This window comes from Drosophila teissieri, chromosome 2L (genome assembly GCF_016746235.2).
Source record: "Drosophila teissieri strain GT53w chromosome 2L, Prin_Dtei_1.1, whole genome shotgun sequence".
Taxonomy (NCBI): domain Eukaryota; kingdom Metazoa; phylum Arthropoda; class Insecta; order Diptera; family Drosophilidae; genus Drosophila; species Drosophila teissieri.
Window position 1 is genome coordinate 26,036,534 of NC_053029.1, and position 72,089 is coordinate 26,108,622.

Genomic DNA, 72,089 nt, shown 5'->3' on the forward strand with positions numbered 1-72,089 from the left:
TGAAATTCACAATCCAGTACGGCCCATCGAACCTTGGAGCCATTTCAGTCGCAAATCCCTCGGCCGCTTTGTAGTGTCTGGCTTGGTCTTGAGAATATTTCTTCAGGTTTCTCTGCACTATCTCAAAGATTTCCTTCCGGCAACACTGGTTGCCTTCCTGTTTCTCTGTCGTACAGTGCGTTCGGTAGCCTTGGCTCGAGGCCTTGTGTCAGAAAACGCCGGTGAGTGTTCCGTAGACTTAGACAGCATAATTTCGGGTCATCTTTCATTCTAATTTCTTTGGTTCTGTCCGACGAACTGTGCTATAATTGTCTCTACTGTGCGGTTCGCTCTCTCTGTCGGATTCTCCTGCGGGGTGTCTTTCGACTGCCCACACGGCAGGCTGCTGAAGAGTCGTGGTTTTCTCGCAGGACGGTTTCCCTTAGTTGGATCGGAATGCACAGCTTCCAGGTCACCACATCTTCGTTCCCTGCTCTATGCGGAATCTTCCTTAAAGGGTGCTGTCTTCCCATACATAGTTTGCGAACTTATGAAGATGTGCCTTTATTTTCTCTTGCATTTCCGTGATCCAGTTGCACTCTGCTTTGGCCTCTGTCTCCTGCGTTCTTCACAGTATCTCTGGTGTCGTGACCACAAACTCTGGTAGAACCTTAACTTGATAGCGCATATGCCACCACGTTTAACTGAGCCCCTTTAGGGTCCGGCTTAAGTACGAATTGTATCCTGCGTAAGAATTGAGCCTGGTGCTGGCCCCGTTTGCAGGATGAACATTTTTCCAAAGTCATGGCACGCCCTAACTGGGTCTGTGACGAATCTTGCTTTCACCTGGGCTATGGCTGTTACCTTTCTGAGTCCGTAGCCATCTCTTAGTTTGTGAAGCGGTGCTCTAGGTGCAGTAGTTCTTGCTTGAAGAATTGGTTCATTCTCGGCTTATCCTTAGGTTCGCGTTCTTTAAGTGGCGTAACTCTTCCCTCAGGTTTCTTTTGAGTTCGCCTAGGATGCGACCAATCACGATGATGTCTTCTTGGTACCCAGAGGCATGTAAGGACATTTCCGGTCCAATCCCCAGGTCCAGTGCCCGTTGAAATGTGTACTATGCGAAGTTTAATCCAAACAGCATCACTCGCCATTGGAACAGCCCTTTCCTTGGAACCGACATGATTCTTCCAAAAGGAATTTGCCAGGCCCGCTCGCTTCTCTGCGGCTGAGATCGCTGGCCATTTCTCGCTCTCTGGCAGCATTCCATGCTTCTAATTCCTACTCTTCCGCACATCCAGCAGAACAGCAGCCTCTTGCCCAATGGTTAAGTCCAGCGCACCTGGGACAGGCTTCTTGCGGATTAGCACCTAGTTGCCCCCGGGTGTCGCTCCGTTGTGTCTCTGTGCATTGACTAGCGGCCTCCATAGGGTTGTGTTCTGTCGCCTGGACTGGACCGGGTTAAATTGTTCCAACTTCACCCGAGCCTGATGTTTGCCTGACCATGATTGCAAATTTCGCAAAGTATCCCCTTGGCAGGAAGTATGCATAGAAAGTCTCCACGAATTCGGCCCAAGTTCTCCACTGTCTGCTATTAAAAATTAACCATTTTAGAGCTTTCCCCAGCATCCATTCCGGAATTTCTCGGGGAATCATGTTTACCTCCAAGCCCTACGTGTTTGCGGACCACTCCATCTGCTCCAGGAATTCGTAATATCTCCTCCGTCAAAGCGGAAAGACCATTCCCTGACTTGTTTTGCGATTTCGGGTCGCGTAATCCGTTTGGCTGGGCCTGGGTCTTTCTGGACTTAGCCTTATCTCCCTTCATGACTCTCTTGTTGACCTTCCTGCTGCATTTCCTGCATGCTTAGAAATGCAATGAGGTTCAGGTTTATGCTTGGACCTGGTATATCTGAATAAGCTGCTTCTAATTCTGCCCAGCAGGACAGCTGTAGAACAGTAAGCGTCTGCGTGCCAGATTAAGCAACGGTACCACGCTGTACTTCGGGCCAGGCTAACGGTAAAACAGTGGATCCGGAGACTGGAGACATCAAGGAATAACGGTTAAAGAAGGCCTAGATAAGCATACTGAACGCTAAACGCTGGACAGTCAAGGAGACCGAGAATACAAGTGAACAACGCGAATCAACGAAATGAGAAAAGAAACTTCAGCCGTGAGAGTCAGCAAGTAGCATGGTCGCTACGTCGAGACAAGGAATCTCCGAACTGAGACACAGGTAGCTGAGATCCAATTAGACAAAGCAGGGCCCAGGCGGTCCCAATCCTAGCAAGGACCCGAGTGAGCCCGGTCGACTGAGTCGGAGATTCCGAGGGAACAAAACTGCCTACCTCCGATATACCTCAGAAAAGAAAATATGATCAATACAATTAAAGTTTTATCGATTATTACAAATTTTGAAATTAAATTGAAGGAGAAACTACAAGTACCGAATATAAATATATGTGTTTTCTTTGAATAACCCACCTTTACCAACCCAGTAGGTAAGTGGTTTAGTGGCACTTAAAATTTTAATAAAACAATTTGTATTAATAAAACTTGGATATTCTTATTTTATTTATTAAATTATCTGATTAGTGTTCTAAATATGTATTTAATATGATATTTTACAATTAAGTTGAGTAAATACAGCAAAAACACTTTTGCTAAAGGAATATAAGTAAATATAATTTAAACTTTGAATTTATTTATGTATTTTTAATTACTTTAATAATGAAAATACAACCAATTTTATAGTTGTTTTCTAACCATGTCTGAAAGCATTGCAGATTCATTACTAGACATAACGGCACCGCTGGAATCGTTAGCACTATATAATGTGCTTGTTCCACGCTGAATGGTTCTGTCCTCATAGCGAGTACGTCCCTGTGAAGCCATCGGTCTATTTAGTGTATTGTTTACGTTATTTGGTGAACTTGGTGGAGTATTATGTGCAGTATAATGTTTACTAACAAAATCTTGCTCTTTCCATCCATTTTTTTTATAAACGTCTCGCAAATCATTATGTTGCCACATGGTGTATAAAACTTGACTTGCAAATTTCAACACACAAGAGGTATATTTTTCTTTCCGTTTTGTTATGTTCATAAGTCTATCTATCCCACCTGAATCCAACAAGGAACGGGAAAACTCCGGATTTTTTTTTATAACCTCATTAATTGTTGCTAATACAGCTGTGATTGTATCATCTGATGTATTTTGGTCATGTTGTACATTTCCAGATGGAAGTTTTTGGACTAAGTCACGCATTGCGTACTTTCCAATTAGTTCTTTGTTGCGTTGATCTATAGCCAAATTGCGTAGTGCTGTAGCGACTGCACAAACTACGCGATCCACTTCCATTCTTAGAAGCTCAACAAGTATCGGTAGACCTTTTTCCTTACGCACTGTTGCGCGAATATCAATACTAGGTTGCCAATAACATGCAGACAAATTTTGAATTGCTCCAGCAGCGGCTTCAAGTGTTTCCGGATTAGAACAACTTTGCAACAATGACAAATAGTATTGAACTACTTCAGGTTGCCATAATTGCTCGTATCCCTTGTTTAATTTGTTATATGTTACAAAACTTTTAGAATATTCAGCCGAAATATTATATTCGTTGAGAGTATCGGAATTATTAGCTTCTTTTTTTTTTTTATTTGTTCCAAAACAGCCCAAATTGTCTCCTGAAAAAAAGGAAATAATTATAAAATTATATATTTGCAAAATTTGAAATTAAAGAGTATAATTTTAAAATTGTATCTTCATTAATTTTTTTAAAATTCTTTTTGTCAAAATTTTACGTAAGGCACTAATAAAAAATTCCTTTGAAATATAAAGGGCTTATATCAGGTTTTGGGACGAAAGATTGTTTTGCTTTCGATAATACAAATATATTAAAATTTACTCATTCTGCTGGCTACAAGATATAAAAAGTACAAAAAAGTTAGAAAAAATCAGTATAGCAAGTATAGTTGTAAAACGGTTAACTAGGTTAAGGGGTTTATAAGCTATGGATGGAATTTAGCTTTTTAAATCTGTTTGCCTTATTAACCATTCCTTTTCCTAAAGTAATAAAATAATAGGAAAATATATTGCAAGTAATGAAAAATTAAGCAGATGGGCATATGTAACCGGAATAACTCGCTTATAAACTATCATTACCTAGAACTACTGAAGTTATTGGATCAGACATTTACTGTGATAATATATTGTGGTGATGCATGCTAAGAGGAGCTCGGATCTATTAAGTCTGAAGAGTCCCAAGTTCGGCAAACCAAGGGAGCTTAAATTCACAAATGTATTTTTTAGGTTTGAGCTACGGTTTGAGCTAAAAAATGTCTATTTTGCAGTACATTTTTAGGAAAAAGAAGGGAGTTCTTTTTAATTCCATATAATATTTATTTAAAGACACAAGTGAAAATTGAAATTTAACAAATTTCAAATTTCAAAGATCTTGTAGAAGATCTGACATCGTAGATTGTGTAAGCTATACTGGCCACTAAAAGACTAAAACAGTCTAAATTAAACAAACCAAACATTTTTTTTTTATCGACGAGGAACTTAAATGTTGTCGAAATTCGAAAATTAACCCTGTAAAACAGGATTTTGCAGTCGAAAAGGGTATACAAATGATTTGTTTTTTAAAAGCTGTAGACCATATAAAACTATTTCTTACGTTCTTTAAAATTAATGCTGGAGAGGAAATCGCTCCACTATTTGTAATATTATTATTTTCACAATTTTGAAAGTCGAGAAAATCCCATTTAAAGTTTCGAGAATTTGCTTTAAATCTATTAAAACCAAAAAAATTATTTTTTAAGTGTCTAAAGCTAGTTTCCCCCTTAAATCCCCCGATGTCACCACATCTAAGGTTACATTTAAATCAATAAAATTCTATTGCAGGATCTATGGTTAAAGAAGTTGAATTAGGATTTCTAGACATTTGGAAACAGCTTGGAATATGTTTAAGAATTGGGGGACATATCAATTCCACGGTTTGCACATACCAATTCCATGGAAAGCGTTTATATCCGTAGGAAAAGAAAAAAAGTAAAAAGCTGCCATTGCTGACTTCAAAATCTAAAGTAGAGAAGCTCAAAAATTAAACGCATCCAAGGTCTGAGTTCAGTGCCACTCTTCTTTCCGCAGACCTATCGCAAAATAAAACACATATTAAAAGTCCCATTTGACCGAAATTTATGAGGCTATGTGGCGGTATGTCCCAACTAAACTTAACTCAGAAAATATTTTACCATTTACCGCGTTTTTGCTATTGGTGGCGATAATTTTTTAGTCTGATCTCGAAGGGCTCAAGAGCCGCCTTCAGGCAACTACTGACAGGCGTGTCACTGCTCGCAGCATCAGCACCTGGAACCAGATGAGTCGATGGTCTCAAACCTATGTATTGGTTTACAACCTCTTCATGGTGTTCCCAGTTCGAGCAGCGAAAGTAACGTTTGTGAGTCACAATATCGATATAATTTTTGTTGAACTTATCCGATAAGTAACAAGTCCATATTATGGCCGACTTCCTGCATTAAAGATACGACTTTTCCAAAGGTTTCATGCATATTGCTGTAAAAGGTAGGGAATGTTTTGCAAAGAAGCGGACCGATAGACGGACATGGATATCGACTCGGCCGTTAATACTGATTTGAAATATATGTATATTTTATTGTGTTGGAATCTTCTAACTGAACTCGTTTTACCGCTTTTTAGGGGTATAAATATAAAAGTCTATAAATATAAAGTCTAGTAAAACTGTTTTTTTGGCAAATCGATAAAAATTTACAAGACTAAAAAAAAATTGTTCAAAAGTGTGGGCGCGGCAGTTTTGGGCGGTTCGTAGGCGTAAGGATGGCCGTGGCAAAAAGAGTTTTGGCATATCGATAGAAATTTACAATACTAATAAAAAAACAATAGAGAACGCTATAGTCGAGTTCCCCGACTATCTGATACCCGTTACTCAGCTAGTGGAAATGCGAAGGAGAGTCTTCAGCACTGGCAGTTTGGCAGTTTGTGGGCGTTAGAGTGGGCGTGGCAAAAAGTTTTTTTAGCAAATCGATAGAAATTTAGAAGACTAATACAAAAATGAAAAAATCGATAAAAATTTACAAGACTAATACAAAAATGAAAAAATATCACATTTTTTAAAAGTGTGGGCGTGGCAGTTTTGGGCGGTTTGTGGGCGTTAGATTGGGCGTGGCAACATGAATCGACAAACTTGCGCTGCGTCTATGTCTCTGGAGTCTGTATGCTTAGTCTCAACTTTCTAGCTTTTGTAGTTCCTGAGATCTCGACGTTCATACGGACGGACAGACAGACGGACGGACAGACGGACATGGCCAAATCGACTCGGCTATTGATCCTGATCAAGAATATATATACTTTATATGGTCGGAAACGCTTCCTTCTGCCTGTTACATACTTTTCAACGAATCTAATATTCCCTTTTTAACCTACGAGTAAGGAGTATAATAATACTGTATGAAATATTGGTGTGCGACCCTGAGCCAGGATCGACTACGGAATTATTTCAGCTTAGTCTATTTTCAATTATAGTTCTTGTGAGGGATTTCTTGTCCTGAAAAATATATAATAGACTCCGTTTCCTAAACACTTTTCACCGAAGCAAAACTCAACGTTTGAAAGACATCTATTCAGAGGCCTGACACCGTTGGACACAGAAAGCTTTGGTGATTTCATGTTGCGACTCCGCCAACAAATGCAACGATGTGCATTCGGATCCTCAAAAGCGGAGATTGAGGATATATGTCTAAAGGATAAAATCATAGATGTGTGGGCACCTCTAGACCTCAAGAAAAGACTTCTGGGAAAGGAGCATTCACTAGAGGAAGTGATCGAAGCATGTCAGGTTGAGGAGCAGATCAACAAAGAATCAAAAGAAATGACATCAAGACCAATTGCGGAACCCATCTGTAAAATTACACATCGTGGTTTTAAACAGAGTGGGGAGTGCCCCAGATGTGGAAAATTCGAACACACACAACGACCCATCATGTCCGGCAAGAAATGTGACTTGCAATAAATGCTCGAAGCCTGGACACTTTGCCAGGAAGTGCCGAACTAACTTGAACGACCGATTCCTTAAGAACCAAAGGAATAACCTGAAAAGGCCCCGCACGTATATTCGCTCTGTCGAAGAGGAGGCCACCAGCTCCAAATTCAAAAAGGGCGAAACACATTGCTTTAAAGTGTCAAGCGAAGATGAAGAGGAGTTCATACGATGCCGAGTGGGAGGCCGTGAAATTTCTTTGATTATTGACTCGGGGTGCAAGTTTAACCTTATCAGCCACGCGGACTGGTCTCTGCTAGTGAAGAGAAAAGCCACAGTCTTTGACGTAAGAACTCATACAGAAAAGCAATTCCGAGCCTATGCCTCTAATAAATTACTACGAGTAATGTATATTTTCGAGGCCCCTATTTCCGTTGAGCCGGGTACCGAAGAGATTGCCTCATTTTACGTGATTGAAAATGGAGAACAATCTCTGCTTGGCCGAGACACGGCTATAGAATTAAAAGTCCTCCGACTGGGAAGAAACATTAACCGTATTGAGGAAATGGAGCCTTTTCCAAAATGGAAAAACATTGAAGTAAGCCTTTCCATAGATTATGATGTGAAACCCGTTCAACAACCAGTGAGACGAATCCCGGCAGCGCTCGAGGACAAAGTCATGAAAAAACTGGATGAAGCCCTGAGTCGAGATATAATTGAACCAGTCACGGGCCCGAGTGCTTGGATATCTCCCATCGTGCTTGCGTTTAAGGAGAACGGGGACATCCGCTTATGTGTCGACATGCGACTGGCAAACAAAGCAATCCTACGGGAAAACTACCCATTACCAACTTTCGACTGCTTTATGACCAGACTCAAAGAGGCTAAATTCTTCGCACGCCTAGACCTCAAGGACGCCTATCACCAACTGGCCCTTGATGAATCGAGCCGGGAAATAACAACGTTCATAACTCCAAGGGGACTTTTCCGCTATAAGCGTTTGATGTTTGAAGTAAATTCTGCTCCCGAAATTTTTCAACGCCTTCTCGAGCAGATGCTATCTGCGGTACCTAACGCCATGAACTTCATCGATGATATCATCATCTTTGGAGCAACTGACCTCGAAATCGACAGCGCCGTAAAAGAAGTATGCCAGATCTTCCAGGAAAATAATGTCCTACTGAATAAAGAAAAGTGCATCTGGAAGACAAGCAAACTAAAATTCCTCGGACATATTTTATCCGACAAGGGAATAGAAGTCGACCCTGAGAAAATTGACGTCATCCGATCTTTCAGAGACCCAAAGAACAAAGAAGAAACGCGGAGCTTCCTCGGTTTGGTGACCTACGTCGGAAGTTCATTCCGGACCTTGCAAGTCACACAGATCCTCTAAGAAAACTGCTGAAAACTGAAAGCAAATTCACCTGGGGCGAAGCCGAGAAAAATGCTTTCAGTAACCTAAAGAATCTCCTATCCAAGGTACCCAAATTATCATATTTCAATCCAAGGCATCGAACACGGGTGATTGCGGACGCCAGCCCGGTTGCCCTTGGGGCTGTGTTATTGCAATACAAAGTCGACAACGAACCTTTAATAATTACCTTTGCTAGCAAGGCCCTGTCGGAGGTGGAGAAACGCTACTCCCAAACGGAAAAAGAGAGCCTAGCGCTGGTTTGGGCAGTGGAGAAATTTTACTACTATCTGGCAGGCCTGCACTTCGAACTCGTAACTGATCACAAGCCCTTGGAAGCCATTTTCAAACCAACATCCAAGCCCCCAGCTCGCATTGAAAGGTGGCTGCTGCGGCTCCAGGCATATACGTTCACCGTTATCTATAAATCCGGAAGAGAAAACATATCAGATGCGTTGTCTCGACTCTGTCAACTACCGCCGGTAGAACCAATCGACCACAAGACGGAATACAGCATCCTTCGCGTCGTACAGAGCTCTATCCCAAGATCTATGACAATTCATGAAATAGCAGAGTCTTCCAAGAGGGATGAAGAGATTATGGATGCAATCAGTTGCCTGGAGAACGACTCCTGGAAGCCCGATAGTTCAGTGGGCTTCTACCCGTTTCGGTATGAGCTTTCAGCGGTTGGCTCGCTCCTTTTGAGGGGAAACCGCCTAGTCGTGCCAACATCTCTGAGAGTAAAAATACTGGAGTTAGCCCACGAAGGACATCCCGGCGAGACAGCAATGAAACGCCGCCTGCGATCCAAAGTATGGTGGCCACAAATAGACAGAGAGGCAGAAAAGTTTGTCAAAGCTTGCAGAGATTGTTGCCTGGTATCATAAGACATCAGGCCACCCCCTATGGACAGGAATCCTTTTCCCACTGGCCCTTGGATTTGGGTAGCGTCGGATTTACTAGGTCCGCTTCCCACCAATGAATTTGTTCTAGTCTTCATTGACTATTTCTCACGATATATGGAGCATAAGTTTCTTAAAACCATATCTTCAACTACCCTGGTAGAGGCAATTAAAGAGATCTTCTGTAGACTGGGATATCCTGAGCACCTACGAACGGATAATGGACGCCAATATGTTAGCGAGGAGTTTTCTAACTACTGCAAAGCGTGCGGCATCAAACAAGTTCGAACCCCACCGTATTGGCCGCAAGCAAACGGGGAAGTTGAAAACATGAACAGAGCCCTTCTAAAACGCTTAAAAATAGCATACGCAAATGGGAAAAACTACAAAGAGGAAATCCAAAAATTCGTTCTTATGTACAACGTAACCCCACATGGAACAAAAGGGTCTGCGCCCACAAAGCTGATGTTCAACAGAGTCATCCGTGACAGAAGTCGATATAGGAGTGGGCGACAAGGTGTTTTTGAAAAACGTAGTGTTCCCAAACAAACTTACATCAAACTTCGACAAGACGGAATTTACGGTTTTAGAACGACACAATAATATTGTGGTGATCGAAGGGGGTGGTAGAAAACTAACAAAAAAATGCCTCACATCTTAAGAAAGTCCCAGCTAGCCAAACGTACCCACCCCCCTGCCCAACGCCGCAACCAGATGACAGCTTCCCGGAATCAACCCCTCCCCCGGAGAACGCAGTCCCCCGGGCCACAGAAGGAAGCCTCGGGATCCAGCCCCCCCTGCCGCCATTAAAGCTAAAACTTGTTAATAAAGGAGGGATGTGGCGACCGGCGTTGCCAACAACCAAGCATCGGGAGAGCAGCGACGGGAGAGACGCTACCGATGGCCTAGTGTCTGAGTGATTATTATTACTCCTGAGCGGACTGCCAAGCAGCGTGGATGTGCGAATACCATAGATCGGAATAAACGAACTGAATATATATATATATATATTATCTATAAATCATAACGCGTGTTACTCTTAGTAAGCGGGTCATTACAATCCTGATCAAGAATATACATATATACTTTATATGGTCGGAAACGCTTCCTTCTGCCTGTTACATACTTTTCAACGAATCTAGTATACCCTTTTACTCTACGAGTAACGGGTATAACAAGAGAGAACGCGAGTTCTCTGATACCCGTTACTCAGGTGATATAAGTGCAAAGGAGAAATTTCCACACTGACAGTTTTTGGCGGTTTGTGGGCGTTCGAGTGGGCGGTGCAAAAAGATTTTCTGCAGATCGATAGAAATTTACAATACTAATAAGAAAATGAAAAAATATGAAAACATTTAACAAAAGTGTGGATGTGGCAGTTTTGGTCTATTTGTGGGCGTGGCAAAAAGTTTTTCTGCAAATCTATAGAAATTTACAAGAGGCGGTTTGTGGGCATTGTAGTGGGTGTGGCAACATGAAATGACAATCTTGCGCTGCGTCTATGTCTCTGGAGTCTGCATACTTAATCTCAACTTTCTAGCTTTTGTAGTTCCTGAGATCTCAACGGACGGACATGGTCATATCGACTCGGCTATTGATCCTGATTAAGAATATATATACTTTATATGGTCGGAAACGCTTCCTTCTGCCTGTTACATACTTTTCAACGAATCTAGTATACCCTTTTACGCTACGAGTAACGGGTATAATGAAAAAATATCACATTTTTCAAAAGTGTGGGCGTGGCAGTTAAGTGCGGTTTCTGGGCGTTAGAGTGGGCGTGGCAACATGAGTCAACAAACTGTTGCTGCGTCTATGTCTCTAGAATCTGTATGCTTAATCTCCACCTTCTAGCTTTTATAGTTCCTGAGATCTCAACGTTGATACGGACGGACCGACGGACATGGCCAGATCGATTTTAGTATACCCTTTTACTCCACGAGTAACGGGTATAACCAGGAAAAACAATTTTTCCACAAATGCGATTCTTAATAATAACCCGTTCATGAGTAACAGGCGGTAAACAAAAACCAAAATAAATAATTTTTTATTATTTACCTTTGGATGAGGTTGGAATTACTCTTTCTGGTGTTATAAAAGGATGTTTGTCGTAATTGGGATCATCCACTTCTTGACATCGGTATGAAAGATTTCGAAGTATACATACGCAATTTTCTACAGTTTTATTTCCAATATTATTTTTCTCAATTGATGTTCGCACAACATAAAGAAGGCATTCAACCAAGTGTTCGCAATTACGAAGACATCCTCTTGCATGTTCTCCAGCAGAACTAACATTTCGTAAAACTCCAGAAGCGTTTCGAAATACTGTAGAAAAGCATGTTTCTCCACAACACACTGCATCCCAACCAGAATGAGGCTTAATAACGCTGCAAACTACAGCAACAAGCGCTTCATCAATAATTGACCGTTTCAAGTCTTCACAGGAGGACATATTCCACAATACTCCAGTCACCAATTCTTTTACTTCTGTTTCTTGAGACCGACATAGAAGATGAACCAAAGCTGCTATTCCACCCGCGTTCTTTATTCCACGTTTGTTTTCATCATTTTGTCTTCCGTAAGATAAATTTCGTAAAGCTCCGCAGGCATTCCTGAAATAAAACAAAAAAGAGCTTAACTCCCGAGAAATATCTAAATGTATACATTTAGCTTTATAACATTATAAGATCACTTAAATCTTAATTTATTAATATGATTTCGACAATATTTGTTCTTCTGCTTACTGTGAATTAAATAAATATTTACCGCCAAGTTTAAATTTTTCAAAAAATTGGGCGGTTTGTGGAAGTTACAGTGGGCGTTATAAAAATTTTCTTTGAAAATCGATAGAAATTTACAAGACTCATAAAAAAATGAAAAAATATCAACATTTTTCAAAAGTGCTTTATATGGTCGGAATAACAAATCTAGTATACCCTTTTACTTTACGAGTAATGGGTATAAAAATGTATATTTGAACCGGAACCATCCTGATTCTTTTGGGCCATTTCCGTATTTCATGAGAGGTGAATGGGGGTCTGCGTCCGTCATTTCTGCTTTCTCTTCCCCGATAGCTGCTATATTTCCGAATAACTTTGTTGTTGTTGTGTGCTGTATTGTGGCCTAAAAACCACATAGCAAACGAGAGAGAACGCTATAGGCGAGTTCTTCGACTATCAAATACCTGCTATTCAGCTAATTGGTGTGCGAACGAGGAAGCTGAACATTCTTTTGAGCATTTCGATAGAAATTGGAAAGAAAAATACAAATATTTGGCATACCGTTAGAAATCGGCAAGAAATAAAACAGAACATTTTTCAAAAATGATGGCGTGGCAGACGGACATGGCCAGATCGACTAGGCCAGTAATCTTGATCGGCAAACTCCACTATCGCGTTCTCTCTTGTTTTATCCATCAACATGCCAAAAACAATTTGTGAATTTCTTCCTAGCATTAAAACTCGCTTAGTAATGGGTATCTATTAAGTCGATGATATTGACTTTCCCGCTTTTTCTAGATTTGTATTATACTAGTTACTCTTGCATAAAATCGGATGGAACAGTCCGGAAATGTTTTATAAAAATCTTAGATCAATTTTTTTTTTTTACAAAATCTACCTTTTTTTGTTTTTAATATGGGTGATTGTTTACTTTAATTCATCATTTACTTTTCAGGAAACCACATCTATTTACTTTACTAACTTTTGGCAGTGCGTTTTTTCATTTAGTTTTTTGCATGAAATGTCACCAAAAATGGGGAATCAAGACCACATAGAATCCAGACTACATAGTTTATCAAGGAACAAGAGTTACATGTTAAGTTTGCTATTAGGTTCCATGGAGGTCCGATTCTAAGGTTACTGAAATTAGTTAAAACGGGTTTAACTTAAAACAAATTGTGTAATATAACTATATTCTTCTAAATATTTAGTTTTTTTCTTTCTAATTCTGTTTTTTTTCAATTTAGTCTTTTATTCTTGCACATTTGTAACATATCAAAACAGTTACATAGTTTTTCGATATATTAGTTATAATGTTGTATAAATTTTCGAACTTACCGGCTGTAGAATATGCATTGTTTTTGTATCAGGACGGACCGTCATACATTTTGTTCAATTTTTCTTGTCGTTTATTTATTTAATTTCACGGACACTTGCTCTTCTACACTGCTCACAATTGCAGTTCTAGCTTAAATTCAGAAACTTAAACGTATGGTCAAGAACCCCCAGCTCTTTAACGAAAAGAATAAAGAAGTATGACGACTATTTGTTCAGTGTGGTATAGAATTTATTTGTGTCCCTGACATGTCTGGGTCGATGATTTTAATATTTTTTACAGTGTAGCCAACATAATCTTGATACTGAAGCAAGGAAAACGACCAACTGCTGAGGTGGACTCCTATAGACCAATTAGCCACCTTCAGTCCATTGGAAAAATTATGAACTTGTTGATTCCAATTGGGTTTCCGGATCTAGCATGGCACACTAGAATAACTGCATAGAGTGGTTAAATTTACTTGAGAGGCGATGGAAAGAAAAGAGTACACGGTCGCCGCATCTTGGACGTCCAGCAAGCATTCGATAGAGTGTGGCACCCTGGGCTCCTGCACAAAGTCAAGAAACTCCTCACCCCACCTGTTTCAACTTGTTTCATGGAAGAACGCACATTTTGGGTGACAGCCGATGCATGCAAGTCTTCTCTAAAATGCATTGAGGAAGGCGTTCCTCAAGGAAGTGTTCTGGGGCCAACATTGTAATCAAAACGATGCAACATATGTGTTGGGTCATGCAGCCCCCAAAACTGTGCAGTAGACTAATCTTATACTCGTAATATTGTAAACCGAAGTAGTCAGTGGTAGCAGTTGCGATGCCCATAGTGCAAACCGCTATTCTCGCATGAATTTATCTGTACGGCGCTCATTCCTTCGTCTCTATCTTCTATCCTCTTCGTTATCTACCTACATTAAGCTTGGGCGCAGCATTCGGCTGTCTGTCCCGCCAATGTCACTTCTTCGTTTTTCGGCAAAGACTTAACTTGTGCATTCGTTATAGCTCTTGGTCGGCCCTAGCTGCCAGTATAATTAACAAAATAAACTGTATCGGACAAAAGACAAAACTTTCTTCGGCTACATATTTCTCGCAACAGCTATTGAAAAAGCTCAATAGCTAAACAATATGCTTACGACACTGCAGTCTTAACAGTTTTAGAGCAAAAGACCCATTACAAACACCTTAGTACAGCAAGCATTCAAGTCCAAGATTGCAAAATTATCCTGGCTGAAACACCAAGAAACAAGCTGTCCGTAAAAATAATGTTAGGATCTATAAGTGCATATTAACGCCTGGCCTATTTTATGCTATCCAAGCCTAGCCAGACGACTGGGCAGCACGGCACTGCGAATTGCAGATCCCTGATTAAAAATACGATGAAGACTCAATCGTCACCACCCTCACATGTATAACCAAAGATCCCTTTGGTGTTTTTCATGTTATCTATAGCTCCAACATAATTTAAATCTATATAAATATGTAAATAGCTGTAGATAATTGTATAGGTAAAATTTCTCATTAGATTAAGCTGCCTAGGTGGTAGTGGTACGCTTTTCCTATAAATAAACATTTCCATATAAAGATTAAAAAAAAATATAAAAAAGTTTGCTTGAAGAAATTAATGAGGTTTAATTTTTTCAATTAGTATAAATTATGTTATTTTTGCAATTTTAAGAAACAACGTAGTAATAACCTTTGTTTTTTAGAGGTTTGGAGAGTATTTTAAATGGAATTTAAAAAAAACGATAAATTAAATCAGAATGGTTGCCTTAACCCGCGACGAGCCTTTCAATTAGCTGTATCCCAGTCCCCTAATGAAGAGATAGCCAGCATAAACATGTTTGAGGCATATCGGTCGCCAGGCTACGGCAAGCTAGTATTAGAAATAAACTAATTGAGTAAAATATTAGAATTAATAAAAAAAACAAGAGAGAACGCTATAGTCGAGTTCCCCGACTATCTGATACCCGTTACTCAGCTATTCGAAGTGCGAAGGAGAGTCTTCAACACATACAGTTTTTGGCGGTTTTGTGGGCCATAGAGTGGGCGTGGCAAAAAGTTTTTTGGCAAATCGATAGAAATTTACAAGACTAATACAAAAATGAAAAAATATCAAAACATTTTTGAAAAGTGTGGGCGTGGCAGTTTTGGGCGGTTTGTGGGCGTTAGAGTGGGCGTGGCAAAAAGTTTTTTGGCAAATCGATAGAAATTTACAAGACTAATACAAAAATGAAAAAATATCAAAACCTTTTTCAAAAGTGTGGACGTGGCAGTTTTAGGCGGTTTGTGGGCGTTAGAGTGGGCGTGGCAACATGAATCGACAAACTTGCGCTGCGTCTATGTCCCTGGAGTCTGTATGCTTAATCTCAACTTTCTAGCTTTTGTAGTTCCTGAGATCTCGACGTTCATACGGACGGACAGACAGACGGACATGGCCAGATCGTCTCGGCTATTGATCCTGATCAAGAATATATATACTTTATATGGTCGGAAACGCTTCCTTCTGCCTGTTACATACTTTTCAACGAATCTAGTATACCCTTTTACTCTACGAGTAACGGGTATAATAAAGAGAGAACGCTATAGTCGAGTTCTCCGACTATCTGATACCCGTTACTCAGCTAGTGGAAGTGCAAAAGATAGTCTTTAACACTGACAGTTTTTGGCGGCTGTAGGCGTTAGTGGGCGTGGCAAAAAGTTTTTTGGCAAATCGATAGAAATTTACAAGTCTAATAGAAAAATGAAAAAATATCAAAACATTTTCCAAAAGTGTGGGCTTGGCAGTTTTGGGCGGTTTGTGGGCGTTATAGTGGGCGTGGCAAAAAGTTGTTTGGCAAATCGATAGAAATTTACAAGTCTAATAGAAAAATGAAAAAATATCAAAATAGGAAAATGGCAATGCTGCTAATTCGATATTTGTCTCAAAAAAATCCGTGGATAATAGAAAACGGAAAGCAAAGGAAAAAATGAGGAATGCTTTTTTGCATACTGATTTGCCAATTCGTGGAGATGTTGTGAAGTTGTTTTAATTCAATACATAATTAATGGCATAGGCAACCTTTCAATTGATATAGCTTTCCCTGGTGTAAGAACTTTGAGCGGGTTAAAAAACAAAAGCTAAAAAGATACGCCACTAAACCCGAACGATGGAAATTGTTCGACAGTGAGAAATTAAAGCATGGTCATGCATTTTTGTATAATGGTTCAAAAATCGATTGGGTAAACGATATGATAATCAACATCGCAGAAAATATGTATGACAAAATAAATATCAACCGGCAGGCAATTAAGTTCGCAAATAATGAAGTGCACAAAATATAAACCATCACAGACCGCTTCACCGGAAGGCTACCAAATGCGCATAATCCTGAAGTATAAGACACCGAATCTCAGTCTGAACCTCCCCGAGAACATCACCAAATTTATAATGTGTCCAAAGCCAGAAACTGCCGTTACCAACTGCCATTAATCTAAAACAAGCACGTAAACATAAGTATTTCGTTTGGGATTCAGAAAGCAAAGAAGAGCAATATGCGACATTCTCAACAAGAGAAAATAGTCCTACTATGATTACTTTGTTGCTTTTTTAGAAGCTTGTCAATTATGTAGTGTAAAGGCGTTTTTGAAGTACACTCTACCCTTTACCCGATGCAGTTAACAGTGGGTGCAATCGATCTGCATTTGACCACCTCTGAAGAAGACTCGAGAATATTAACTTTGAACAGTTAATCTGAATTTGGACATCACGCGATTGCGACCATCTACTTTCATACTGGCTGGTCGCGTTTAAAACCGTTCTTAATAACATCTCCAACCATTGTTTTGCCTCACTGTTCAGTGCAAATAAAGATCAGTATTTAAATAGTGAATTAAACCTAGATTTTTGTCATTATCGCTGCAGCAAGTCCCCAAGAGCAGGAATTTGCTTTTCTTTGATTTCCGATTTAACGGCTCAGTCACATTTTGGTGGCCCATGAGGGAAATTGCTGCGATTTAATCGGTCTCGGTGGATTTATTAACAAAGCCCAGCTTTCTCCAACACTATGCTTCCTCTCTTCGATACGTTCATATTCTACAACGGAGCAACGGTTCTGCAAACGACGGACAGAAGGAACACGGATTATCGACAGATTCTGCCCATATAACGGACCAAAGGGTGAGTGCTTGTGAGGTTATATAAGGTTGTCAAATATCTCCCTTCCGCTTTTTTGCTCTTTATTCAATGCTTTATAAAAAGTGTTACAGTGATCGGATTTAGTTCAAATATGCGCCGTTTTGTTCGATAATCTGTTTCCATCTAGACGGCAACTTCATAATACCTCCCTCGTAGAAGCCCCCCTCCTTATTTGCGAAGAACTCGGACAGCCACTTTTCACAAGCCTCTTTTGAGTTCAACTTTACACCACCAAGGGCATTCGCCATGGACAGGAACAGGTGGTAATCACTTGGCGCTATGTCCGGGCTATATGGTGGATGCGATAAAACCTCCCATCCGAGCTCCCGTAGCTTCTGACGAGTCATCAACGAAGTGTGTGGTCTGGCGTTGTCCTGGTGGAACACTACACCCTTCCTGTTGGCCAATTCTGAACGCTTCTGGTCGATCGCCTGCTTCAAGCAGTCCAGTTGTTCGCAGTAGATGGTAGAATTAAGCGTCTGGCCATATGGGAGCAGCTCATAGTGGATGATTCCCTTCCAATCCCACCAAACACACAGCAAAACCTTCCTGGCCGTCAGTCCCGGCTTGGCCACTGTTTGGGACGATTCACCGGCCTTCGACCACGACCGTTTTCGCTTGATATTGTCGTATGTGATCCATTTTTCGTCGCCAGTCACCATCCGCTTCAAGAATGGGTCGAGTTCGTTCCGTTTCAGCAGCATATCGCAGGCGTTGATTCCGTCCAGAAGGTTTTTTTGCGTCAAATCATGCGGCACCCAAACATCAAGCTTTTTTTTGTATCCAGCCTTCTGCGGATGGTTTAAAATGGTTTGGTGACTAACTCCCATCTCCTGGGCGATGTCACGAGATGCCACATGCCGGTCTAACTCGATGTATTCCATGATTTGATCGGTATTTGTCGTCACAGGTCTTCCGCCGGCTGGTTTATCCATGGTTTCGTTTTCACCGGCTCTGAATCGTCGAAACCATTCCTCCGCGGTTCGAAGTGATAGAGTACCATCCCCCAAAACACCATTAATCTCACGGAACGTTTCTCTAGCGGATTTGCCTTTAACGAAGGAAAACTTTAAAATAGCGCGAATTTCGGCGTTAGTGAACTCCATGTTTACACGTCTATAACTGTTGAACGCAATATCCAAACTAATCATGCATAGCGTCGTTTTGTAGGTTATGTCAAGACCTTTCAAATTATGTATAGTATACGAGCTCTGTAGCGCTTTGTACATAGCCGCGAAATTCAAAAGACAAAAAGGCGGAAGGGAGATATTTGACAACCTTATATATGTAATTCCATGTGCGTTGATAAGTCTAACAACATATCATGGGCAAAGAAGATAAAGTTGGTGTTTCGGATTCCGTTTCCGATGGAATGAGATTTTGGAATGGCGATGACAGAAAATGGATATGTTGTTGCCTGCGATCTCGTCGTCAAGCGCTATGACAATCCTAGACTCCAATTAATGCACACTATGTCCTCACTTTACGACCTCGATCCTGTTCATAAGGAGGTTGCCGAAGGATTGCGGCGAGTTTTCAACCTGGCAAACGTCTGTATCAGCGATTTTCGTCGTTTAAAAATAAACATTGATTCCTGGTTAGTGCACCACCTACTCACAAAACTCCCTACAACTACAACGCAAGCATGGGAGCACTCTATGGGAAGCTCCGTCGCGATTCCTACCTTCTCAATGCTAGAGCCTTTTGCTGGAGCGTCTAATCAGCACTGAATTATTAGAGAGTCGCTCTCAGCCAATCTCAAATCGATTCACCACGACACCGGCATCATTTCCAAGGGCAGCCAACAGACCACTTAGCGCCACCCACAGAAACCACAGTTTTCATGTAATCACCGACTCTGGAACCACACGGTTTACGCTTTGCCAAGGGAATCATATTTTGAGACGATGCCCAGAATTTCTCGCCAAGGACTGATTTGTTCGTAAGACGAACGTCGATCGCATCAAGGCATGCCTTAACTGTCTCAGCTCTGCCCACGCGCTTAGCCATTGCAGCAGCTCTCGCAATTGCTTACAATGCGGCCAACGACATCACACGCTGCTACATTTTCCAAGTGTAGCACTCCATCATGCCAACCGAGCTGTACCGCGACAACCAACTGCCAACGGTTTACGTACGATGCAGGGCATCCAACAGAACGCAGCTTACGGCTCATCTGCTCCCTCTAACCTGCAGACCGCAGCTTACGGCTCATCTGCTCCATCTAACCTGCAGAACGCAGCTTACGGCTCAGCTGCTCCAACAGAAACGCAACTCCTCAGCAACGCTCATTACAGAAAATATTGTACAGAGTCTGGGCCTTGCGCGCCGTCTTACGTCAGCGGAAATAACAGGAATCAGTGGCTCTTCTAAAAACAAGTGTCGATACAGCGCTCGCTGACCCCAATTTTACCCGTTGCGGACGCATAGACCTATTAATTGGTGTAATGCTCCCGGAGATTCCACGAGGCACGGACGAGGACCCAATCGCACAGAATACCCCCTTAGGTTGGATTGTCTTCGGGCCTGTGATGTCTCCCGTGTAACAAACAGTCACCGTTCGCTGTAACGTAACAAATCTCGACAATATGGTGCAGAAGTTCTTTAAATTGGATCAAGTTCCCACTGAACGCCAGCTCACTCCTGAAGAACAATGGTGCGAAGAACATTTTGTGCAAACCCATGTTTGTACATGGAAAGTACATGGTTCGATTGCCTCTCAAAACATTGTTCGACCCTTCACAAGTTTTAGGTCGATCCAGACATATAGCATTAAATCGCTTCCACGCCTTGAAACGGAAACTTCAGAATAAACCTGATTTTCACCAACAATATACTCGCGCAATCGAAGATTATTTTGAACTGAATGGACAACTACTTGTCTCCTGCAGCACAATCCCACATCATGCAGTCCTGAAGGAAGAAAGCCTAACCATTAAACTCAGAGTAGTGTTCGACGCTTCCTGCAGAAGCTTCAATGGAAAGTCACTGAACGATAATTATGCATGGGTCCAGCCTTGCAGAACGACTTGGGAGGAGTGATTCTCAATTGGCGCTTTTATCGGTACGTGTTTGTGACTGATATTCAAAAGATGTATAGATGCATTGCAATGCATCCAAATGATTTTCAATATCAATGGATTTGGTTGCGCGATTCCAATGGGGAATTAAAGGAATTTTGTCTCACAACAGTCACTTTCGGAATCGTATCAGCACCATACAGTGCCATTCGTGTGATCCACCAGATCGAAAAAGACGAACGCCACAAGTATCCTATCGCGGAAAAAATATTGCAATCAGACCCAGATCTACTTCGTGATATTCCCGAAGTAGATTTATGCAACAACTCTATCTTTGAAATAGACAACAACGACGCCCTTAAAACATTAGGATTGCACTGGCAACCCAGCAACGACGACTACGGATTCAAAATAAACTTCGCAATCAATCCAACAATGACTAAAAGATCGCTTTTATCCACCGTAGCACGTCTTTTCGAACCATTAGGTTTTTTAGCACCCGTCATCGTCGTGTCGAAAATTCTGCTAAAGGATGTATGGAGCTTTCGCCTTCAACAAGGCGATGGTACACAAGGTATACTTGATTGGGACGACAATTTGCCAAATTCGCTCGCCGAGCGTTGGCAGCAGTACATCGACCATCTTCCAGACGTACAACAGATTAAAGTACCACGTTGTTTTGGTTTCGACGTAAGCAAGATTGTTTCTCTTCAATTGCATATGTTCTGCGATGGATCATCATCTGCATATGCATCGTGTGCGTACCTCAGAGCGGTGTGCCTGGATGGTACCGCGACCACATCCTTAATCGTATCACGCAGTCGAGTCACTCCAACCAAACCGCTCACAATACCGAGAGTCGAACTCTCTGGTGCCGTCCATTCTACTAAACTGGCAGTATGGATTCCGAAACAGCTCCACGTTCCAACGATTCCCGTTTCAGTACACTACTGGTCGGATGCCATGATTGTGCTCTAATGGATACACGGAAACCCGTGCCGATGGAAGACGTTTGTGGCAAATCGAATTGGAATCATTCAAGAAGCCAGCTGGCACCATGTGCCCACCCAGCAGAATCCAGTAGATTGTGCAACTCGCTATGGTGGAACGGACCAGACTGGCTACAATCTGAAAACCAAAGGCCCACTCTTAAACTCACTCGTATCTCCAGAGCCTGACAGCGTATTAGCAGAACAGGCAAAAAAATCATGAAGGCGCTCACCTGCTCTACTTCACTAATAGAGTCGTTTTCTTCATACAATCGACTCGTATTTTGTATCGAGTTCCACAGGTTCGCTCATAATATTCGATGCAAGGGAACTCTACTTCAAATTGGCGTAGTAACCGAGTTAGCGCAGGCATTGTCTACTATAGTTCGTTTAGTGCAACGCGGGCATATGCTGATGAATTGTCGAAATTACAAGCTTTCAAAGCACTCTCCAAGATCAATAAGCTCAGTCAATTGTCTCCCTTTATTGACGACGACGGTATCATGAGAGTGCGGGGCCGGCTTAGGAGCCAAGCTGCATCATTTTACAGACATGGTCATCAGAAATGCACATCTGAACACGCTGCATGGAGGAACACAACTCACTTCGGCGGTCACTCAGCAGCGGTTCTGGATAGTCAACGGCAAGCAAGCAGTCAAAAGAGTGCTTCGCCAGTGTGTGTCTTGCTTCCGGCATCAACCTACACCCTCCAGACAACTAATGGGGGATCTACCATTTCACCAGGTCAACCCGCCGAAACGAGCTTTCAAAGCCACAGGAGCCATCGAAGTCAAGGCCTCCAGGTTTCGAGGTCACACCACCTATCAGGCCTACATTGCGGTATTCATCTGCCTCGCCAGTAGAGCTATCCATTTGGAACTGGTGACAGGACTCACAGCACAAAATTTTCTTTGGGCACTCCAACGCTTTATCGGTCGACGTGGGCTGGTAACGCACATCTACAGCGACTGCGGCACAAATTTTATTGCAGCGGACAAATCGTTACAGTTGTGGAGCAAGAAGTTCTGCCAGGACGTTACCGAGACGGTCATCCCAGAGCTCACCAAACGTATGATTCAGTGGCACTTCAACCCACCACACAGTCCGAATTTCGGAGGATTATAGGAAGCTAACGTTAAAGCCGTTAAAACCGATATTCATCGCGCTTTTAACGTAACGTAAACATACGAGCATCTGTCAACCATCTTGGTTCAGATAGAAACTTGCCTGAATTCCCGACCATTATGTCCGTTAACGGCTGATATTAATTATCTGCAAACCTTAACTCCGGCACATTTTCTTATTGGAGATTCAATGCTGGCGCTTCCTACTCCCAATCTTAAGGATAAGTCGATCAACGCACAGTTCATGGATGGAGAACGTATTTTACGACAGTTTTGGAAACGATCAGACTGGCTTTCGCATCTTCAATCACGTCCCAAATGGAGACAAGAAGAGAACAACCTTCAAATCAATGACTTTGTCGTTATCAAAGACGACCGGACCGGTCCCACTGAGTGGAAGCTTGGCCGTATAATCGAACTGCACCCTGGTCTAGATAATCTGCTCAGAGTTGCGACCATCAAGACAGCGATCTTTTTCCAAGATCTGCTGGTTACCCATTCCTACATATACGGAAGCCTCTCATTAAGAAGAAGCATAAAATTAAACTCGCATTATGATCTCACATATATCCCAATGAAAGCACTTCCTCTTTTCAGGTACCGAGAACAATGGCTTAATACTGGACCCAGCATTGGGGGCGGCATGTACAGGCGTTTTTGGAGTACCCTTTACCCGATACAATAAACAGTGGGTGCAATCAAACTATCGATTGCTCACCCGCTCTGCACTTGACCACCTCTGAATAAGACTCGAGAATATTAACTTTGAACAGTTAATCTGAATTTAAACATCACGCGATTGCGACCATCTACTTTCATACTTGCTGGCCGCGTTTAAAACCGTTCATAATAACATCCCCAACCATTTCCCAAAAGCAGGAATTTGCTTTTCTTTGACTTCCGATTTAACGGCTTAGTCACAACACTACAGATTTACACGACTACTTCAAATGATGATCTGCGTAACCAAAGTACAGTATTTGGCAACCCTGCAACATTATTTATCGATGACTTTTTAAAGAATTGCAATGAGGCTAGCACCGAGCCAATTAAGACGACAACAGCACTTTGACATGGGAACAGGGAAGTCAAGAGATTTAACGCTACCATAATCCCATTTCAATCCAAATTTAGAATCTACGACACATCTTCGTAACCACTCCGATCGAGCTGTTAATAAGCATAAAAATGCGTATCAAGGAAAACGACAAGTTCCAATATTTAAAATTAAAGTTTACACTCGACTTTACTCGCCAGTACCTAAACTGAACTTTAGTACTTTCTAAATAAAAATAAAAAAAAAGCCTGCGCCGCAAAAAAGCCAATCAGTATTAAAAGGACACTTTTTGGTAGCGGCCATATTCATAAACAACAAGAGAGAACGCTATAGTCGAGTTCCCCGACTATCTGAGACCCGTTACTCAGCTAGTGGAAGTATAAAGAAGAGTCTTCATCACTGACAGTTTTTCAGGTTTGTGGGCGTTAGAGTGGGCGTGGCAAAAAGTTTTTTAGCAAATCGATAAAAATTGACAAGACTAATACAAAAATTAAAAAATATTGAAACATTTTTCAAAAGTGTGGGCGTGGCAGTTTTGGCCGGTTTGTGGGCGTTAGGGTGGGCGTGGCAACAAGTTTTTTTGCAGATCGATAGAAAATTGCAATACTAATAAGAAAATGAAAAAATATCTAAACATTTTTTAAAAGTGTAGGCGTGGCAGTGGGCGGTTGGGCAGTGTGGGCGGTTGATGGGCGGTTGGTGGGCGGTTGAGCGTTGGGCGGTTTGTGGGCGTTAGAGTGGGCGTGGAAAAAAAAGTTCCTGAGATCTCGACGTTCATACGGACAGACAGACGGACGGGCAGACGGACATGGCCAGATTGTGGGCATTGGCCCACAATATACTAATCAATAAAAATTGTATATGAATACAACTACGATAAATGACTAGGTAAACCATTTTCAAAAGGGTGCTGACGCGAGAAGTGGAGTAGGTAAAAAACTTTTGACAGACAGCCATGACAAATGGGAATCGTATTGCGCGACCCGCGACATCCATTTGGCACACGGTGGTGTAAAAAGGGAGGCAATGTGACCGAAACATTGATCGATCGCTTTACGATCAAGCGACAGTTAAGCGTGTGGATGATTGTTGACTGACTAAGGGTACTAGTCTAATTATTTTACACGCAATTTTAATATTTATTTTTGTTAAGTTACAGAGGTAAGAGCAAAGACATTAGAATAACAAGAAGAGTAACGCCTTACGATTTTTTTGCACACGATATTTTTGTGTTGGCTCTAGAGCTGGATCCAGGCTCTCTCGAATTTGTGTTCAAAAGCCAGAAAGCGGAGAGCTCTAGAGCCAGCAGGTCTCTTGTACGCATATAGCGACAGCTGACCACTGAATTGGTTCACATGTATGCTCATGCATTGTAAAAATGACAAAATATGCCCTTCAAATTTATATTATTTTTTATAACTCTAGTTTTGCATGGCCACACAAACTTTCCTGTTAAAAAAAACTTTTCTAGCTTTAAGAAAGTAATCTTCCATCCAAAATTCCTAATGCAACAATCTTCGGCAAATGGAGACACTCACTACTGGACGTACGGAACAAAAAGGGGAGCATCTATAGACAGTGATCATGAGTTGGCCATTGAAGAACTTTAAATTAAGTTGAACCGCAACTACTAAAGGAACACTGATAAAAGCCAACACCGACGAGAGCCCCCCCCGAACCTGAACCTCCTTAGCGACTGAATAGACTTGCAACAGACGCAAGACGAGACATACCAGCGGAACTGCTTCAAGTAGACACTCGCTGATGGCTGATACGCTGCATCCACATTTCGCACGCATATGGGAAGACGAGACTGTGCCTGACTCCTAGAAAAGCGGAATCATCGTGAAGCTCCCCAAGAAAGGCGACCTCAGCGACTGCAACAACTGGACAGGGATAACACTGCTCAAAACTAGCTATAAAATCCTAGCTACACTGCATAACGAACGCCTCCAGAAAAAATTGAGCACACAATCCGAGACGAACAGGCAGGCTTCAGACCACACAGGAGTTGCGTAGACCAGGCAAACACACTACGCATAATTACCGAGCAAGCTGTGGAATGGAGAGCCCCGCTTTACCTCCTGTTCATCGAATTCAAGAAGGCGTTCGACTCAGTTGAAAGGGTAGCAATATGGCGATCACTTGCAAGGAAAGGAGTACCTGCTAATCTCATCGCTATCATCAAATCGATGTATGTCGATGCCAACCTAGCGGTACTGCACAACGGGAAAACAAGTGCACCTTTCCAGACGAACACCGGAATTCGGCAAGGATGCCCGCTACCACCTCTACTCTTCAACATCGTGGTCGACGAGTTAATGAGCGATGTATGCTCGTCCAAGCGCGGAATTACGTGGAGCCTCACCAGGCACCTTGAGGACTTGGACTATGCAGACGACATCTGTCTTATCTCTCACAGACTCGGCGACATACAGATACAAAGTATCCTCGTCAGGATAGCCAGCAGCGTCGGATAATAAACGTAGATAAACGTAGCAAAAACAAAAGCTATGCGTATCAACCAACCAAGGAAACATCAACATACATGGGAACCCAATCGAGTTCGTCACCAGCTTCCCATACCTTGGCACCATCATATCCATAAACATAAATAAAAGAAGCAGATCAGTATTTTATGATTTAAAATATAATATAAATGTAAATAATATTCATAAAATAATATAAGAAAATTAATTATATTACCAAAGCCATTTAGGGGAACTTTTTATCGATATGACCCAGAGGATGGTTGGTACACAGAAATTACAATTTTAAACACGACACAAAATGTTACAATTTATTATTGTTTTTCCTAGAGTAGACAACCAGCCATGACTGCGGACATTATACCTATCACAAAGAACGCGGAATGGGTAATAAAAGGCATAATTGGACAGTGGCAGAGACAAAGGCCTATGAATTTTCGAATTTCCCTGCAAGGTAAATTTCAAGGATACTTAGAGGTGACCAAATACACGAACAGTACTACATCGATTGACGAACAAGAGTCACATTTAAAAGCTTGGTTGTATAAGGATAATCTAAAGGGAAGCTTTATAAATGTCAGTGGACTTTAGCTATGTTAGAAATAGTTGACATATGGCCGTGAATCAAGGTTTATGATGGAATAAAACAATAAACTCTTGAAGGTTTAAAATGAAGGACATTGTTGTCAATAGAAAAATACAAAAATGGAAAAATACAGAAATGGATTATTGTAATAAAAAAAGAACGTTACATCTAAATAACCGATTGAGTTTTTACCAGATGGGAAGGAAAATACTACTACATTTAAAAACACTTTTACAACGTGAATTGTATTTGTAAAATGCTCTACAGCGTGGTTTATATCCTCTCCTGTTTTTAACGCGGTATCCAGGCCTACAGGCGATACTGAATGGCTTCAAAAGCATTAATGTCTCTCAGGACTTTTTTATTCGGCTATTTGGCGATAACTTTCTATTATTTGAGAACGATATAAGTTAAGATCAAAACATTGTACTTTTTTGCATGTGTTTTTGTGCGATTCCAGAGAATGCTACAGAGTCGATCAAGTTTGATATTTATTGGCTATCAGTTAGCCAATGTGTAGACATATGTATAAATCAAATCTCTTCGGATAACTCAATCCGCAACATGGCTGATTGGCATTAATGCCGTCTCCGATAATAAACTATGTTTGCAGACCTTGAAAAAAGTTTTAAAAATCGCTATTATGGATACATCGGTGTGCATGTATCTCCATTGTGGCAGCCTGGATAGCGTGGGTCCTAGTACTGTCTATGATATTTAATAAAACTCCGTGGAGTGCAGCACCTCCATGACCTCTATCTAACAATTAAAAAGAAAAGATTTGCTAGTGACGGGTTTGTTTATGAAATGTTCACGAGTTTAATGGAATTCCATTTAAAAATAAAGATATCTTATTCACATACTGCTAAAGTTAGATATATATGCATAGTTAATTTACAAGTAACAATGAAATTGTTTTTTTAAATATGTTTTATTTTTTTTAAGTGTTTTATATACAAATTTGGCAGCGTATGATTGGCATACTTTGGAATGTTGTCTGATTATAAAAAGGACCAAGAAATCGGGAAGTGGCTTCTTTTTTAAGTTCCTAATTCTGCATTTGTAACTAATCTCGTTGCAGTTTGTGCTTTTTCTTTGCTTTTCTGATTTTAGGCGCAATATGATTTTGTGTCCGAACTCCTGACATGGATGGCGGTGACCAATATCTTATCTGTTTGTTCTATATTATTGTTCAGCTCAATGTCAGAGTTGGTTATCATGTGCTGTGATACGATTTCGTCTTCACTTCCATTTTGTCTCTTCTTTCTCTTTGGCTGCGATTTTACTCTTTAAGCTTCAAATCGTTGTTCATGTTAGCGGTAACACATTGTTGATCTTAATTACTTTTTTGTAACGTTTTTGCTAATCGAATAACTGTTATATATACCTATAGCAAATTTAAATTTTGTCCGACGTGCAGTGAGTTGGAACACTTTAAAAATCACTGTTTTGGAAAAGATGGGTGTAAGTAAACTTTGACATCAATGCGAACGGTCGTGTTTTTTTTTTGCGATCTGAGTTTATATTTGTTTTTGCTAAAAACAGTTTTTATCGAACTGATGATCTTCTTTTCGCCTAAACTCGCATTTTAATTGCGATAAGCTTTCTCCAAAGCGAAAAATATTCGCTTGTGGTGGGCTGCCTTAAGGGAACACCCCGCATCCTCCTTTAAGTGATCAATAGGACTCCACTGTTGATCAGATGTAGTTCGTAGAAAACCCTGAAACAATTTGGAGCAATCCGATCAATACGTGGTGGGGGCTGTGCACAACTTGACCACTATAAATGCCGATTTGTCTGCACTAGTTTCACATCCAGTGATTCCACCTGTCCCGAATGGTTTACAGGTCCAGATAAACGTCACAAGTTGGGTCTTCAGACACAAAATCAGCAAAGCCAAATACTTTTTCGGGGAATATTGAGTTCGGATTACCGGCATAAGTCTGCTCTTCAGAAGCACAACTGCAGTACAAAAACCTCTTTAGGTAGTTCCAGTAAAGAATCAAATTTTCGTTTTTTTGTGATGTTGATTTACGGATATAATGTTGGTAAGAGTTCGAAGCTTATTTTTATAGGATAAGCAAGAGAGAATTACATATATAGTCGAGTTCCCCTACTACCCGTTACTCAGCTAGTGGAAATGTGAACGAGAAATTTTAACAATTTCTTGAATATCGGAAAAAAAAGTGAAAAAAATTGAGGTGTGTTAGTTTGGGCTGATTGTGGGCGTTGGAGTGGGCGTGGCAAAAAGGCATATACAAAATTTAAAACAAGAGAGAATGCTACAGTCGAGTTCTCCGACTATCTGATACCCGTTACTCAGCTAGTGGAAGTGCGAAGGAGAGTCTTCAGCACTGACAGTTTTTGGCGGTTTGTGGGCGTTAGAGTGGGCGTGGCAAAAAGTTTTTTGGCAAATCGTTAGAAATTTACAAGATTAATACAAAAATGAAAAAATATCATAACATTTTTCATAAGTGTGGGCGTGGCAGTTTTGGGCGGTTTGTGGGCGTGGCAAAAAGTTGTTTGGCAAATCGATAGAAATGTACAAGACTAATACAAAAATGAAAAAATATTAAAACCTTTTTCAAAAGTGTGGGCGTGGCAGTTTTTGGTGGTCTGTGGGCGCTAGAGTGGGCGTGGCAAAAAGTTTTTTGGCAAATCGATAGAAATTTACAAGACTAATACAAAAATGAAAAAATATCAAAACCTTTTTCAAAAGTGTGGGCGTGGCAGTTTTTGGCGGTTTGTGGGCGTTAGAGTGGGCGTGGCAACATGAATCGACAAACTTGCGCTGCGTCTATTTCCCTGGAGTCTGTATTCTTAATCTCAACTTTCTACCTTTTGTAGTTCCTGAGATCTCGACGTTCATACGGACAGACGGACATGGCCAGATCGACTCGGCTACTGATCCTGATCAAGAATATATATACTTTATATGGTCGGAAACGCTTCCTTCTGCCTGTTACATACTTTTCAACGAATCTAGTATACCCTTTTACTCTACGAGTAACGGGTATAAATATCAAAAGGGTTCCAAAAGATTGCTAGTGTTCTAGCATTTATAGTTCCTGAGATTGAGGCGTTCATTCGGACGGACATGGCCAGTTTGGCTATTGACACTGATCAAGAATATATATACTTTGTATGGTAAAAACGCTTCCTGCTGCATATTACATTCTTTTTAACGAATCTAGTATACTCTACGAGTAACGGGTTTAAAAAGGGACGGTGATAATTAAAATTCCTTACCTCATTCTATCCCATTAAAATAAAAGGGGCTGGCGTAACTAGTTAAATTAAAATAAATTTGTACTGCTTTTCCAAGCCACCTATTCTACGTTACCTTATTCTCACCTTATTCTTATGCTGTATCTGAGTCGAGTTTAATATTTTGTCCCACTTCTCTCCTCGATATTTTTTGAAAATACGACCGTATTTGTCAATGGCCGATCTATTTGGACAGTTTTTCCAAGCAACATATTTTTAGTTACCTCATTCCCACATTATGCTATCTAAGTTAAGATTAATATTTAGTCCTACCTCTAACAAAAGCTCCTCCTGACAGTCTGTCTTTGCAAGGTGCACCCTTGCGTATCTAACGAAATTCCTTTTATAGCGCACCGCCTTCAACCTTTTCTGAATACTGCAGAAAATATTGTTGAACAATGTAACCACCATCAGCGATATTAACTAATTTAAAGCTTTAAACAGCTTGTATGATTTGCACTGTTGTTTATGCACAAATTATGTCGGTTGGTCTAATAGGCGGATTTATTAGCTTTTTTATTATATATTTTGGCAATAATAATGAATGAATAAAAACAATCTGAATAACAATTGTAAAATAATTTAGGCATTCCATAAACAACTAAGTTGAACTTTTTTCTTAGCAGAAATCGTTAAATGTTATAACGGATGTAGTGTATGTAACTCAGGCCAATAGTCCGATTTTTTTCGGAGTGGTTTAGCTCCAAAGTGCTTTGCTGTCTTCCTCAGCCTGCATTCCGACGGTAATTACAAAAAGAAAACACATGTAACGATTCGGCGTTATCAGTGAATTATTTAAAAGCATCATTAGTACTCTATAAACAGTTACAACGAGAGCTACTTTGGCGACGGCCTACAATAATCTTTGTAAACTACAGATCATATAAATATTATATTACGTACACTTTGTTATAATTTAGCCTTGAAACTCACTCAATTTTTAAACGTATAAAAACAAAACGAAATAAACTTTTTATTAGAGGATTATTCAGAAAAAGTGTTTCATTTATTTTTTGTTTACTTATATATATAAACAATCTATTGCACTAACCGCCAACAAAAAAATAAATAGGTAAAAGAAAAATAAAAGATCGACCAGGAAATATTTTAGGTGATCGTATTTGGATAAAAAGATGCTTTATTGGATAGATAGTACTTCCATTGAGAAAGCAAAGGATAAATAGAAGTGGATTTTCAAACGATTAAGACATATACAAATCATTATTGAAAAAAATGTACAATTACAAGAATACAAACTATATCCGGCCACATCCTCAAAATAAATTATTTGAGCTACAAAAACTTAAATAACAGAAAAATAGAAAGTCATTTGGAGATCACTTCATGTGCTCTTTGTAATTTATCCGAAATTTTTGAATATTTCTTAGCATGTTCTAAATTGATGGGTATGAAAAACATGAACAAAACAATATGACCGTAGAAGATAGTGATAATAATCTTTTATTTTATTATTTATACTTACTTATGTATTTCTGGAGAATCATAAGATAACAGACGAACTAATGGCGGTATTCCTCCCAGGGATCTTGTACGTTGCTTGTTTGGATCATCCATGTAGCACAAATGTTGTAAATAGGCTGCGGCATTAGCCTTTATAGCACTGTTCGGGTTGCTCAAGAAGCTTATAACTTCCGAAAGATTTGGATCCCGCCACCTCATTGTAGAACAAATATCATTTTCTGATCCTCCAATGTAGTCATCCTTTTCTCCCAAACTTTGCGGCACAGTATTTATAGAGCTCATGGCGAATTGGGGTAATTTAAATTCAGCTGAACTTTTAAACGTTCGGCATTGGGAATTTGCGCCAGCTTCTGATGCATTTAGGTTATCATTAAAAGGCCTTCCAGAAAATGGTTTAATATTTGAAGTTGGGTTTTGAATTCCTGTATAGTTTGCATCCGACGTATAGCAGTAAGGTACGACAGCGTCCGCTGTGTACTCAGAGTCTATACCACAAGGTAGACCAGCTACACCATATTCGGGTGTATCCTCAAACTGACCAGCTTGTACATATCTCACTGTGGGAGCTAATGGATGATTTTCAATGTCTGGAATAGAATTGTCTGTAGATGTTGTCTCAATCTTATTTTGAGTGCTGAGAACCGAACAGTGAGGCGCAACTTTTGTTATTGCACCTATTCCTGGGGGCTTTGTTATATATACAGGAGTGCTTGAATATCCTGATGCCGAAAATTGTTCATAATTTTGAAAAGATGCAAATTGGGCTTGCATGTTTGCAGACTCGTGCGTCAATGAAAGGTCCATGTTTATGTGAGTTAAATTTATATTTAAACTGAAAAAGGAATCAAATTTTTTTTGAGATACGGATACTTGTGGCATATTTGAAGACTGTAAAAAAAACAAGAGAGAATGCTATAGTCGAGTTCCCGACTATCTGATACCCGTTACTCATGGGTCATGGCGCTGCGTGTATGTTTCTGGAGTCTGCACGCTGAATCTGAACTTTCTAGCTTTTATAGTTTCTAAGACCTCGATGTTCATACGGACAAACAGATGAAAAGATGTCCAGATCAACTCGGCTATTGATCCTGATTAAGAATATATATACTTTATATGTTCTACCTTCACCTGTTACATCTCCGTATGTAATTTTGATTGTTCAAAAAATTTAAACCAAATGAGGGCCTACATTTCTTTACTTAGGCTTTTTACCTTTGAAATTGAAAATTGAAAATAACAATTATCGACCCTTTTTTTCGACGTTATCGAATTTTAATGGTATTAAAAGAAGACTATACCTAATTCAAAAAAAAGTAGAGGTAGATGGAACCGTTTGAGACCCTACTTAGTACACATTTTAGATAAGGATCACTTGTCGAATCGATCTGGTCGTGTCCGTCTGTCTGTCCGTATGCGGATCCTGGTGACACCTTAGCTGTGCAAGTTTGTTTCACAAACCGCCAAAAACTGTCATGCTTTAAAAAAAATTTAAAAATTTGTTTATTACTTGTCTTACCAATTTGTATGTGCCGAAAACATTTAAAGCCACGCGCACTTTAACGCCGACAAACCGCCCAAAACTGTCAAACCAAAAACATTGTAATAACAAGATGCGTAACGGCCCTACATTGGTTTTGCGCTATGCAGCCACTTTTTTGGTGACGACCAAAATTGCTCTCTTTTCGCTCGCCTAAAATTGAGAGCGTAAAAATCTACAAATAGAATTGTCGTGCTTGGATGAGTAAAAACAATTAGGGAGATAGTGTGTATGTGTGCGTGCTTGTGCTAGAAGACTATTTTCGGGCCGAAATCAACTTTGATCTAAGAATCGAATTTGATTAATGTTTTGGTCAATTTCGATATGATCTGATATAGTATTATTTAAAAATTGATGCCGAAAGACTAGCTACCGTTTAAATATTTATATTTATGTTGATAATTAATAATTAATAAAGAGTTGGGTCATTTTCATACTATTAATTTGACTAAATAACTATAGTAAATAATTAAAACATATAAAAATATTTTTCACACGTCGCAAGCTGAAGACTCTAATGAAAGTTATTCTAATGTAAAGTCATATTAGAAAATTATTATGTATTATTATGAACATATGTAGATTGGGCTATTAATATTTCTAAGTCTAAGAACTTCATTTTTACATTTTTTCAATGAATGCGCATACGTGTGCACCAATACAGTGCACTATGGGTAAAAAGTCGAAAATTATGATATTAATGTAATTTTTATTGTAATTGATATTTTACTGCTGCTTTAATTTTTTGATTCCTTAGTAACAAGATAGCATACAAATATTTTTAGAACATTTTTACGAGCTATCGATGAACAAGCACTTAAGGAAATGCAATCGAATGTTGGAGCGATTCAAACGAAATCATTCATTGTGGCTTGCGTCTAAAATTATTGTCGTTATTGATAAGCCAGAAATGACACAATGCAAACCGGGTCGAAAGCAGTTAACATATGAAGGTGCAGGACCTTAACTTAAAAGAAAATTAGCAAATAAGCTGGCTGCCGAACAAGGGCATTCAACACCACTTCTCGTTCATGCTGCTTCAATTTCTGCAAAAAAAAACGAAGCAGGCAGGAACGGCATTTGTATTAAAAAAAAGCATATGTAGTGAAAACATACATACATGATATAAAAAAGAAAATTGAGAAAAATCATCCCATTAAAATAATTGCTGATAATGCTTTTGCTTTGGAGAAAACGCGTCAGAAGCGCGCAACAAACTCTACAAGAGTGATAGAATATCTCACGCTAGGCAATGTAGTCGACTAGCAAATATTACAGATGTTTTCAATAGAGCAATGGATTCATCTGATCCTTTGCTTTCAAGTCTTTGTTTAAGAGATCGAAGTAAGTTTGGAAAAAAGAAACTCCTCCCAAAAGAAGTAATTGATATTCTTCAAAATTCGGAGGCAGAACTTTATAAATCAAGCTTTTGTGGGCGGAGATAAAGGCGTGGTCAGATCAAAAAATAAACAAAATTCGAAATTCTATTAATCCTAATAATACATATAAAAAAATTCAAGTCTATCCTTAAAATTGGAATAAATACCAAAATTTCCGGGTTTTTACCCATAGTGCAGTGGTTAGCTGTCGCTGTATGCGTAAAAGAGAGCTGCTGGCTCTAGAGCTCTCCGCTCTCTGACTTTTGAACAAAATTTCTAGGGAGCCTGGAGCCAGCTCTAGAGCCAGCACAAAAAAACCGTGTGCAAAAAATTGTATGGCGTTACGCATCTTGTTATTCTAATGTCTTTGGTCAAACCCACAATCTTAAAATATATCCTATTCAATTCTATCTATATATAATAAGAATTTTGAGATTTCTTTCATTGGATTTAAATTAAATTGTTCTTGTCAACGAAATAAGTACATATTTAGAGAATTTCATACAATATGGTAAACTTAATTTCTCGACTTTGACAACTCTTATGGCGGAACATTTTAAAACAAAGTTTTAGAAAACACTACTAGAACAGCCGTCCCAGAATGCAATCATTTAAATATCTTGTATTGGCAAGAAACAAGAAACAAGAAACAGGACAATATATTTCTAAGATTTATTTTAGGAAACATGGATTTAAGTTCTCAATTGTATATATTGAATAATATATTATACTAGTGGGCACTATGCGCTTCGCCGCATGCAGTCTTAAAATTCAATGAAAAATTCCCTTATTCATTTATTTTATTTGAAAATTGTTATTTACAAAACATTTGGATAAACTTGTCCATTTGGAGCGAATACAAATAAAGAGTTTGGAATGCCAACTCTTGAACAGGCTACGTATAGCTGCCCATGAGAAAAACACGGCTCTTTCAAATTCAACCCGCATACTTGAAGCGTTTGTCCTTGTGCCTTATTGATGGACATGGCAAATGATAGACGCACTGGGAATTGCAGTCGCTTAAATTCAAACGGCATGTCTGTTGGTATCAACGAAATACGCGGTATGAGCACCATTTCTCCTTTCGCTTTTTTAGTCAATATCGTGGCTTCAATTAAATTCGGCATCAATTTTTTTACAACCAATCTTGTGCCATTGCACAATTTTGGTGCATTTAAATTCCAACCAATCGTGATTTCTATGATTTCGAATTTTATTTGGAAAAACGCTTTCTATTAATTTGCCTTTAGATTGTAGAATTGTACAAAAATTGTTTGGCAAAGTGATCAAGCCATTTGTATTTGGAACTTTGCCACTTCCGATTTCTAATAATTGCTTCGAAAACCGTTCTGCAGATTGATCATTGTGTTATTGAACACGCATGTTTATGTTCAATGTCAATTTTTCCAAATAAAATATCCAATTTGATTTCCAAAAGCACAAAATTGAATAAAAAAAAATGCAGCTTAAATCAATGAAATTTTAGATTCAATAAAGTGGTAAGTTTAACTGTGTAAATGATGTGGATCGTGCATTTAAGGTTAAATTCACCGTTTTATCCCTTTTCGTCTTCCTCCTCCTCCTTCGTCTTCCACCTCTTCCTTCTTCTTCTGACTTCTTCATGCTCCGTATTCCTTCTTCCTCCTCCTCCATCTTCTTAATCCTTCTCCTTCTTCCTACTCCATCTTCTTAATCCTCCTTCTTCTTCTTCCTTCTTCGTCTTCCTCCTCTTCCTTCTTCTTTTTCATCATTTTTTTTCTTCTTCATCCTCTTTCTTCTTCTTCTACCTTTTTCTTCCTTCTTCGTCTTCCTCCTCCTTCTTCTGAAAACCTGCGTGATTGTTGATGCTTTAGTCTTCTTGCTTTATGGCGTTCGGCTCGTGTATCTTCTAATTGATGAAGAAGAAGGAGGATGAGGATGAGGAAGTCGAAGAAGGTGAAAGTGGTGAGTTTAACCTCAAATGCACAGTACACATCCTATGTTTTAAAAATGGCGCTGCATGTAAATAACCTTTTTCCCGCTTTTCTTTTGACTTTTTCCAGAATTTTCTTTGCTCTTGTCCTAACGGAGCCCGAGACCTTTCCAACGAATGCAAAACCGTTGAAATCGGCTCATGCGTTCTGGAGTTATAATCATTCAGCAAACTTGTTCTCAATTTGTATATATATAGATATATATATATATAATATATTATATATATTATGTATATTGAATAACTTTCCTAGAAACAGCTATTCAATTAAGTGGGTCGTCTACCTTCGCGGTTTAAAAAAATTAATTTTTTTTTTTGCATATTTCTAATGTAGACATAACTAAAAACATGCAAACGTATCATTTATCTTTAAACGCGTTTTCCCAAAAGTGGTTTTTTTCAAAACGGTTGTCAAGGTTTCTTCGAAACTATAGAAGATATCCTAAATCTGTAAAGCGTCACTTATACACAAAACATCTGGCTATGGCATGACACAGACTTTTTTTGACAAATTTTTTTTTTCCGATTTCTTATAGTCTATTTTAGATTGGAAAACATGGTCAAAAAGTGCAATTTTGGTTTCAAATCGCTGCAATTTTGTGAAATTTTCAAATTTTGAAAAAAGCTTGTTTCATGCTATAGTCAACGACTGCATTACAAGCCATTAAAAAAATATAATGGTTCAAAAGAAAGAGCGATGAATGAAGTAAAGGTAAACATACAAAAATAGGAATATCTGTTCAAAGTATATCCAAGAATACAAAATTTGAAAAAATATATAGAAATTTAATTATTAATTACAAAAAAAAAGTTTAGGACATAAACGCAATCAATAATAAGCTACTGAATATTTTTGGTAAAATATCAGAATACATACGCACACCATAAATATTATATATTATGTAAAACATAATTGAAAATGATTTAAGTTCCTATACAGATATTGTTAAATGTTAACCTATAATAATTTAAAAATAACAATAAAATTACTTTATATATACTCTTTAAATAGAAGCGAGTTGCTATTAAATATACATAGCTTGATAAAATGACGGAAAAAGCTAAAATATTACTAACAAACGATCTAAGCCCGATTAAAATAACTTAAGATCAAATCTCTTGGGACGGGTTAATAAGAGTGTATATATATGTACATATTTCCTTCAAGCGCAAAACATTTTAAGCGGCAGGCGTAGACGGCATAGACAAAATAATATATACATATATGTACGTATTCATTTTTTTTAATGAATAGAGGGAATATTATTGCAATTCTTTCATTGTTATACCTTACCACTCCCCTCATAGGTGTGTACTCATAGGAGTCAGGTATTATACATTTTCGTATTAATAAGATCTGAATTAACAAAGAAAAAATGATTGTTTAAGCATTTTTGTATATACACATACACATAAATACATATTTCGTCATACTGTTTGTTTAGTTCGAACTAAATTATCGATTTTTCTTGGTTTTATTATGTTACAGGAATTAGCATATTTCTAATTTATGGATTTCATAAGAGAAAAACTATTTTAATTTTATTACCACCCACTTTGCACTTTTCATTTGTGAGTTTCAACATATGTAGGCTTAGAATAATATCACATACCCGAATTAGTCAATATGTGCTAGATTGGGCTTCGATAAATGTCCATATGTAACACTACATATTCACCAAGATCCGATCAAATAAGATATTCTTTATATTGAAGTATATTAGTTCACACACAAAATAAGAGGAAAATCTGGAGTTGTAACCAAAGAACTAGTTCATTATTAACTTGTTCGATAATCTAAGCAGACTATAGGTTAATCGAATACTTGTGAAAACATCTACTAATTATCGCCAATCATAACAATGCTTTTAGTCCATAAAAAAGGTTGTGAAATATGTAAAAGTTAAGTATGATATTTCACTTTTTAAAAAATTCTAAAATATATATCTTCCGAAAAAATCGATATATCGAGTATTTTTAATATTTTGTTAATATAATAATTTTTGGTTTCACTTTCACCAATAGCTTCTCTTGATTAAAGCTGAATTAATTTTATTGTATTTATAGACAAATAAAATAATATTGTTATTGAAAGAAAACATCTGTTTTATTTTTAACAAAGTTTTTTAGATTTTGAGAGATTTTGTTACATGTATTTTTTAATGAATTATTAGCTGATTTTTACAAACGAATTCAACAAAGCATTTTTTAGTCGGAACCAGGTAAACAAAATATTTTAAACGCATTATACTTTTGAATTCAAAATATAATAAATACAATTACAAAAAATACAATTTAAAAAATAGTTAAGTTGCTGGTATGGATAGATTCTTATATTCTTATATTGTAAACTTGCACTTCTTGACTATGTATACTTATTAGTCATCTATTCACCTATTGGTGAAGTGTGACAAGAGTTTTGATGTGTGGAATTTTAATGGAATTGCTGCAAACATTGCAGGTTGCGCTGTTTTAAATTACTTCCGCCGACTCAGTACGGCGTCATCCGTCGTACCAATCACGGGAACGCTGACACTCCACCTTACCCCGCACCTCGTGCTGACTCAGGGCGGCGATATCCGCCGTTGGAGCGCTGACCGCTTGCCATGCAATCGGACCACGTTGAGAACTGCAAGGTTCACCTCCGTTTTCGGTACGTTTTCTTTTCACTCAAACGATATTCAATTTATCATGAGAAAAAACATCACTATATATGCCGCTTTTTTTATATATCGATTAATCGATATTTTGATATATTTTTATACCCGTTACTCGTAGAGTAAAAGGGTATACTAGATTCGTTGAAAAGTATGTAACAGGCAGAAGGAAGCGTTTCCGACCATATAAAGTATATATATTCTTGATCAGGATCAATAGCCGAGACGATCTGGCCATGTCCGTCTGTCCGTCCGTCTGTCCGTCTGTCCGTCCGTCTGTCCGTCTGTCCGTCCGTATGAACGTCGAGATCTCAGGAACTACAAAAGCTAGAAAGTTGAGATTAAGCGTACAGACTCCAGGGACATAGACGCAGCGCAAGTTTGTCGATTCATGTTGCCACGCCCACTCTAACGCCCACAAACCGCCTAAAACTGCCACGTCCACACTTTTAAAAAAGGTTTTGATATTTTTTCATTTTTGTATTAGTCTTGTAAATTTTTATCGATTTGCAAAAAAACTTTTGGCCACGCCCACTCGAACGCCCACAAACCGCGCAAAACTGCCACGCCCACACTTTTGAAAAATGTTTTGATATTTTTCCACTTTTGGATTAGACTTGTAAATTTCGATATCCCAAAAAACTTTATGCCACGCCCACTCTAACGCCTACAAGTCGCCAAAAACTGTCTGTGTTAAAGACTATCCTTCGCACTTCCACTAGCTGAGTAACGGGTATCAGATAGTCGGGGAATTTGACTATAGCGTTCTTTCTTGTGTATATCCCTAATAATGAATTTAGAAATAAAAATGCTCTTCTATCAAGATGTTATAAATTGTAAAATAAATATTCGATATTGAACTTATTTAAAATTAATTTTTTTGATAAATCCTAATATTTTCACACACAACATTTACTATATTATATATACATATATAATATTATATGATCGGAAGCGCTTATTTCTACTCTACAAGTAACGGGTATACTAATGTTTTACAACTATTTACCTTAAAAAATAACTTTTACTGAGTTTTATATGTTGTTGCTTATAAAATGTATCAATTACCAGTAATATTAATTAGTTTAATTCAGATGCTTCTCACAAAAATTTAAGTGATCCGAGAAAAAGGGCGTGTGCCTTTAAGAAAAGAAACTACAATTACATAAGTCCAGAACTAGTTTAACATACAATAATATATTTCCTACAAGTAAAGCAACGAGAATTCTCTTTTAACCGTGGTTCTAAAATGTTTGGGTAAAAGACAGGATTCAAAGGCATATTATAACTATGAGACAAACGCGATGAAGTGAATACCGATTGGGTGCATACTTTGGCTTCAGAATCCGACTACCTGAGGGAAATTGCTAGGGGGCGATACTCCCTAATCAAAACCTCCGTCACACACTAAAATTTGTGGACAGAGTTAGGAAGTTAAGGGACAGGATACAGTCGATGCGAATAATAGTAAAATAAGAAGACGAGACGAGACATTTACATTGAAACTGTTTAGCTCAGGTACCCATTATGGAATATATTTCATTATAGACATCTTACAGGACGTTCAACTTAAATAAACTTAAACATACAATTTCGAATTAAATTTAAATTGTATCTTCGTAGTAACATCAACAAAAAGTTACCATACGCAATCTGCGAAGATTACAACAGACACCGCTACCAGTTAATAACAATTCACCGATGTCGACATATTTTTATCCTTTTATATGTGCATATAGTTTGCATATATAGGTTGCGAGCAGATGGGCTTAGGGAAGCGTTCCCATACTAGGGCGACTAGGATAGTGCGGACTGCGATGCTGGGTACTAGGCGCTTGGGACGACGAATTGCTGTCGTATACGGACTCTGCCGTTAGCTACTGTCTTTGAGAAGCTCAGCTACATGTGTCACAATTCAATGACTAGCTTTATCCCCAACATCTTTATAGCAAATTTATAGCAAATGGTTATGCCCACATACGGAGCAATACACTTCGAAGCTCAGGCAGCAGCATCTCAGTAAGACTAATAGATGGCAAATCTTTTTCTGACCCGATTAGAAAGAACGGTCCGTGTATCCAGACCGGAAACTCGTGCAGCTCAGAGTAAAGAGCACCTCCGGAGAGAATGTCGGCTGGATTTAAGGCTGTCGGAATAGATGCAATCCTATCAGCCACAAAAACATTGAATCTCGAAGGTTCATCACGAATCCAGGACAACGCCACAGTCGAGTCGCACCAACAGTAATTCCGGTCATTAAATATTTTTAGACTAGCTACCTCATGCATAAGTCTAGCTAAGAGATCTGCACCACAAAGATCCAGCTTAATGGAGCAACACGACAAGTAGGAGGCTGGATTGGTGCCGTACGTAACAGGGTCTAGTTTATACACTTTAACTTCTTCTGTTGGTGAGTCCGTCCATAAAATGCATTACAAGTATCTGTCCTCGTGCGAAATCCTAACACAGCGATACATCTTGCAGATGTCCTCTGTACAAGCAATAGGGTGCGAACGAAACCGGATTAATGTATGAAACAGCTTGGGCTGGATGACGGGACCCGACATTAACAGATCATTAAGAGAGTAACCAGAAGAAGTCAAAGACACCAGGTAGCTTTTTTGTAGAGCTATCTTTTTTCATGACACAGTGATGCGGTAGGAAGTATCGGAAATAACTGACCAGGGTTGAAGAAACAAGCGACATATGCGAAAGGCGAAAATACTCCTTCATGAGTGCAGAATACTTCACGGCAGGATTCCGATTAGGCTTCCTCTCAAGATATAGAAACCTCCGCATGGCCTGCTGATAGGAATCTCGGACAGAATAATCACCCTTTGAAAACGAGAAAGACATTGATCAGTTTACTGGTGACCTGAAATCAACACTAGTCGCTGCACCAAAAGCAACAACTCCATAAGTCACCCACGCACGCAATATAAAGTTTAACATGACAAGTCGAAATACTGAACTGCTAGTGCTTGAAAAACGACGTCTTCGAAGGGAATGGCAGGAGCACAGATCACCTGGCGCAAAGCGTAGACTAAAAGCAGCTTCTCGCAGACTTACCAAAGCGCTTAAGAACGAAGAAGCGGACGCTCAACTACGGTATATTGAGAATCTCACGCCCACCAGCATTAAAAACTCATTATGGAAACCCACCAACAGAAACTGTTGTACCCCTTCGTAACTCTACCGGAAACTGGTCTCGCAGTAATACGGAAAGAGCAAGGGCCTTCGCTGATCATCTCAAAAAAGTATTCCCACCAAATCCAGTCAATAACTCATTCACTCTCCCATCCTTAACTGCATCTGACTTGGCACCACAAGATCCCATAGAATTTCGGCCAAGCGAAATAACGAAGGTCATTAAAGAGCAACTGAAGACTGGAAAATCACCTAGCGTCGATTTAATATCCCCGAAAATGATCATCGAGCTCGCAATGTGTGCAGTTCTACAAATTTGCTTGCTCTTTAACTCAAAAGTTATTTGAAAAAACGCCTCAAACCAAAACGCATCAATTTGGTTTTCGCGCAAAACATGGAGCTATTGAGCAGACTAACCGCAACACAACAGAAATTCGAACTGCTTTTGAACATCAAGAATATTGCACAGCTTTATTCTGAGACGTTGCACAAGCATTCGATAGGGTATGTTTGGATGGCCTTATGTTTAAAATAATCAAACCTCAAAACTTTCATAAGCTTCTAAATTCTTACCGATACCAACGAGTGTTCGCGGTCAGATGCAGTTCAAGCACTTTAAGCGATTGTACCATAGAAGCTGGAGTGCCCCAAGGAAGTGTTCTGGGCCCAATTCTATATACCCTGTACACGGCAGACATCCCAACAGACCACCAGCTTACCACATCCACATTCGCTGACGATACCGCAATACTGAGTCGATCCAGATAAAAGCTACGATGCAACTAGCACGTCATTCAACATGTGTAGAGCATTGGCTTTCAGATTGGCGCATACGAGTAAACGAACAAAAATGCAAACAGGTTACGTTTACCCTAAACAAGCAAAGCTGCCCGCCCTTGGTCATGAACCACACTCCCATCCCACAAGCCGATGACGTAACATACCTAGGTATTCATCTGGACAAGCGACTCACCTGGCGGAAACATATAGAGGCCAAGACGACGCACCTGAAACTTAAAGCAAGGGATCTAAACTGGCTTATAAACGTTCGCTCTCCTCTAAGTCTGAAGTAGAAACTCCTTTTGTACAACTCTGTCCTAAAACCCATATGGGGCAATGCATCGAGAAGCAGCATCGATATTGTACAGCGAGCACAGTCTAGGATTCTAAGAATCATAACTGGACCTCCATGGTATCTTCCGAAGTATACACAGAGACCTACAAATAAAATTTGTCATTGAGACAATATTAGAAAAAAATAAAAATACAAGGAAAAACTAGCCACACATCAGAATCCCCTTGCAAGAAAACTTATTAAAGTACGCAGCTAAAGCCGACTGCACCGCAACGAACAATCAGCCCAGCGTTAAATTTGTTAGGCCACGTAGTCAAATCATTTTATAAAATGATAATTAATTAGTTTAGAATAAGATTTAACAACTTATTGTTTGTCACTTAAAATAAATAAGAAAAAAGAGAGAAAAAAAACAAAAACAGTCTAACTCTTCCTATGTAGACTGAATTATTGGGTCCGGACAACTTTCTATCTCCCAGAAGCGTTGCAAAAGAAAACAAGAGAGAACGCTATAGTCGAGTTCCCCGACTATCTGATACCCGTTACTCAGCTAGTGGAAGTGCGAAGGAGAGTCTTCATCACTGACAGTTTTTGACGGTTTTTGGGCGTTAGAGTGGGCGTGGCAAAAAGTTTTTTGGCAAATCGATAGAAATTTACAAGACTAATACAAAAATGAAAAAATATCAAAACATTTTTCAAAAGTGTAGGCGTGGCAGTTTTGGGCGGTTTGTGGGCGTTAGAGTGGGCGTGGCAACATGAATCGTTAAACTTGCGCTGCGTCTATGTCTCTGGAGGCTGTATGCTTACTCTCAACTTTCTAGCTTCTATAGTTCCTGAGATCTCGACGTTCATACGGACGGACAGACAGACGGACAGACAGACGGACGGACATGGCCAGATCGACTCGGCTATTGATCCTGATCAAGAATATATATACTTTATATGGTCGGAAACGCTTCCTTCTGCCTGTTACATACTTTTCAACGAATCTAGTATACCCTTTTACTCTACGAGTAACGGGTATAATTAAGTCTTCAATTAACATTCTCCTCAGGAATGGAATTTTGGAATGAACCGCGAGAAGCTAGTTAAAATTGTCCACTCTGTTTGGACTGCTTGTAACGAGTAAAGGCAGAGGCATATGGCTTGAGCGAACAACAGAAATGCTTACATGCACGTGGAAAGAGAACAAAGCTGGCAAACCTGTTCTTAGATTGGGAAGTAGTTAATAAGTTTGAGCAGTTGAAAAACGTATTAACTACATAATGTAGGCGTACAATGAGAAGTGCTGATATACACGTCAATCTGGGAGAGCGAATAAAGAAGAATGATGAGAGCTTTCAAAAGAATATTTTCATTATGAAATACAGTAGCACAGGGAACGATCGACGAAGAGTCCCTTATTGGATACATTGTGGACGGATTAGATATATCAAGTGAATTCAAATTTAACTTGTACAGCTGCAAAGAGTTTTACAAGTTTAAAGAGAAATTCGAGATATACCACCGCAAGTGCATGTCCAATCAAGTCAAGTCATACAGTGGTGGCAAGAAAAACACATACAAGCCACCGAAATGCTCGTTGCTTTAATTGCGGGTCAGCTGAGCACCTGAGAAAGGATTGCAAGACAGATACAACATGCAAGAGAGTGTCCACAAGTATCCAGACCTGTGCAGGTGGTTCAGTGAACGGACTTGAAATAAATTGTCTCGTGGACAATGGAGCGGATGTGTTAATCGTTTGCAACTCAGTTTTTAAGAAACTGACAGACGTAAAACTTGCAGAATTTTTCACTGTACTGCGAGGCATAGGAAATGTAAAAACAATACATTTACGGGAGCCGTGTGTGTCGATGGAGCTAAGGTAAAACAATTTGTTGTTCCGGAAATAATGAGCTATCTATATACAATATTGTCGAGACCGAAAATAACAGACGTTTCTGAACAGTTCAAGCAAATAATTTAGCCGTTGGTCGACAATTACAAGCCTGCTTAATCTCCAATCGAGTGTCCTGTACAAAAGAGGATCGTACCGGACAAACAAATAAAACCATTTCGTCACCAACCAAGACGGTATTCACCTATGGAAGCGGCCGCCGAAAGAGAGCGCGTGGACAATTGGCTTTAGACTGAAATAATACAGAAGCCAACGTTAAATTTCGGAAGTCGAGTGGTCATAGTGAAGAAGAAAACGGAACAAACAAAATTTGTATTGATTTCCGTCAGCTGAACAGGATTGTACTCAGAGACAGTTCTTATGATACTAAGACCCTTAAATGATGAATCTGCAAAAGTAATCACTGTCATGTCTCACGAACAGCTTCTTAAATGTACCGATCGAAGAGTCTAGTCGTCGCTACACTGCACAGTGGTTGGACTTGTAGCGAACCGCGGCCATAAATAGTTCCCGTTCAGACATCGTTATGATATTTTTCCCAAAAATCTAAATTATAACATGTAGAAAAAAAATTGGCTAAATCGGACAACTGTATCTTATAGCTCCCATAGTATGGCTAATATGCCGATGGTGGGCAAAAACACTTCTAGTAGAGTTGCAAGGCTAAATTTCAATTATTGTCAACTATGATATGTAGGCTTCTTAAATTATTATACCCGTTACTGGCATAGCGTCATAATTCCGCCGTCATAATTTCGCCCAGTATATTTTGTCCGCGAAATTATGGCGTTTTTTTTCAGCGAGCTAATGTCGTTTCTAAGCGTCATAAGATCGCACGAACTTATGTCGTTCAAAAATTACTTCGACCGATCTTATGACGCTTAAGTACGACATAAGTTTGCCCAGATAGAAACGACATTATTCCGCCGACGGCGAACTTATGTCGCCCTTGAGCGCCATAACATCGTGCGAACTTATATCGTTTAAAAATTAATTCTCATTTTTAATTTAATGTCGGTTCTAAATTGGCTCACGTAATATAAGATACTGAATTAATTTAAGAAACATAAGAATAAGCACAAAAAAAGATCAAAATAATTAACATTTTAATATTTATTAATTAAACAAAAATAATAGTTTTTTTTTCAATTATAACACCAATTGCAATGAAATTTTTTTTGTATAAGTATATACATTTATAATAGCTATTCTACATGTTAAAACTTGCATAATTTTTTGCATTAATTTTTGGTCTCGAATATTTCTCACAAATGCATACTTTTGTATGTATGTATATGGTATACCCTTCAGTACCAAAATTCCTCGCCCGTATTTTTCCTCGCGAGAGTTCGAAAAAACAAATCTCACAGGCCGTTTTTAGCAAATGTTCAAACACCGAAGTCAAGCCGAATTTTGTCTTGGCTTTGCTGCTGCATATGTTCGAAGTTCATATTTGTTGTTTTTTTTTCGAAGTAGTTCAGAGCAGTGACCGAAAAAGAGGGTGAGAGGAACCAAATTCAGAGTAGAGAAAAAAACGCTATGTATAGTCTTCTGAATACCGTTTTAATAATTGGTGGGATATTTTTTATATTTTTAAGTGTATACTTAATATTTATTTGTTGATTTAAGGATTTGAAATTTTGATAGAAATTAAACTGTCGTTATAGGGAACGCCAATGCGTCCGTATTTAATTATTTGCCTATGTAATTCTAATTACACGGGATCATTACGGTCGAGTATACCCTGTGTGCCGGTTAGAATTTTCGGTTTCGTTTTCGGTCACCCCTTTTCTTATGCATATGCATTCAATTGTAGAACGTGACACGTGGTGTTTGGAAAATTTTCAACGTGAAATATATAAAGTAGTGCTTCGCATTGGTAAATTAGCATAGCTTATTGCATTCCAAACTACATGATATTAATATATATTATAGCAAAAAAATTAATGGAATTAAAAATAAAAATTAAAATTAAATTTACCAATTAAATAAATTTTTTACGTTTCTTGGAGATTTTTCACGGTTTACAGTTATTTTCCCGAGGAATTTATGAGGAGAATACTAGAGGAAATTCCGAGGAAATTCCTCTAGTCTTCCTCGAGAAGAGACCTTGCTTGTTTTTCGATATTCCCCAGAATTCCTCGGGTACTTCGAATTCCTCGCCACGAACGCCTGTTGTATGAAAATTCCTCGCCGATTTGTATGGAAATTTCCTTGGGACTCCTCGAGGATTCCTGGAGAAAACCTTGGGATTCCTTTGGTAATCCTTTGCGACTGGTACTGACGGGTATGTACATACAAATATGTATGTTTATGTACATACTTAACGCAAATAGTAAAATTTGCACGTGGCAAGCGGCGCTACCCTTCAGTACCAGTCCCAACAAATATGATCTGCGGGCAACGGCAGCGTCGTAGCCACGACACAATTCGGCTTGAAACTTTACTAAGAAAGGCCTGTGAGATTTCTTTTTGTTTTTTCGAACTCTCGCGAGGAAAAATACGGGCGAGGAATTTTGGTACTGCAGGGTAGTTCTGCATGTGTGTTGTATGTACATATAAATTAATAAGTCTTTATGTTAATTTTATTATCATTTATTATTCTACTCCCCCGTTAGGGTGAGAGATTAATATTCGATTGTTACAATAAGTACAGAGCGTAAGCTCTGGAGTACAATTATTTACTGAACTTAAGTTTACAATCTAATGCAACTCCAGGCCTCTGGTGTGTTGCAGCGCTGCCGGCAGAGGGCCAGGTCAGCACTTCTGTATCCGGCCGATTACTCGCTCCGCGAATGTTTGGCTCGGACTCCGGGCAATTGCGCAAGTGCGGGATCAGCGGTCTTTTCAATGCGCGTGCAGGCCACCGGATATGGCCCGCAACTCGGCAGTTTCACTCTGTGAAAACTGCTGGTGTTAACTCCTCCCTCCTTTAAGAGGTCGCCGTCTCGGGGACCCGCTGGCTCTGCATCAGTGCTGGCTCCTGGCTCGGCGTGGCTTCTGGCCCGTAAGAGGTGGTAGCCAATCCCAATGGTACAGCACAATAGGAGGGCAGCAAGTAAGGCGAAGGAGTTGCTGAGGAGGGACCCCATGGTAAGTTTTTTTCTAAGGGCCCCAATGTGGTGGAGGTTCCTCAGACTCAGCTCGTGGAGGAGTGTAAGGCTTAATCGGTTCTGATGAGCCGTGACGTTTACAACAGCCATGGCCGACACAGCCGGGTTCTTTTTTGAATTTCCCAGCTGATTGATGAACCAAGTACCATTCAGAGCTACCTTGCTGGAGTAGGCTACTAGGTAGGTGCCGGATATCCTTTACTCTCGTCCTTGGTCGTCGGTTATGGTTACATTGGCGTCGTTCACAATGAGAGTGCCGTGATCAACAATCGTCACTGGATCCAGGTGACCCGGGAGTGTGGAGCAGTGAGCAACAGCCCCGGAAACTTTCTGCTGGGCGCAGGTGCCATTTTGAAGTTCCCTGAAGAAGGTGGCGCCGACCGTCGTCTTGCAGTGCCCGATGTTGAGGTTTCGAGCTTTGCATTCGGCCACTAAGTTTCCGTCTTCGAAGTTTAAGATCTTGTTGCTGCGCTGGACCGGAAAGACAGTAATTTTCTTACATATGACCTTAGGGCTAGGAAATTTAATTAAAAAATGTAAAATTTCAAAATTTTGAAAAACGCTTACACTAGATACTTCTAATAATTCTATTAAGCTAACGTCAATAAGCTGTCTGTCCCTAAATTCGCCAATATCGGTTTCGTCCAAAATTGCCGGACTTACAATGTTTAATTTTGCCAGGGTTAAGCCCATAAGAATATTCTCTAAATCTGTGATAACAATTCTATTTTTTGCCAAAATGATTTCCAGGAGGTGGGTTTCTCTATTTGTTTCAGTTTTTTTAATTTGGTTTAATGAATTAGCGAGTTCGTTCAAGCGTGTCTGAAATTTGATATTCAATTCCGTTTGACCCTCTTCGGTTCTTTCTAACTGTTCCTGATTGAATTTAATTTTTTCCCAGTCATTGAAGTCGGGGGTGCCGGCGATGACCTTTAATGCTGTCCCGATCAAATTTAGACTCCTAGCAGCCCTATGGTGGAATCTTAAGGTGGCTACTAATTTGCGAATGTGTGTCAAGTCCGTCATTATTACTGGAGTCCTGTGGTCGTCTGTAAATGTCTTTGTCATCGTCTCCGTCTGGTCGGCGTAGTCTTCGTACGTTGTCATGTTCGTCGAGTGTTGTAAGTATCCGTACGATTCCCAGATGACAATTTCGTTGTCTTCTATTGGGATGTAGTCCGCGTTCGTATAGTCGTTAAGTCTTACCTTCGCGTCTGTCCATACCGTCGTTAGTATAAGGATTATAATGTAATATCGTAACCTAAAAAAAATATAAAAAGATAGGAAACGGGGTCAAGGATCTTGCGAAGGTGTTTATCGTAGATTTTCTTTGTGGACCACCCTCCCCTTTATTAAGACCGTGGTCCCCAGGTCTGCCTATATGGCTTCCTCCGAACATAGCGGAGAAAGTTTGTTCCCTAGGCGTTTGTTTGTTTTTAAGAACACCTTTTCACCAACTTGATAGTCCTTATAGGTCCTATCTTTATTCACCTGGTCAAGGGTCTTTTTCTGGGCCCGCTTAATTTTTTTGCTAATTATCCCTTCGAATTCTTTAGACTTCGAGTGGATAATTTCAATCGGTTTTTCGTTAGTAACCGAGTGAATTGAATTGTTGTATCTGTTAGTTGCTAGCAGAATCAATTCGGTCGTATCGTTCAGGTTGGTTTCGAGCTTCAAGCATCTGGCAATTTCTGCCAGGGTACTATGAAACCTCTCTACTTGACCGTTTGAGGTGCTATGTAGAGGCGGGGCGTTGGAAATGGTTATATTAAAGTGGTTTAGCAGGATCGTTTTGATGGTTTCAGAATTCAACGATCTTTCATTATCGCAGTAAATGGTTTTTATCTTCGGGAAGAAATTTACTATGTGCAATAACGGGGATTTTACGTCCGAAATAGCCCTCGATGCGATGGCTTGCACTGTGGCGAATTTTGAAAATTTATCAATGCAGGTGAGAAACAGGGTTCCGTCCGTTGAAAAAATGTCAACGTGGAGGATTTCCCCCACAAAGGAGGGTATCGGTGTTTTCGCTACCTCTTGCTTGGATGGGTGACGTTTGTATTTCGCCATTGCACAGGTCTTGCAATTTGAAGTTGCTTCTGTTGCTAGCCGAAGCATCTTAGGGAAAAAGTAGTCCCTCAAGATTTGCTTTACGTTTTCCTGTGCGGCTCGGTGGGCCCTGTTATGTTCCGTTATAACGATTTCCCGTTGTTCGGTTGCATCGGTAATGTCTTGGACAAAGCTCTTCGTGTGTTTGAAAGAAGTGCTTGGGAACAGTTCAACTAGTCGGTGTTGAATAAATGCCAAGATCGGTAAGGAGCAATATATTGCGTTCACTACCTCGGCATTTACTACTTCTTGTAGAGCATTAAGAAGATTTTCCCGGTTAGGGATTCTTATTATGTGCCTCACCTTGCTTTTAAACAAGATGAATGTGTCCACCGAGAAGCTGTTTCCTTCTTCAATTACTATTTGGTTCCTAAAACAGTTTACCGGGTTTTCTGTTGTGTCTATGGTGTAAGTCAGCAATTGTTCGCTGTGAATGGTTGCTACATCCGAATCTTGTTCATTTTCGAGGGCATTTATGTTTTGGCGAGACAAAGCGTCTGCCACAAGATTTTCTTTCCCCGGTTTGTAGACCAATTTAGCACCATGGTCGTCGATAAACCCTTTCCAGCGCTTCAATTTCGCGTTAGGGTTTTTGTCTGAAACGGCAAAGGTAAGTGGCTGGTGATCGGTAAAGATCTGCAAGCCTTTTACACCGTACAGGTAATTGCGGAGGTTTTTTAGCGCCCAAACTATGGCGAGGAGCTCTCGCTCATTGGTTGCATAGTTTTTCTCGTTATCCCGCAGGGCGCGCGATATCATAGTAATCGGCCATCCTGAGATAGCACTGCTCCTAGACCAAAGCCCGACGCATCCGTTGTTAAATCGAATGGTCTCTTGAAGTCTGGGTATGAAAATAAAACGTCCTCTGATGCCAAGATTTCTCTCAACCTGTCGAACGCTTCTTTCTGTTCCTTAGTCATATCAATGTCAATCTTTCTTGACTGATATTTGCTTGCTTTTCCGTTTTCGCCTTTTAGGATGCTCGTTAAAGGCCTTGCGATTTTCGCAAAGTCTTTTATAAAGCACCTATAGTAGCTTGCTAGGCCCAGAAATGATCTGAGCTCGAAAAGCGTTTTTGGTAGGGGGAATTGTTTTATGGCCTTTACCTTTTCGGGTGAAGTTCGCAATCCCCCTTGCGACACAATAAACCCCAAGTACTCAACGCTCTTTTTAAAGAACTTTGACTTTTCTTGAGATACTCTCATGTCTGCTTCTAAGAGTTTCGTTAAAACCCAATCCACGTCTTTAACGTGTTCTTCTTTTGTTTTTGAGAAGATTATGACGTCATCGACGTAGATTTTCGAGATTCCGTCCCGTAGGACATCGTTGATGGCCCTTTGGAAAATGCTTGGGGCGTTTTTAAGCCCAAATGGCAATCTACAGAACTCGTATTTGCCGTTGTTTATAGAGAATGCTGTTTTTCCCTATCTTTTTCTGCCAGCTCTATTTGGTGAAAGCCTGACTTAAGGTCGAGAGTCGTAAAAAATTTAGACTCGCCCATGTTTGACAGTATTGTCGAAATTGTCGAAATTGTCGGTATAGGGTACTTATCGTCGACTGTCCTCTGATTTAGTTTCCTAAAATCGATAACTAGTCGCTTCTTTTTTACTCCATTTTGATCTGTCCCTTTTTTATCTACAACCCATGTCGGGTTGTTGTAGGGAGATTTGGATGGCCTTATCACGCCGTCCGCAAGAAGTTGTTTGACCTCTGCATTGACGAATTCGGTCACACCTATGGGATGCGGGTATGATTTAGAATATACCGGCTCCCCGTCAGTTTTTATCGTGGCGATCGTGTTTATATTAAATGGTAGGGCTTCGTCTGGGTCAGCGAAGGCCCTATGATTTTTAAGAATCATCCTATTGAATGAGTTCTTAATTGCAGGACGTCTTCATCATCAATTTTGATGAAGTTAACGTATTCTGCTCTAGTGAACTGGATCTTTTCAGCTCCGTTACTAGTATTTATTATATTTCCAGTAAAATCGAGTTTCGCATTTACTTGTTTAAGCAAGTCGAGCCCGATAATGCCTTCAAATTCCTTAAGACTGTTTAAAATAAAAAAGGGTGTTTTTACGTTAAACACCGAAACGAAACATTTTTTTTCGATTTTTGTAAAGCCATGAATCGACCTTACCGTGAAAGGTTTTTCCGCTGCCACGACGCCTTTTAGCCCCGGGAGTGGAGAAATATAGTTTTTGGATGTGCCGGTATCGAGTAATAATTTTATTTCTTTTCCTGCTACCGTACGTGTTATGTAGGGAAGCAGGGACTTTACCCTAAAAAATTGCAGGAGTCTTCTGCATCCAGCTCATCCTCTATTTCGGTGGCGTTCGCTTGGGCAAGGGAGTCGTAATCTTCTTCGTCGGAGTTTTCTTCCGGCAAAAAATTGATTTTCTGTCGAGACCGTGTCGACTGCCCTCTTTGCCACTTTGTGGAATGCTTGGACCGGGAGGAGCTATCGACCTCCATTGGCTCTGGTGCCGGTTGGCTTTGGTCATTCCCTGCGCTATTGTGTGGCCTTTGTTTAAAGGAACCACCGTAGTTGTTTGCTCCTTTTGGAGTTCTGACAAAATAAGGGTTTTTTTTATCGCCCCCGAATTTTGATTTTTTTCGTAGTATGGCTGCGAATTTTTCCAACCTGCTTGTCGCTGGTTATTTGGCCTATAGGCTTTTTCTTCATTGTGTCGGGCGAAAGAGGCCGCGAACACACTTCTGTCGTTACTCGACTCAGCTTCTTGGGCTAAAGCCAAAGCTGAAGGCAAGTCCCGTGGTTGTGCCGGAAAAACGGCAATTTTTAATAACTTTTTTAGGCCAGATATGAACGCGTGTAAAGCGTCCTCCCTGTGCTGTTCGTTTAGGACGGCCGCTGCGGCTGCGTCGTGAGTCATTATAGTTTTATTGGTTAGAAGCGTTAGCTTCCGTTCTATTTCGTCGTAGTATTTTAGCAGGGGTAATTCTCCCTGTCTTGACAAGCTAAGTTCTTGTTTTATAACGTGCGTTGGAGTTTTATCCGCATAGGTAAAATCCAAGCGCGCTAGTATGGCTTCGAAATTGAAGACTGTGTTAAACGAGGCAAGCACAGCTGCCGCTGGGCCCCTCACTTTGTTCTTTAAAATGCCCACTGCCTGATAGTGCCTACTGCTGCCTTCGTAGGCTTCGAATACCTTATAGGCTGCAGTTGTGGCCTGCCTCCAGGAAACGTAACTTTCTTGTTTCCCGTCGAACTCTGGCACAGACTTAACCATGTCCAGAGGCTCGTTGCATACTACTTTTGTGTCTATTTGTATTTCCTTATATGTGTGGACTTTCGGTTTTTTGTCCCTAAGTAGGCTCAACTCTCCCATAATGGAGGTTAATTTTGCCTCGAATAGCTGTTCCTGTCGTTGGAGTGCGCCTGCTATGGCGGCCTCCATACTTGCTATCTGTTCTGCCTGCATTTTTGCCGCGTTGCTGGTTGACGGTGTTTCAACTTGATTTGAAGCTCTGTTGTGTAGAAGTTCTAGCACCTCTTCGTCTGATGAGATGTATTCTTGATTTGAAGCTCTGTTGTGTAGAAGTTCTAGCACCTCTTCGTCTGATGAGATGTATTTGGTATCCCTATACATGGGACATTTTAAAAAAAAATGTTTCAGGGGCCACAAAATTAAATCGAGAATATTTGCAGACTATTTCGCAGGGTATTTGTATAAAACATCGAACCCTCAAAAACCAAGACGTTATTTTGTATTTTTTCTGTCGAGAATATTTGTCGAATATTTGTGGGGTATTTGTATCAAATATCGAACACTCAAAAACCAAGACGTTATTTTTGTAGTTTTTCTGTCGAGAATATTTGACGCATATTTGCGGGGTGTTGTATCAAATATCGAACACTCAAGATCAAGACGCTGCTTATTTTCTGTATTTCGTTTTTTTTTTTTCAGAAATAATTGCAGAATTATTTGAGGGGTATTTGTATCAAATATCAGACATTCAAAAACCAAAACGTTATTTATTTTTGTATTTCGCTATTTTTATTATTTTTTTTTGAATATTTGTAGACTATTTGCACCAAAATCAAACACTAAAACACCAAAACGTTATTCATTTTGTACTTTGTTTCTTTTTATTTGCGTTTAATTTCTCTTATTATTTTTTCTGAATATTTGTAAATTATTTTCATCAAGTATTAGACACTCAAAAGTCAAGTTCTTATTTATTTTTTGTATGATATTCTTTTGTTCGGCGAGTTTTTGGACAAAAAGCTTACTCACATGTTCGTTTGTAAATTTAATTTCGAAATTTGCATTTGCCGACGGCTTTTTCTGTTGGTACTGCTTCTGCCGCTGTCGCTGCTGCTGCCCCCGCTGTCTCTGCCGCCGCCGCTACCGCTGCCGCTGCCGTCACTGTCGCTACCGTCGCTGCCGCCGCTATCGCCGCCGCCGCTGTCGTTGCTGCCGTTGTCGCTGCTGCCGCTATCGCAGCCGTTGTCGTTGCTGCTGCCGTTGTAGGGCGAGGGGAAGTTTCTCCCCTTTTGGTTTTGTGTTTGGTTTCAGTTTTCTTTATTTTTTCCCACTGGAAGTTCTTTTGCTTATTTATTTCGTTTTTGTATTTTATTTATTTGGAATTTTTTGGTTTTGTGTTTGGTTTCAGTTTTCATTAATTTTTCTCGCTGGAAGTTCTTTTGCTTATTTATTTCGTTTTGTATTTTATTTATTTTGAATTTTCTCGCTTTGTTGAAAGCTGGTAATTTTTATGGCGTTTCGCTTTGCCAACTTTATTTTCTTCGATTAAATTTTTCTCACTTTAGAAGTTGAGAATGTTGTTTCACTTAATCAATTTTATTTTCTTGATTAATTTTTCCTGCTTTGTTAAAAGCTAAGAATGAATATTTGGTATTACACTGCACCAATTACTTTTCAGTGATATTTTTCTTGCCTTGCTAAAAGCTAAGAATAAATTTAGGATTTCACTTGCACCAGTTTTGGTTCCGCGCGAGACTACTTTGTCTTTTACTTTTTGAACCCGTTGGGCGACAATTAATAAGTCTTTATGTTAATTATACCCGTTACTCGTAGAGTAAAAGGGTATACTAGATTCGTTGAAAAGTATGTAACAGGCAGAAGGAAGCGTTTCCGACCATATAAAGTATATATATTCTTGATCAGGATTAGTAGCCGAGTCGATCTGGCCATGTCCGTCTGTCCGTCCGTCTGTCCGTCTGTCCGTCCGTCTGTCCGTCCGTCTGTCCGTATGAACGTCGAGATCTCAGGAACTACGAAAGCTAGAAAGTTGAGATTAAACATACGGACTCCAGGGACATAGACGCAGCGCAAGTTTGTCGATTCATGTTGCCACGCCCACTCTAACGCCCACAAACCGCCCAAAACTGCCACGTCCACACTTTTGAAAATTGTTTTGATATTTTTTCATTTTTGTATTAGTGTTGTAAATTTCTAACGATTTGCCAAAAAACTTTTTGCCACGCCCACTCTAACGCCCACAAACCGCCCAAAGCTGCCACGCCCACACTTTTGAAAAATGTTTCGATATTTTTTCATTTTTGTATTAGTCTTGTAAATTTTTAACGACTTGCCAAAAAACTTTTTGCCACGCCCACTGTAACGCCCACAAACCGCCCAAAGCTGCCACGCCCACACTTTTGAAAAATGTTTTGATATTTTTTCATTTTTGTATTAGACTTGTAATATTCTAAAAGTCAAAAGTCAAGTTCTTATTTATTTTTTGTATGATATTCTTTTGTTCGGCGAGTTTTTGGACAAAAAGCTTACTCACATGTTCGTTTGTAAATTTAATTTCGAAATTTGCATTTGCCGACGGCTTTTTCTGTTGGTACTGCTTCTGCCGCTGTCGCTGCTGCTGCCCCCGCTGTCTCTGCCGCCGCCGCTACCGCTGCCGCTGCCGTCACTGTCGCTACCGTCGCTGCCGCCGCTATCGCCGCCGCCGCTGTCGTTGCTGCCGTTGTCGCTGCTGCCGCTATCGCAGCCGTTGTCGTTGCTGCTGCCGTTGTAGGGCGAGGGGAAGTTTCTCCCCTTTTGGTTTTGTGTTTGGTTTCAGTTTTCTTTATTTTTTCCCACTGGAAGTTCTTTTGCTTATTTATTTCGTTTTTGTATTTTATTTATTTGGAATTTTTTGGTTTTGTGTTTGGTTTCAGTTTTCATTAATTTTTCTCGCTGGAAGTTCTTTTGCTTATTTATTTCGTTTTGTATTTTATTTATTTTGAATTTTCTCGCTTTGTTGAAAGCTGGTAATTTTTATGGCGTTTCGCTTTGCCAACTTTATTTTCTTCGATTAAATTTTTCTCACTTTAGAAGTTGAGAATGTTGTTTCACTTAATCAATTTTATTTTCTTGATTAATTTTTCCTGCTTTGTTAAAAGCTAAGAATGAATATTTGGTATTACACTGCACCAATTACTTTTCAGTGATATTTTTCTTGCCTTGCTAAAAGCTAAGAATAAATTTAGGATTTCACTTGCACCAGTTTTGGTTCCGCGCGAGACTACTTTGTCTTTTACTTTTTGAACCCGTTGGGCGACAATTAATAAGTCTTTATGTTAATTATACCCGTTACTCGTAGAGTAAAAGGGTATACTAGATTCGTTGAAAAGTATGTAACAGGCAGAAGGAAGCGTTTCCGACCATATAAAGTATATATATTCTTGATCAGGATTAGTAGCCGAGTCGATCTGGCCATGTCCGTCTGTCCGTCCGTCTGTCCGTCTGTCCGTCTGTCCGTCTGTCCGTCCGTCTGTCCGTCCGTCTGTCCGTATGAACGTCGAGATCTCAGGAACTACGAAAGCTAGAAAGTTGAGATTAAACATACGGACTCCAGGGACATAGACGCAGCGCAAGTTTGTCGATTCATGTTGCCACGCCCACTCTAACGCCCACAAACCGCCCAAAACTGCCACGTCCACACTTTTGAAAATTGTTTTGATATTTTTTCATTTTTGTATTAGTGTTGTAAATTTCTAACGATTTGCCAAAAAACTTTTTGCCACGCCCACTCTAACGCCCACAAACCGCCCAAAGCTGCCACGCCCACACTTTTGAAAAATGTTTCGATATTTTTTCATTTTTGTATTAGTCTTGTAAATTTTTAACGACTTGCCAAAAAACTTTTTGCCACGCCCACTGTAACGCCCACAAACCGCCCAAAGCTGCCACGCCCACACTTTTGAAAAATGTTTTGATATTTTTTCATTTTTGTATTAGACTTGTAATATTCTATCGATTTGCCAAAAAAATCGCCCACTCTAACGCCCTCAAACCGACAAAAACTGTCAGTGTTGAAGATTCTCCTTCGCACTTCCACTAGCTGAGTAACGGGTATCAGATAGTCGGGGAACTCGACTATAGCGTTCTCTCTTGTTTTTGTTTGGATTTATTGTTCTATTTATTTTCAATTTCGATGTTACAATTTTAAATTATTTTTTTTTCTGAATTTTATTTTATTAAATTTTTATTTTGGATTTATTGTTCTATTTATTTTCAATTTCGATGTTACAATTTTAAATTATTTTTTTTCTGAATTTTATTTATGTGGTTAGATTAGATTATTTCTGTAATTAATTATTCTGATTGGATTTCGATTTAATTTATTTATTGTCCTATTTATTATCATTTATTTATGTGATTTGATATTTTATATTTATAATATTTTTATTTGGTTACTTTTATACATTATTAGTTAGTTAGTTGCTTACTATATTCATTGATCTGAATTGGCAAAAATGCCGCTGTCCGAGGAAGAGGGATCCGCAGGATCCTCTCCCAAATGCATCTTGTGTGAAAAATCGTTGGCATCTGCATCTGTAGTGAAGATCAAGTGTGGGCATAAGTTCCACAAAAATTGTTTCGAGGTCTACTCCAAAACCAGCAACACCTGTCCGATTTGCAAAGAACCTCAACATCATACTAGGTTGCAGAAACGGCAGAACACGCCTTCAAGATCTGCTCCAGCCAACAATGAAGATTCGGGGCAAGCAGAAATTCCTCATCAGTTAATAGGGAACATGGTAGCAGAACAAGTCAAGGCCATGCAAAATGAACTACTTACGCAGCTGTCGGAAAGAATGTCGCAGCTTATACAAGCCAATATAGCTGTGCATTTTCCGCAACCGCCTATTACCACTGCCAATATAGACACAAGGCGATATTCAGAGTCGGTAAATTTTCAGGTTGGAGGGCCAACAAGTATGGTACATGGCTCTGGAAGGGCAACTCCAAGAACAGAGGTTACCGATCTTGTGCAACGACCCGATAAAGTTGGCCAAATACTTAACAGTTGGAAGCTAAGATTCAGTGGCAGTCCAGAGGGCCTGGGAGTTCACAATTTCATATATCGGGTAGAGGCACTTACTCAGCAGACGCTAGAAGGGAATTTTGTGGCTTTATGAAGCAATTCTAGCTTGCTGTTTGATGGCAAAGCGCGTGATTTCTATTGGCGTTTTCACAAGTCCGTTAGGGAGGTACGATGGGACTCGCTTTGCTATGCGCTACGAAAGCAATTTCGGGACACCCGCACTGATGTGGACATTAGAGAAGCTATCCGAGATAGAAAACAAAGGGAGAAAGAGGATTTCGACACATTTCACGATGCAATTATGCAGCTTATGGATAGCTTAGAAACGCCAATGTCTGAGCGAGATGTGGTGGACACTCTGAGTAGGAATTTACGACCGGAAATTCGGCATGAACTCCTGAATGTTAATGTCGGCACTGTCGATCGGCTTCGCGAGATTTGTCGGCGAAGAGAAAGGTTTTTAGACGACGTAAGGCGAAGCCATAGCTACCAAAAGAATATCCCTTTTCGCAAGAATGTCTCCGAGTTAATCGAGGAAATCCATTTGGATGACGCAGTTGAATTTTCGGATGACGGAGACGAAGGAGAAATAGGTGCTATGGCGTTAATTTGTTGGAACTGTCGCAAAGAGGGTCATAGGTATCAGGACTGCGAGGGAAAACGCAAAATTTTCTGTTTTGGTTGTGGACGCCCGAATACATACAAGCCATCTTGCGTAAAATGTCAAAAAAACTCCAAGATGAGCACACAGCCTCGTCAGCAGTCGTGTGTTCAGCGCCAGAAATCGACGAACCCAGATGCGAGCCAATAGAAAATGAAAACTTATCACCTACAATAAATTTCCCGAATTTGTCCGATAGCATTGTCAGTCCGTTTACTCCTTGGCCACAGTTAATAAAATCTAATCAGTTATCCATAAATCCAATGTCAGTCAGTCCGAAGAAAAGATCGCGAAATGCAAACAGGATGAGAGCCTTTTGGCGAGCAGCAAAAGCTGTTAACGCTATCCGTTATAAGAAGGCCGATAAACGCCCTTACGCAGAGGTGCGTTTGCTGGATAGAGTAGTGTTAGGATTGCTCGATACCGGAGCCGCAATGAGTGTTGTTGGGGGCAAATTAGCTGAGCAAATTGTTGTCAGTAAAATTCCTTTTAAACGCGCTGCATCGGTTGCAAGCACGGCGGATGGCAAAAAGCAAGAAGTAATTGGCCGGCTTAGAACTCCTGTGCAGTACAAGCAAGTAACCAAGGATTTAGAGCTGCATATTATTCCGTCCCATAGTCAGGATCTTTACCTGGGAATAGATTTCTGGAAAGAATTCGATCTTCTGCCAGTTAGTATGAGTGTGGATGAAATTTCCCCGGAATCACATCAACTTTCTTTTAGCCAACAGGACATACTCAAGTCGGTAGTTCAACGATTCCCATCTTTCGCAGTTTCTGGGTTAGGCAAGACGAACAAAATCTCACATACTATTGACATTGGAGACGCAAAGCCGGTGAAGCAAAGGCATTTTCCTGTCTCTCCGGCAGTGGAAAAGTTGCTGTATGATGAGGTCGATCGAATGCTCAGCTTAGGAGTTATTGAGGAATCAGATAGTCCTTGGTCATCACCGGTTGTTCTGGTGCAGAAACCGGGAAAAATTCGTCTATGCTTGGATAGCCGAAAGGTCAACGCGGTTACTAAAAAGGATGCGTATCCGTTGCCTCAGATAGATGGTATCTTAGGGCGGCTTCCCAAGGCTATGTTTATATCAAGTCTCGATCTCAAGGATGCCTACTGGCAAATCCCTCTGGACCCTGCATCGCGTGATAAAACGGCATTTACCATACCCGGAAAGCCCCTATATCAATACAAAGTTATGCCTTTCGGTCTCACCAACGCTTCTCAAACTATGACTAGATTGATGGACAAGGTTATTCCCGCAAATTTGAGAAATGAGGTTTTCGTGTATCTGGATGACCTGCTCATAGTATCAGATAGCTTTGAGGCTCACATGAGGGTGTTAGGCTTAGTGGCGAGCTATGTAAAAACAGCAGGGTTAACTCTCAATGTCGAGAAAAGCAAGTTCTGCATGCGTACTGTCAAGTATCTGGGCCATATTGTCGGGGAGGGCGTTATACGCACAGATCCAGATAAAATATCAGCGATGACAAATTTTCCGTTACCGCAGTCGCTCAAGGCTCTGCGCCGTTTCTTAGGCATGGTTGGGTGGTACAGGAAGTTTATAAATAATTTTGCATCTGTCTCCGCTCCGCTTACTGACCTGTTAAAGCCAAGACAAAAATTTGTGATGACTGCTGAGGGAGAGAAGGCTTTTGCGAAGCTTAAAGAAATGTTGTGCTCTGCCCCAGTTCTTCACAGTCCGGATTTTAGCAGACCATTTTTTATACACTGTGATGCGAGTAAGTCTGGTGTTGGTGGAGTTCTTGTGCAAAAGTCGGATGAAGGGGACGAATATCCATTAGCTTTCGTTTCAAAAAAATTGAACAAAGCACAGAAAAATTATTCGGTGACAGAGCAAGAGTGCCTGGCGGCCATTATTTGTATAAAAAGATTCCGAGCCTATGTAGAAGGACACGCATTCACCGTAATTACCGATCATGCGTCGCTAAAGTGGCTTATGACCCAAACGGACCTCCATTCACGTTTAGCTCGGTGGGCCTTGAAACTGCAGAGTTTCGATTTTAAAATCGAACATCGTAGCGGAAGGTTGAATGTAGTTCCCGATGCATTGTCGAGGGTGAATGAGGAAGAATTGGCGGCCATAGACGCAAGTCACGGGTTACTAGTAGAATTAGATTTGCCGGAATTCGATGAATATGTGGAGCTGATTGAAAAGGTAAAAGCGAATGGAGAAAAGCTTCCAGATTTGAAGGTGGTCGACAATTTGGTGTATCGCAGAACCGATCACGCTACCGGCGAGGCCTTACACGACAACTTCAACTGGAAACTTTGGATTCCAACGAAATTAGTTCCCGAGGTTCTGAAAAAAGCTCACGATGATCCACTAGCATCCCACGGAGGCATCCACAAGACCTTAGAAAGAGTTCGAAGGTATTACTTTTGGCCAGGGTTGATCAATGACGTGAAGGATTATATACAAGCTTGTGCCACTTGCAAAATGTCGAAAGCGCCGAACAGGATTCAACGTCCACCAATGGGTACCTCTCCAGAGTCCCACAGATTTTTCCAGAGACTCTACGTTGATTTTCTAGGACCATATCCGCGGTCTAGGAGTGGGCACATAGGGATCTTCATAGTTTTAGATCATTATACGAAGTTCGTGTTCCTAAAAGCGGTAAAGAAACTCACAGCAGACGTAGTAATTCAATATCTAAAGCAGGATCTATTCCATACGTTTGGAGTGCCGGAAACTATTGTTTCTGACAACGGTTCGCAATTCAAATCAGATGCATTCCAGAAATTTTTGCGGGAGTATAAAGTATCGCATACTCTGACAGCATTTTATTCACCGCAGGCTAATGCTTCGGAACGCGTAAATCGATCTGTGATAGCTGCAATCCGCGCATACATTCGTACGGACCAAAAGGACTGGGACGAGCAGCTCAGCAGTATTTGCTGCGCATTGCGATCCGCTGTTCATTCCAGTATTGGTACTTCTCCCTATTATATGGTGTTCGGGCAGCACCATGTATCTTCAGGCTCCACTTTTAAGCTCTCAAGAGCTCTGCGATTGCTCGAGGACAGGTCAGCGGTGTTTACACGAGAAGATTCGCTAGATTTAATTCGCAGTAAAGCAAGCGAGGTTATGAGGAAGCAAAATGCGAGGAACGAACGACAATATAATTTGCGGTCGAGGGAGGTGTCGTATGCAGAGGGTCAGGAAGTATGGCGACGGAATTTCAGACAAAGCAATTTCGTAGCCGGTTATAACGCCAAGCTAGCCCCAGCTTACGTGAAGGCTAGGGTTAAGAAGAAAATTGGCCTGGCTAACTATGACCTCGAAGATCTGCAAGGGAAGTATATTGGACGCTATCATGCGAAAGATATGAAACAATAGTTGAGCTGCCTTCTGTGCTGGTTGTATCTGTCTTGGGAATTTGACTCCTAAGTCAGATCTTTGGCGGGGGGTATTTGTGGCACTTGCGGCAGACCTAAAACTGCAACGCCATCTAGGTGTCACATTGCGAGGCGTGCGCCACCTGCATATCGCGTGAAGGGGTTAGCGGCAGGGTCACGGGTCTTACAGGGCTAATTGTCAGTTTTCCCAGAGAGAGTGAAATTTCTACAAATCGGGCAGATGCTAGGTTGCCGCCTTATTCTGGCGTCATTAGCAGCCATTCTCCAGTTAAAGATCGGCGGAGAAAGGTCGTTTTGTGATAGTGGGCAATTAAAGCCAAATAAGTACAAGTGCTACAGGCGAACCAGTTTGGTGAATAGCTTGATCCGGCGGAGAGCTGGGGTAAGTGGAAGAAAAAGGGCTAAGAGACCCAGATTTTTTATTGACTTAATCCCGTGCAGGATTTTAAAAGATCAAAGCATATCCAGCTTAAGCTTACTGATCCGGAAGGAAAAGCGCTACAGCCAGGCAGCGCCAGAAGTTTCAGTTTTTTTTGTCAGGCCACCACAAGGGAATTAAAAGGCAAAGCAGACAACTCTTCGGCTGCAGCTTCTGCGACCAAGGAAGGCCTACGATCCGCGGGAGAAGTAGCCGCCGATTAGTGAATTTTTATCAGTTGGCTCGCGCGCTTCGATCAGCAGCATGAATTTATAAAAATTGAAAATCGGAAGAAAAGTCCGATCCGCTCGCGAATGCGCTAAACGCGATTTAAAACTAATAACTATTATAAGACCCGCATTTAGGGCAAATTTATAGAAAGAAAAAGGTCCAAAAAAAAGAAGAGGAGAAAAACCCTAACTACAAAAAAAAAGAACGATAATTATGTGTTAGTATATTAGGCTAAGAATTCTTTTTATTATTGTGAAAAATTATTATGTGCAAAGTAATGTGAGGAGAAGCGTTCGATTTCTTTGTTTTGTGTTTTATATTTGTGTTCCATTTGTAAACCACACGGGAAAAAAAAAGGTCCCAATTTTAAAAGAAAAAAAAATAACAGGGATACCGCCTAAGAATGGTGCGAAGTAATTAAAATTTTTATGTGTTAAATCCAAAAAGATAACTTTATTCCCAATAAAATAGCTGCCGTCGCCGAAAGCGCTTTCTCCGATGGAAGTTACAAAAGAAAAGGGTGAGTCACAAAAGAAAACCATGTTAATTATGTATGTTGGCCAAATTAAAACAAGTTCAGCACTTAAAACATTAACGTAGTTGTCCCTATTGTTTTTTTCCTTGAAATGTTCAAATAAATAATAACGCAAAGATCACAAAGTAAATGCAAAAGAACTAAACAGAAACACACTGAGAGAAATCCGGAACGATCGCTATTTAAATTCACGTATATTAATGTCTTGTAATTTTCTTTGTCAATTTTTATATATTCTTTAATCCTCATTTTTTTTGTGAATTCCAAAAACAATAATTTATTTATTTATATATATGCAAAAATTTATCTCTTTACTATTTCATTCCTATATATTTTATATGCCTAGTTTTAAGAATGTTTACGTATATTAGGAATAAAATCAAATTTATAATGTGGTAATCCCCCTAAGTTTTTCGTCGCAGCTAGCATGAGGCCCTTGCGGATAGATTAGGTTTCAGAAGGGGCCATCAGGGAAAAATCATGATGATAAGATGGCCATTGGTAGGGCGGGTCAACGAAGGCCTCCAATAACACCGGAGGCTGGCCGAGATCGGTTTGGCGTAGACTATTAGAACATGTTTTCCCTTTCTAGATGTCTGTATTATGAGTTCTCCTACTTCCGGATCAGGTTAGCTTGTCTAGCACGCGAAAATAAGTTTTATAATCAAAGATAGGCAAATATGGGATCGCAGCAAGACCACCACCCCCTTTTACCGACAAGCAGCAGCCGGACCATCGCTCGCGTGCGCTCGATACCCATCGAACACCCTGCCTGACGTTATTCTTGAATGTGATACGTTACATTCATTGTTTTCGTAAGGCAAACTTTCAGAGGTTAAATCTTTTTATATCTGGCTTTAATTGGTCCGATCTATATTCTTGCAACATAATGGCCGATTCCATAGATATTTTTTATCATGCAATTAAATCATTTTTCAACTCTTGTGTTCCGATGTACTATCCGTCTACCTCTAACAAACCTCCTTGGTTTAATAAAGAGTTGACACATCTAAGAAATGTTAAGTCCAGAATTTGTATAAAATTTAAAAATACCGGTTCTCAATCTATATTTTCTAAATATGTAAGTGCTCGGTTAAATTTTACCGTGCTTAATGCTCAGTGTTATAAGAATTATTTAAACCGTTGTAAGTTCCAGTTCGCACAGGATCCCAAACAGTTTTATAATTTCGTTAACACTAAGCGCAAAACAACTAGTTACCCTTCCTCGCTATTTTTTGAAAATACTTCGGTAACATCGGATCAGGCAATAGCCGATCTATTTGCCAAGTTTTTTCAAACCACATATTCTACGTTACCTCATTCCGAACGACCTTACTCTTAAGCGGTATCAAAGTCAAATTTAATATTCTTTCCCACTTTAAACGAAAGCTCACTGCTTTATGATCTTCAGCGAGTTAAGCCTGTCTATTCGCCAGGTCCCGACGGAATTCCTGGCTTAGATTCTGTGCGGAAGCCTTGTGCAAACCTCTACTAAAACTGTTTAACTTATCTCTAGAATCGACACAGTTCCCCCAAATATGGAAGGAGACCTTTGTGATCCCTCTCCATAAAAAAGGTAGCAAATCGGATGCAAGCAATTACAGAGGAATCTCCAAATTGTCTGCTATCCCTAAGCTTTTTGAAAACGTTATCACTCCTCATTTGCAGCACCTTTGTAGGTCAATTATTTCACCATGTCAGCATGGTTTCATGAAACGCAGATCAACAACTACTAACCTTCTGGAGCTAACCTCCTTCGTAGTACAGGGTTTCAAAAATAATCTTCAAACAGATGTCATTTATACGGATTTTAGTAAAGCATTCGACTCTGTTAATCATTCACTTTTAATAAAAAAACTTGATTTATTAGGTTTCCCTGTTAATCTCCTAAATTGGATTCTAAGTTATCTGAATGGCAGGACGCAACGGGTCCTCTTTAAAAATTCTCTTTCTTGTATTCTCCGAGTCACATCCGGCGTCCCACAAGGGAGCCACCTAGGTCCGCTCCTTTTTACCTTATTTATTAACGACCTTCCCTTAATAATAAATCATTCGCGTGTACTAATGTACGCTGATGATGTAAAATTATGCTTGCAATATAAGGACATTTCTCGCCATTTGGACTTACAATCCGTTCTAGATTGCTTTCAAACATGGTGCCGTGATAACGTATTAAACATAAATGGCTCTAAGTGTAAAGTTATGACCTTTTGTCGTGCCAACTCAATGCACGCAACTTACACTTTAAGTGGGTGCTCTTTGGACAGAATAACACATGTTGATGATCTTGGTGTTCTTCTGGACCCTAAACTTAAATTTTCAGACCATATTTCGTCTATTGTCAATAAGGCCAGGGGTGTGCTTGGTTTTATAAAACGGTGGTCAAAGGAATTTGATGATCCTTACATGACCAAAACCTTATTTATTTCTCTAGTCCGTCCGATCCTCGAGTATGGATCACCTGTTTGGAGTCCACAATATGAAGTTTACTCGGACCGCATTGAATCGGTTCAAAAGAACTTCTTACTTTTTGCCTTACGGCGCCTTAATTGGGATGCAAACCGTAGATTACCTCCTTATTCGAGTAGATTAATGTTAATTAACTTACCCTCCTTAGCTAACCGTAGAACGATGCTTGGAACAGTCTTTATTTTTAACCTTATTCGTGGTGAAGTGGATAGTCCCGACTTGGTTAGTCGGCTAAACTTCACTGTTCCAAGCAGATTTACTAGAAATTACGTACCTCCAATTTTAAATCATTGTAGATCTAACTATGAGTTGCATGATCCCTACAGAGTATTATGTTCTGACTATAATAGATTCTATCCTATTATCTCTAATTCTGACTCTCTGCCGTTTTTAAAGCGATCAATACTAACGTACTTAACGAATTCTTAGATATTACTACTAGCATACATATATTTCTTCGTCCTTTACTGTCTTCTATATCGCGTCTATCTTCCCGCGATTCGAGCCGTACGATACACGGCAGCGCCCCTCGGTCGGTTGGGCGGGAGGTGTGGCCGTGGGACTCGCGCGTTAAAAAAGTGTGGGCGTGGCAGTTTTGGGCGGTTTGTGGGCGTTAGAGTGGGCGTGGCAACATGAATCGACAAACTTGCGCTGCTTCTATGTCTCTGGAGATTGCATGCTGAATCTCAACTCTCTAGCTTTTATAGTTCCTGAGATCTCGACGTTCATACGGACGGACAGACGGACGGACAGACGGACATGGCCAGATCGACTCGGCTATTGATCCTGATCAAGAATATATATACTTTATATGGTCGGAAGCGCTTCCTTCTCCCTGTTACATACTTTTCAACGAATCTAGTATACCCTTTTACTCTACGAGTAACGGGTATAAAATTACATCACGAATCGACTATTTGAAATTCACAAGACCAAGACTAGGACATACAAACCTAACCCATAGCCATCTCCTTTCTAATCCCATAATCTTACCACCACTTTGTACAAAGTGAAATTCAATACTCTCAATTACACACATACTCATCGATTGCCCACTATATAATACTGAAAGATCCTTATATCTGCAAAAAAATTTAAAAGAAATAACATCATTCCAAAACATAGATAAAACAATAGAGTTCCTCAAACAAACAAATATTTTCCATCTAATTTAATTATTACAAATCCAAATCATGTACAAAAAAAAAACAAAAGGAATATTTATTATTAAATACCACATGTTTTTATGAAAATATGAATATATAATAAGTATATTCCCATACACTTCAAAAAAAACAAGCTTAAGGCCATAGCTGCTATTACTTAAAAAAAGACTTAATTTAAATTAAGTACCAACTTGTAAATAAATAAAATAAATAAATGCAACATATGTACATGAAAATGGTTTTGATTTTGCTTATGTTATGTGTATGTCGCAGATTTATTTTTAATTTCAAATATATCGACATTTTCTGTTACTTTGTACTTGCTTATTTCGTTTTGCATATTCTTTAAATACGCATTCTCTACCTCTTGGAAGCGTGGCAAATAACTGTAAGAGTTTCTGTCGAGCGTAGTCTGGTCGCGGTCGGTAGCGAGAGAGAGATAGATATATTCCCGTTAAGAATGGGACTAACCAGTCATTGGGAAAACTGCCATCATGTGAGTTGGTATTGGTGTGTGTGGAGTAAATAAATCTCCAAGGTGCGTTGGTATTGCGGGTAGACTTAGGTTCTACGCATTATTGCAACACTGGTACTGGTCACTGAGTTTTTAATCGCAAAGGAGGACAGACATGCCTTGCTCCCGCGCCAGAAAACTTTGCGACGACTCGGTAGAAAGTGACGTAGACTATAATACTGATCCGATTCCGACATGTATTTATAAAATCTTTAAACATTCTTGTAAGTTACATATGTATGTTTATATAGGTTTGCAAAATATATTTTAGTTTAGTTTTTAGTCTATCTATTTAGTGAAAGAAACCTATTTGTTGCTGTTCTACGTAATGCCCCCAGGACTGAAGCCTGTTGGGAGTTTTACAACAAACTTGGCTACTGCCATTTGGAGATTTCCTTAGAAATGCCTCCCAGCCCCTGCCTGGGAGCGTTACTTTTTTTCGTCTAGAGTCCAAAATCTTTAAAAAAAATTCCGATTTACTCGTCCGTTAATGAGGCCAAACAATTTCTGGCGGAAACTTCCTCCGAAGACAATCCATCATAGTTTAGTGTTTTGATGCATTGGGCTTCCTGAGTCCTAACTGAGTTTGTTTTGGCTTTACTCTTTACTTACTCTTGCTTTGCTGGTTTTCGATACAAAGTTTAGCCGTGGAGTTTTAATAACAGCTGTGAAACCAAATTTTTTTGCGATTTTGATCCAAAAGGACTCTAAATGTAAATCGACCATTGTTGGCAACTACAAGTAGCTGGTGTGGTTATTTGCATTTAAATATATTCTGTTTGCGAAGTGATGCTTTAAAATTAAAATTTTTTGTAGAGTGTAAGGCTCTGGCAAATTGAGCCCATGTGTTAGGCGTAAACAATATTTATATGAGAAAATTAAATATCAGTGGCCTATTACATCTTACATATCTTACACAAACTAAATGTTTTTCATTGCTGTTTTGTTTCATTGGGCGGTTTGTGGGCGTTAGTGTGGACGTAACCATTTTTTTTTTTGACATATTGCTAAAATGGACCAGACATATAATAAATTTATAAATGCGAATCAAAAAGGCATTCAAGAGCGTGTGTTAAAAACGTGGTTGGAGAAACAAATTATAGAATGAAAAAATATTATACATTTGTTTCTAATGTGTGGGCGTGATAGTTTTTGGCGGTTTGGTCGTTTGACAGTCAGTGACATTGTTTTGAATCTAACTTGAACAGCATAGGCGTGACTTGAACCGGCTTGCTTAATATTAACTTTGTAGGTTTCATAGTACCAACGGGCAGACATGTATCGAATCGGCAAGTGATCCTGTTTAAGAACTATATACTTTATTGTGGCGAAATCATACCTAATGTAATCAGTAGTTCGTAAATCTTCTCTTCAGACAGCACAAAAAAAAGATCTTTGATACAATATATAATTAATTTAAATGTTGTTTCTTGTTTGGTGGCTAGGAACTATAAATTATAAAATTTTTTATAAAAATATATTAAATTTGATTAAAAATGGATTTAGTACCCATTATGCAAATATCACAGCAATATTCTTCCGTCGCTGTTTTGTTAGAGTAACTTTTTTTTGTTTCTAATTTATTTAGTAATATAATTAATTATTCTTTAGAATAAAATTCTTTGTTTGTAATTTATTTTATAATATAATTAATTATGTTTATAACGCAAGTTCAGCTTAAGCAGACCTTGACAACCGTTATTAAAGATATTTTTCCATTAATAATTAATTACCGTATTTCACTAAAAGGTGGTGTTAAATGGATATCTTTGAGAATATGGCATAAGGCGTAAATGTGTCGTAGTGGAATTCAGACTTTAACGTTCGTCAAAATATCGAGAAATGGATTTTACTTTATTTAAGATGTGGTCATATTTTCTGGATATAAGAAACAGTTTTTTGGAAAAGCACGACGTGATGAACCTCGAAGAAGTACATGCATCAGACTGCGAAAGCGATGATGACTTTTATGTTGATTTCGTTACTTTAAGCAAGGGCAGCAAAAGGAGTAAAATTTCGCGGGTAACAAGGCATTCTGCAGGCGATAATAGCGACTACAAGTCTAAGGAATGTGATGACCTTATTTCAGAAGAGGAGTCTGATAAATCGCGATCGGATGCTTTGTGGGCTGATTTTCTTGGTGGCGATATGACTGAAAGTGTAAACAACCAAAAAACAAATTATGCCTCGGAAAATAGTTCCCAAGAGACTCGTAACAAAAATAAAAACCGCGGTACGGAAATAAAAACTCCAAAACACGGTCCCAAAAAAAAGTGGACTCCGCCTATTTCAATTTCAAAAAACGGAAAAATTAAACGCCCATCCGCTGAAAACGGTATCGGCTCTATTATGAATAAACTCGAAAAGAAAAAAAACTTGACAGTGCTTGAGAGGTCACAATTGGATTGGAAAATATTTAAACAAGACGAAGGCATAGACGAACTTCTGTGCTCGCATAACAAAGGCAAGGGCGGGTAAGTTCGGATAAACACTGCATTTAAATGGATAAACTGAAATTTATTATCTAACGATTTAGATATTTGGACCGCCAAGACTTCTTGCAGAGAACCGATCTTAGGCAGTTTGAAATTGAGAAGAACTTGCGGCTTTCTCGCAGACCATACTAACCCCTAAACCTACGTCGACTTGGAAGTAAACGCTTTGGTAGCGCAAACTTTAAATATATTACAAAAGAATATATATATATATATAGAGTTATAAATATCTTAAATTATTTTCTATACCAGAATAAAAAAAATTTTTGAGCGTACACCAAATTGAAAAAATTAAAGATATCTTAAATCAACCGACAAATTTGTTTTCTTGAAATCAAACAGTTAATGATTCTCATACATGTTCTTTATTTTTCCAATTCGTGGCAGGCTTCAGCTATTAGAGCTTTTCCATTGTTTTTTTTTAATTCAATAATATGTTTCAAAAATTTACATACACACAGCTTATTTCAACCAGCGTCTATCTGAAACTTCAACGGTCTGTAAAAGCTAAACTAAAAATGTTATCGACAAAATTTAAACGCAACATATTTCTTGTATGTTTTAAGATATTATTTATTAACTTATTTTATTTTTAATTATTTTGGTAGTATTTTTTAAAGAATTTATAATGAAAATTCAACTTAAAACAATGCAACAGCTTATTTCAACCAGTTTGTTACTAATGTTATATTTTCTTATGCTTAAGACTATAACCCTTTTTTAATATTTTGTGTGACCTCCTTTGTTGTCAGCCACCATTTTAAGCCTTTTCGGCATTGAATCTACTAATTATACCCGTTACTCGTAGAGTAAAAGGGTATACTAGATTCGTTAAAAAGTATGTAACAGGAAGAAGGAAGCGTTTCCAACCATATAAAGTATATATATTCTTGATCAGGATCAATAGCCGAGTCGATCTGGCCATGTCCGTCTGTCCGTCCGTCTGTCTGTCCGTATGAACGTCGAGATCTCAGGAACTACAAAAGGTAGAAAGTTGAGACTAAGCATACATACTCCAGAGACATAGACGCAGCGCAAGTTTGTCGATTCATGTTGCCACGCCCACTCTAACGCCCACAAACCGCCCAAAACTGCCACGCCCACACTTTTGAAAAATGTTTTGATATTTTTTCATTTTTGTGTTAGTCTTGTAAATTTCTAACGAATTGCCAAAAAACTTTTTGACACGCCCACTCTAACGCCCACAAACCGCCCAATGCTGCCACGCCCACACTTTTGAAAAATGTTTTGATATTTTTTCATTTTTGTATTAGACTTCTAAATTTCTATCGATTTGCCAAAAAACTTTTTGCCACGCCCACTCTAGCGCCCACAAACCGCCAAAAACTGTCAGTGCTGAAAACTCCTTCGCACTTTCACTAGCTGAGTAACGGGTATCAGATAGTCGGGGAACTCGACTATAGCGTTCTCTCTTGTTTTTGGGTGAGTTCTGGTGTGATTTTTGCCCATTC

At 39.6% G+C, this 72,089-nt stretch overlaps 2 protein-coding genes across 7 annotated transcripts; one reads left to right on the forward strand and one right to left on the reverse strand.

Annotated features, from left to right (window-relative positions):
* Nucleotides 1-2,550: 2,550 nt before the first annotated feature.
* On the reverse strand, nt 2,551-56,477 carry LOC122611937 (catenin delta-2-like). Of its 6 annotated transcripts, none has more exons than XM_043785380.1 (4): nt 56,215-56,477; nt 31,550-32,380; nt 11,367-11,923; nt 2,570-3,663 (listed from the first exon to the last, which is right to left on the reverse strand). In XM_043785380.1, the coding sequence occupies exons 1-4, from the start codon at nt 56,247-56,249 to the stop codon at nt 2,726-2,728; spliced, it is 2,361 nt and encodes a 786-aa protein (XP_043641315.1). In that variant the 5' UTR covers nt 56,250-56,477; the 3' UTR covers nt 2,570-2,725. The 6 variants fall into 6 exon arrangements, with proteins under 6 accessions (XP_043641332.1, XP_043641315.1, XP_043641325.1 ...); XM_043785390.1 differs by lacking the exon at nt 56,215-56,477 and adding an exon at nt 54,693-54,955; XM_043785363.1 differs by lacking the exon at nt 56,215-56,477 and adding an exon at nt 37,726-37,757 and having other exon boundaries at nt 2,574-3,663.
* Nucleotides 56,478-70,001: 13,524 nt separating this feature from the next.
* Nucleotides 70,002-70,906, forward strand: LOC122626078 (craniofacial development protein 1). The gene is made up of 2 exons (XM_043806201.1): nt 70,002-70,596; nt 70,659-70,906. Exons 1-2 carry the CDS (start codon nt 70,040-70,042, stop codon nt 70,747-70,749), a joined length of 648 nt encoding a protein of 215 aa, XP_043662136.1. The 5' UTR covers nt 70,002-70,039; the 3' UTR covers nt 70,750-70,906.
* Nucleotides 70,907-72,089: the final 1,183 nt, after the last annotated feature.

Bases quoted from the DNA above. Each gene is read 5' to 3' on its own strand.
- LOC122611937 (XM_043785380.1), bottom strand. From the start codon at position 56,249: ATGCAAATTTCGAAATTAAATTTACAAACGAACAT. The intron at 32,381-56,214 runs GTGAGTAAGCTT...TTCCTTTTTCAG, and splicing joins TTAAATTTACAAACGAACAT to TTTAAATATAAATTTAACTC. The intron at 3,664-11,366 runs GTAAATAATAAA...CCTTTTTTTCAG, and splicing joins AATTCCAACCTCATCCAAAG to GAGACAATTTGGGCTGTTTT.
- LOC122626078 (XM_043806201.1), top strand. From the start codon at position 70,040: ATGAACCTCGAAGAAGTACATGCATCAGACTGCGAAAGCGATGATGAC. The intron at 70,597-70,658 runs GTAAGTTCGGAT...CTAACGATTTAG, and splicing joins CATAACAAAGGCAAGGGCGG to ATATTTGGACCGCCAAGACT.